A 72,089-nucleotide genomic window follows, 5' to 3' on the forward strand; every position below is an offset into this window, starting at 1 on the left:
ATTCCAAAAAATGCAATAGATTCGGGGTTTCATTTTTGACTTGTTTGCAAAATTTGAGTTCATTTGGACGTGGTTTAGCGGGTTTGGCATCATTTGCGAAATTCAGAAATTTAGAAGTTCTGAGGCTTGAATCCGAGTACAATTTGGTGTTTTGATGTTGTTTTGAGCGATTCAAAGGTTCGACTAAGTTTGTATGAGGTTATGGGATGTGTTCGTATGTTTGGTTGAGGTCCCGAGGGCCTCGAGTGAGTTTCGTGTGGTTAACAAATCATTTTTGGCCTTAGATGTTAGTTGATCTGTTTGTATTTTGTTGTTGCTGGTTTCCTCTTACGCGTTTGTGAGGCAGGTCTCGCATTTGTGAAGAGAATTTGGATATTGAGGGAAAATTTTTCTTTGCGTTTGCGAAGGAAGGGACGCATTCGCAAAGGTTCAGGAGTAGATTGCATTGCGAATGCGAGAGGAGTATCGCGTTCGCGAAGAAGAGAAGAGGCAGCTGGGAATCCCATCTATTTGGTCTATGCGTTCGCGGGGGGTGGTCGCGTTCGCGATTGTTTGAGCTGGTAAAGCTTTACGTTCGCGAAGAGTAAATTGAAGAGGCAGTCTAAGTGGTCTACGCGAATGCGAGAGCGTTGTCGCGTTCGCGAAGAAGAAAATCTGGCAAGACAGTTTTTGAAGGAATTTTCAAGGGGTTGATTGGGGTAAGTGTTCCTCACTTAATTTTGGTTAAATTCCATGATTGTATCTTGATTTTTATCATCTAAATTGGGAATTGGGGTGAAAATTTTGGGGGAAAATAGAAGAGTTCTTGAGATGAAATTTTGGGGTTTTGAAGGGGATTTTTATTGTCTGATTTGAATAAATTTGGTATGGTTAGACTCGTGAGTGAATGGGTTTTCGTGTTTTGTAACTTTTGTCGGATTTTGAGACGTGGGCCCGAGGGCCGGGTTTGAGCCAATTTCGGGTTTCAAGTCTAATTTAGTAGTTTTACTTGTGGAATTGATTCCTTTAGCATATATTAAAGGTATTGCTTGTGGCTAGATTTCGGGTATTCGGAGGCCGATCGAGGGGCAAGGGCATTGCGGAGTAGAGATTTGCTCAAATTGAGGTAAGTAACATTTGTAAATCTGGTCCTGAGGGTATGAAACCTTGGACATTGTGTCTTGTGACTATTTTAGAGGTGACGCACATGATAGGTGATAGGCGTAGGGGCATGCACCTAAGGGATTGTGACTTGGTCAGTCCGGTGGAAACTGTAAAGTTGAACAACTTGATGTTAGCTATATGCTCTCTATATGTTATAGAAATTGACTGTAAATCATGTTAGAAACAATGTTTAGGCTATATGTTGGCACTATTTGATCCCGTAGGGGCCGCGTTACATGTTGAATTGCCTGTTAAATGTTATTTGTACTCAGTCACAGTTTTTACACACATATCATATTTTAGCCTTTGTTATTCTGTTCGATGCATCATGTTATTGTTGTTTGGGCTAATTTTTCTGATATCTGAGAGCCCGAGAGACTAGAGAGATTGATGACTGAGTGAGGCCGAGGGCCTGATTATGAGGATATTTATGGGATCGGACTGCACGTCGCAGTATGTTTTACTTATTTATGCCATGATTAGCTTGTTATAGTGCTTGGGCTGAAGGAGCCCCTCCGGAGTCTACACACTCCTAGTGAGCACAAGTACCTACTGAGTGCGAGTGCCGAGGGCCAAGTGTCGAATGCTAAGTGATTGTGAGGAATGAATGACTGGGAGGAATGAGTGATTGTGATGCTGGAGTGATTGGGAGGACTAAGAGATGATTGCCTAAGAGGCAGTATATGATTACATTATTAATGTACACAACTTCCTTATATCCATGTTTTAAAAACTGTTGAAAGATATTCTTATCTGGTTTTACTTGAACTTGACTAAAATAAACTGATTTGACTTGAATTACCATAACTTGGGAAGCATGACTATTTTCCTTTCTAAAGTTTTTGAAAATGAACTAAAACTGTGTAGCTCGTCACTATCTTCAGTTCCTTATTTATTATTGTTACTTACTAAGTTAGTATACTCATGTTACTCCTTGTGCCTCGTGTGCAGCTCCGGGAGTTGTTGGACACGGAGGTTGTTGATAGTACTCGTAGCTGGTCATTGGAGATCGCGAGGTAGCTGTCGGCGTTCGCATCCCTGATTTCTTCTTCCCTATCTTTCCTTATTTTTTGTATTTTGGATTCCAGACTATGTTGGTCTTGTTACTTACGGATCGGTTATGTTAGATGCTCATGACAAATAACACCACGATGTTGGACTTTATTTTTGCACTTATGTTTTGGGGTTCACCATGTTTTAGGGCAAAGATTCAGTTAATTTAATAGTCTCCATTTATTTCTGGTTATTGTTGAAAACATTTTGGTAATGTCGGCTGGCCTAGTATCATCGGTAGGTGCCATCACGACGAGTCATGTTTTGGGCGTGACAAGTTGGTATCAAAGTCTAGGTTACATAGGTCTCACGAGTCATGAGTAGGTTTAGTAGAGTCTTGCAGATCAGTACGGAGACGTTTGTACTTATCTTCGAGAGGCTGCAGAACCATTAGAAAACTTCACATTCTTGAATTCTTGTCGTGCGAATCTGTTGATTTTGGTAACTAAACTTCTGTTATTCTATTCTCTCACAAATGGTGAGGACATGTGCTACCGGTCAAGATGGACAGCCACCAGTTGGGGCCGCGAGAGGCCGAGGTTGCGGTAGAGGCTGTGGTAGGGACATGGATGCAGCCGCACAGCAGGTAGGGTGGCACATGTAGATCCACCAAATGCCCCAGTCCAAGATCATGTTCCAGTTGTAGATGCACCCTTGGGACTACCCCAAGCACCAGTTGTGCCTATTGTTATCCTAGGACTTCAGGAGGCCTTAGCTAAGATTTTGACAGTGTGCACCAATCTTGCTCAGGCAGTCTCTGTTCCGACCGCAGCAGCCACTTCTCAGGCCGGGGGAGGTGCTCAAACTCCTGCCGCCCGCATACTCGAGCAGGTGGTACAGGGACATCAGACACTGGGGGCACCACCAGCCCAGCTGGTTGCACCTGCTCAGGACTATGTTATGTGGTTCCTATCATGCCTGATGATGAGCAGCGTAGATTGGATAGGATTTGTAGACTTTAGCCTCCGATTTTCAGCGGTGTAGAGGGCGAGGATACTGAGTGTTTCTTGGATAAGTGTCAGAGGATTGTCCATACATCGGGTATTCTAGAGACCAGCAGGGTCTCGTTCAATACCTTTTAGTTCTCTGGGGCTGCCTTCACTTGGTGGGAGGCTTATAAGAGGCATAAGCCTGTTGGTGCAGCGCCCCTTACATGACAGCAGTTCTCTGTTCTCTTCTTGGAGAAGTATGTGCCCCAGTCACATTGAGAGGAGATGTGCAGGCAGTTTGAGTAGTTACGTCAGGATGATATGACTATGACGCAGTACGATATAAGATTATCTGAGTTGGCTCATCATGTTAATTGGTTGGTTCCCATAGACAGGGAGAGGATCAGGAGGTTCGTTGATGGCCTCACATATCAACTACGGATTCTTATGACTAGGGAGAGGGTGTCTGGTGCTTCTTTTGAGGAGGTTGTTGACATTGCTCGGGATATAGAGTCAATTCACTACTAGGAGCGAGTAGAGCAGTAGGCCAAGAGGCCTCATGGATCCAGTAGTTTTGGTGATGTTCCTTCTGGAGGTCAGTTTCACCACGACAGAGGTCGTCCTTTCAGGCATGCTCATACGACCCGCCCAGCCAATCGTGGTGCATTATTTGGCCATGATTTTAACAATTCTCAGTAGGGTCCCTCATCTCTTAGTGCCCTTCCAACTCAGAGTTTATCTCGTGCTCCATCGGTTAAGGGCTTGTTTATGGCAGGTTCTTCTACCAGTTATCCCGGTGCTCGGGGCTCCCTTCAGTCCCCATCACCAACACTAGGGAGTTGTTTTGAGTGTGGGGAGTTTGGGCATATATGGAGGTAGTGTCCTCGCCGTCAGGGAGGTCTAGTCTAGCAGAGGGGTCAGGCTGCATCTTCAGCACCAATTATATCCCCACCCGTCTAGTCAACTCGGGGTAGAGCTCAGTTAGCTAGGGGTCGCCCAAGAGGGAGAGGCCCATCAGGTGGAGGTCAGGCCTGTTTCTATGCTCTTTCTACCAGACCGGATGCCATTGCTTTAGACACAGTGATCACATGTATTGTCTTAGTATGTCACCGAGATGCCTCTGTATTATTTGACCCTGGTTCCACCTATTCATATGTATCCCCGTATTTTGCTCATTAGATATGCCCCGTGAGTCTTTAGCTTCATTTGTTCATGTATCTACTCTGGTGGGTGATACTATTATGGTAGACCGTGTGTATAGGTCGTATGTGGTGACCATTGGGGGATTGAGGACTAGAGTGGATCTTCTACTGCTTAGTATGGTTGATTTGATGTGATATTGGGTATGGATTGGTTGTCTCCCTATCATGCTATTTTAGACTGCCACGCTAAGACTATAACGTTGGCAATGCCGGGGTTGCCTCGGATTGAGTGGCGAGAATCTTTAGATTATGTCCCCAGTAGAGTGATTTCATACTTGAAGGCCCAGCAGATGGTTGGGAAAGGTTGTTTATCAATTTGGCCTTTGGGAGAAATGTTAGTGTAGAGACCCCTACTATTGATTCTATTCAGATGGTGCGCGATTTTTTAGATGTGTTTCCCGCAAACCTGTTGAGCATGTCGTTGGACAGGGATATTGACTTCAGTATTGATTTGGTGCCGTGAACTCAATCTATTTTTATTCCACTGTACCGTATGTCACCAGCTGAGTTGAAGAAGTTGAAGGAGCAGCTTTAGGAGTTCATTGAGAATGGGTTAACTAAGCCTAGTATGTCACCTTGGGGTGCACCTATTCTATTTGTGAAAAAGAAGGATGGCACTATGAGAACGTGTATTGATTATAGGCAGTTGAACAAAGTCACAATCAAGAACAAGTATCCTTTGACGCACATTGGTGATCTATTCGACCAGCTTTAGGGAGCGAGGGTGTTCTCCCAGATTGATCTCAGGTCAGGGTATCGCCATTTCAAGATTAGGGACTCGGACATTCTTAAGACAGCCTTCAGGACACGATATGGTCATTATGAGTTCCTTGTGATGTCCTTTGGGCTGACCAATGCCCCAGCAGCGTTCATATATTTGATGAATAGTGTGTTCCAGCCTTATCTCGACTCGTTTGTTATCATATTTGTTGATGATATACTGGTGTACTCTCGTAGCCAAGAAGAGCATGTCCAACATTTACGGATTGTGGCGCAGCGGTTGAGGGAGGAGAAGCTTTATGCTAAGTTCTCCAAGTGTGAGTTTTGGCTTAGTTTAGTGGCGTTCTTGGGGTACGTGGTGTGTAATGAGGGTATTCAGGTTGATCCGAAGAAGATAGAGGCGGTCCAGAGTTGGCCAAACCATCCTTAGCCATAGTGATTCGTTGCTTTCTTGGTTTGGCGGGTTATTACCGTCAGTTCGTGTATGGTTTCTCTTCTATTGCATCGCCCTTGACCAAATTCACCCAAAAGGGTGCTCCTTTCAGGTGGTCGGATGAGTATGAGGCAAGCTTTTTGAAGCTCAAAACTGCCTTGACCACAACTTCAATGCTAGTTCTGCCATCAGCTTTTGGTTCATATTCAGTATATTGTGATGCTTTTTAGATCGGTATTGGATGTGTTTTGATATAGGAGGGTAGAGTGATTGCTTATTCTTCTCGTCAGTTGAAGCCCCATGAGAAGAACTACCCTGTTCATGATTTGGAGTTGGCTGCCATTGTTCACGCATTGAAGATTTGGAGGCATTATCTCTATGGTGTGTCTTGTGAGGTGTATACTGATCATCGTAGCTTTCAGCACTTGTTCAAACAGAAAGATCTCAATTTGAGGTAGCGGAGATGGTTGGAGTTGCTAAAGGACTATGATATTACCATTTTGTATCATCCGTGAAAGGCCAATGTGGTGGCCAATGCCTTGAGTAGGAAAGCGGTAAGTATGGGAAGTCTTGCATTTATTCCTGTTGGGAGAGACCTCTTGCGGTTGATATTTAGGCTTTGGCCAACCAGATCGTGAGATTGGATATTTTGAGCCTAGTCGGATTCTAGCTTGTGTGGTTTCTTGATCTTCCTTGTATGATCACATCAGAGAACGTCAGTATGATGATCCTCATTTGCTTGTCCTCAAGGACAAGGTACAACATGATGATGCTAGGGATGTGACTATCGGAGATGATGGGGTATTGAGGATGTAGGGCCGGATATGTGTGCCCAATGTAGATGGGCTTCGAGAGTTGATTCTAGAGGATGCCCATAGTTCACGGTATTCCATCCATCTGGGTGCCGCGAAGATGTACCAGGATTTGAGATAGCACTACTGGTGGAGGAGAATGAAGAAAGATATAGTTGGATTTGTATCTCAGTATCTCAACTGTCAACAAGTGAAATATGAGCATTAGAGACCGGGTGTCTTGCTTTAGCAGATAGAGATTCTAGAGTGGAAGTGGGAGCGAATCACCCTGGATTTCGTAGTTGGGCTCCCACGGACTTCGAGAAAGTTCGATGCTATTTGGGTTATTGTAGATCGGCTGACCAAGTTCGCGCACTTCATTCTTGTGAGTACTACCTATTCTTCAAATCGATTGGCGGGGATTTATATTAGAGAGATTGATCGCCTTCACGGTGTGCCAGCTTCCATTATTTCAGACAGAGGCACATAGTTTACATTGCAGTTTATATCAACGAGAGTTGGGCACTCAGGTTGAGTTGAGCACAACATTTCACCCTCAGACGGACGGACAGTCCGAGTGCACTATTCAGATATTAGAGGACATTTTACGTGTGTGTGTCATTGATTTTGGTAGTTCATGGGACCAGTTTCTACCACTCCGAAGTTTGCCTACAACAACAGTTATCAGTCGGGCATTCAGATAGCTCCGTATTAGGCTTTATATGGGAGGCGATGAAAATCCCCAGGGGGGTTGGTTTGAGTCGGGTAAGGCTAGGCTTCTGGGTATCGACTTGGTTCATGATGCTTTGGACAAGGTGAAAGTGATTCAGGATCGGCTTCGCACAGCACAGTCAAAGCAAAAGTGTTATGCTGACAGGAAGGTCTGCGATGCATCTTATATGGTTGGGGAGAAGGTTCTACTGAAGGTTTCACCCATGAAGGGTGTTATGAGGTTTGGGATAAAGGTCAAGTTGAGCCTTCGGTTCATAGGGTCGTTTGAGGTGTTTCGGAGGATTGGGAGGTGGCCTACGAGCTTGCTTTGCCACCCATCTTATCAAGTGTCCATCTAGTATTTCATGTTTCTATGCTTCAGAAGTATATTAGCGATCCGTCTCATGTTTTGGATTTCATCACGGTTTAGTTGGATGGTGATTTGACTTATGATGTGGAGCCGGTGGCTATTTAGGAGTGTCAGGTTTGAAAGTTGAGGTCAAAGGACATATCATTAGTGAAAGTGTAGTGGAGAGGTTAGCCCATGGAGGAGGCTACTCGGGAGACCGAGTGGGAGATGCGGAGCAGATATTCACACCTATTTGAGGCTCCAGATATGTTTCTAGACCCGTTCAAGGACAAACGTTTGTTTAGAAGGGGAGGATGTAACAACCCAACCGGTTGTTTCGAGAGTTACAGCCATGTTCCCCAATTTTTCTGCTTCATTTGAGTTTTTCAGCTATATTATGTCTTATCGGGTCAGTTGGTTTGGTTCCGTAGTGGTTTGGAGTAAATTGAGACACTTAGTCTCTTAGGAGAAAGTTTAAGTTGAAAAAGTTGACTGGATGTTGACTTATGTATAAATTATCTTGGATTTGAATTTTGATGGTTCTGTTAGCTCCGTTGGGTGATTTTAGAATTGGGAGCACATTCAAAATGTGATTCGGAGGCCCGTGGCAGAATTAGGCTTGAATTGGCAAAAGTTAAAATTTTGGCCATTTTGGTCGGTAGTGGAAATATTGATATCGGGGTCGGAATGGAATTCCGAAAGTTGGAATAGGTTTGTAGTGTTATTTTGACTTGTGTGCAAAATTTGAGGTCATTCGGACGTGGTTTAGCGAGTTTTGGCATGTTTGTGGAATTCGAAAGTTTAGAAGTTCTTAGGCTTGAATCCGAGTGTAATTTGGTGTTTTGATATTGTTCTGAGTGATTTAAAGATTCGAATAAGTTTGTATGAGGTTATGGGATGTGTTGGTATGTTTGGATGAGGTCCCGAGGGCCTGGGGTGAGTTTCGGGTGGTTAACAGATCATTTTATGCCTTAGGATGTTAGCTGATCTGCTAGTATTTTGTTGGTGGTGGTTTCCACTTACGCATTCGTGAGGCAGGTCTCGCGTTCGCGAAGAGAATCTAGAGATCGAAGGAGAAATGTTCTCCATGTTCGCGAAGGAAGGAATGCATTCGCAAAGGTTTAGGAATAGAGTGCATCGCGAACGCGAGAGGAGTATCACGTTCGCGAAGAAGAGAAGAGGTAGCTGGGAATTCCATCTATTTGGTCTACGCATTCACGAGAGGTGGTCGTGTTCGCGATTGTTTGAGCTAGTAAAGCTTCACGTTCGTGAAGACTAAATTGAAGAGGCAGTCCAAGTGGTCTACGCGAATGCGAGAGTGCTGTCGCATTCACGAAGAAGAAAATATGGGCAGACAATGTTATATTCAAAATTGAGGGTTTGAGCCCATTTTTCATATTTTGAGCTATAGACCACGGATTTGGGCAATTTTTGAAGGCATTTTTAGGGGGTTGATTAGGGTAAGTGTTCCTCACTTAATTTTAGTTAAATTCCATGATTTTATCTTGATTTTATCATCTAAATTGGGAATTGGGATGAAAAATTGGGGGGGGGGGGGAATGGAAGAGTTCTTAAGATGAAATTTTGGGGTTTTGAAGGGGATTTTGTTGTCGGATTTGAGTAAATTTGATATGGTTAGACTCGTGAGTGATTGAGCTTTCGGGTTTTGTGACTTTTGTCAGATTCCGAAACGTGGACCCAGGCGCCGGGTTTGAGCCAATTTCGGGTTTTGAGTCTAATTTAGTAGTTTTTCTTGTGGAATTAATTCCTTTAGCATATATTAATGGTATTGTACTACTTGTGGGTAGATTTGGAACATTCGGAGGCTGATTCGCGAGGCGAGGGCATTGCGGAGTAGAGATTTGCTCGGATTGAGGTAAGTAACAGTTGTAAATCTAGTCCTAAGGGTATGAAACCCCGGATATTGTGTCTTGTGACTATTTTAGAGGTGATGCACATGCAAGGTGACCGACGTGTGGGTGTGCACCGAGTCCGTCTTGTAGAACTGTAAAGTGGAACAACATGTTGTTAGCTATATGCTCTCTATGTGTTATGAACGATTGACTGTAAATCATGTTAGAAACCATAATTAGGCTATATGTTGGCACTGTTGGGTACATGTCGAATTTCCTGTTAAATGCTAATTGTACTCAGTCACAGTTTTAACTCGCATATCATATCACACTCTCTGTTATTCCGTTCGATGCATCTTGTTATTACTATTTGGGATGATTTTCCTGGTATCTGAGAGCCTGAGAGACTGGAGAGATTGGTGACTGAATGAGGTCGAGTGCCTGACTGTGAGGATACTTATGGGATCGGACAACACGCCGCATCATGTTTTATTAATTATGCTATGATTGGCTTGTTATAGTGCTTGGGCTAAAAGAGCCCCTCCGGTGTAATGACCCGACCGGTCGTTTTGATCTTTAGCGCGTTCTTCGGCGATTTGAGGCTATAAGCAGCTTCACTTCAGGCATTATGACTTGTACGCATGGTCGAAATTGAATTTCGGGAAGTTCAAAGTTGATTTGGAAAGAAAATTCTCAATTCGAAAACTTTAAGGTGGAAGAATGGAGTAAGATTGGATTTTTGAGTAAACGGCCTTGGAACCGGGATTCAAAGGTTCAAACAGGCTCGTATGATAATTTCGGACTTGGGCGTATGTCCGGATAGTGTTTTGGAAGACCTGGGAACGTTCCGGCACCTATTGTGGAAGTTGGTATTTTTGAAAGAATTTCATAAGTTTGGCTTGAAGTGCATTTCAGTGTTATCGATGTCTGTTTTGGATTCCGAGTCTGGGAATAGCTCCGTATGGTGATTTTGATATTGGGAGCACGATCGGAAGTGAATTCAAAGGTTCGTGGTCATTTGGCTAAAGATAGAAATTTGAAGGTTTTGAGGAGTTTGACCGGAAGTGGACTTTTGATATCGGGGTCGGATTCTAATTCCGAAAGTTGGAGTAGGTCCGTAATGTCAAATATGACTTGTGTGCAAAATTTGAGGTCAATCGGACGTGATTTGATAGGTTTTGACATCGAATATAGAAGTTTGAAATTCTAAAGTTTATTAAGCTTGGATTGGAGGTCGATTCATGATTTTAGCGATGTTTGATGTGATTTGAAACCTTGAGCAAGGCCGTAAAGTGTTATGGGACTGGTTGGTATGATTGGAAGGGGTCCCGGGGTCCTCGGGTGGATTCCAGATGGTTAACGGATCGAATTAGAATTTGGAAGAATAGCTGAAGTAGCTGATATCTGGTATAACCGCACCTGCGAAAATTTGGCGTAGATGCGGAGCCGCAGAAGCGGCCAAAGGGACGCAGATGCGGTGGTGAAGGGTGAAGTCTGGGACCGCAGAAGCGGTCAAGTCACCGCAGAAGCGGGACCGCACCTGCGGAAGAAGGAGCGCAGAAGTGGAAATGGGCTAGGAGCCTCGGATCGTAGAAGCGGCAATTGGTCCGCACCTGCGGGACCGCAGAAGTTGTCAAGAGACTGCAGGTGCGAAAAGACTGGGGGCAGTAAGCTCTCTTTAAAAATCGAGTTTTGGTTCATTTCCACCCATTTTCACTTTGGGATGGACGATTTTGGAGCTTTTGGAAGAGAAATTTTCTTCATCTATGTCAAGGTAAGTTGTTCCCACTCATTAGACGTTAAATACATGGTTTTGTTTCGTATTTGAGCATGAAAATTGATAGAAACTTGGGGGGTAGGGTAAAACCTAGAAAATGGATATTTTGGATATTGACCACGATTTTGGGTATGAAATTGAGAGTAAAGCATATATTTGAGTTCGTGAGTTCATGGGTAAACTTTATCTTCGGGAAATTTCGGAATCCGGGCACGTGAGCTCGAGGGTTATTTTGCCAACTTTTCGATCGGGGTTAGGAATTATTATAAATTGGATTATAATGAGTAATTGAATATATATTAATGGATTTGCATAATTATTGGCTAGTTTTGGAGCATTGTGCATCGATTCGAGTCTTCGGAAGAGCGTGGAATGCCGGTTATGGATCTTCGGAGCGAGGTGAGTCTCCTTTTACCCTTGTAAGAGGGAATTGTCCCCATAGGTGAGTTAATTGGTTATGTGCTCCTATTTGTGGGGGCTACGTACGCACGCAGTGACGAGGGTCCGTGCGTAGCTACTATTATGCTATTGTCCGGGTAGTCTAGGACCCAAAAGCATGCTGCACTTGGAAATATTTGTGATCCTATTGACAGTTTGCTTAAATTTTATCGAATTGGTAAATGAATTTCTAAAAGGATTAAACTTCATTTTTTTCTTAAATCAGTAAAAAGGGAGAATTTGGATTTTCCTTGGATAGTTGTTCACTAATGAAGTTTTTATTAACTGTTTAAATATGTGATTCTATGTGTACATGCGTCGCATGTATGATTCGCGAGTAGGGTGTTTGTTTATTTTATGTTGACCACGTCGCATGGATGATTCGCGAGCAGGGTAATATATGCATCTATGGTTCGCGTCGTTCGACCCTCGGCAGTGCACATTTTACATTTCTGTTGGATCAGGCCGTACAACCTCAACAAGGTTTGCGCATGCTGGTATTTCTTGCCTTGAAGTTTATTGATATTGATATTTGCCCTCCTAGCCTTGAGATAATTGAAAATTAATAGATTATGAATCCAGAAACTTTTAATATAAAAAGGAACTTTTACCTGTTCGGGACTTATTTGAAATTTCTGTCGTTCTTAATAATGCCATGATTATTCGCATTAATAATATATTACCATTGGACCACTAGTAAATGTCGAAGTCGACCTCTCGTCTCTACTTCTTCGAGATTAGATGGGATTCTCATTGAGTACACGTTGTTTTCGTACTCATACTACACTTGTTGTGCATTTTTGTTGCACAGGATTATATGTGGCTAGTGGCATAGCGGCATGGTTGATACGGAGACTCAGGTGAGTTGCATTTATCGAGACGACCGTAGCCAGCAGAGTCTCCTTCGGAGTATTGTACTGTATTTTTATTTCTGTCCACTTGTATTCCGGATAGTTACTGTATTTTATTTCATTCCTAGTAAATGCTCATACACTTGTGACACCAGGTTCTGGGATGATTATGGGGTATTTTGTATTAACTTCTTAACATTTATATTTGATTTGAAACGATTATCTTTTACTGGTAAAATTGAAGGAAAATCATAGTTTCCAAATTATTAAAACGAGAATTTAATTAAATATCTTGGTTGGCTTGCTTGACAGCTGTGTCCGGCGCCATCACGACCCTTAGTGGATTTTGGGCCGTGACAACATGGTATCTGGGTACTAGGTTCCCTTAGGTCTCAGAGTCATGAGCACGTCTAGTAGAGTCTCGCGAATCGATACAAAGACGTCTGTACTTATCTTCGGGAGGCTACAGGGCTGTTAGGAGCACTTCCCTTCTTGATTCCTTGGGGCTTATTCCCTTGTTTCCTTCTTACTCAACCTTACGCGATGCGAATCACTTTTTATAAATCGAGAATTGAGGAATTGTAATGGTACTACGGACATGGTGCGGGATGTTTCTCCTGGTATAGTTGATTGGGTTATTGTCGTCGCCTTGCGGAAGGATTTTTTTATCGTTTCGGCACGGTAGTTGTGCTTCTAAGAGCTTAGAGGCTATGCACAGGTTGTTTTGATGCTCACGATTGGTTATCGCATAGTAATGACTTGATAACAGGATACTTGCCTATATGTTGGGGCGGTGAATGATTTGAAAGGAAGCCTACTTAGTGCATGATTCAAAGATCTGATATTTCATTTCCGGCAGAGGAAAAGCAATTTGCCTAGGGACGTCCAGATTTGGAGCAATGGAGTAACAAGACTTGGTGATTCAAGCGTGATGGGATTCTCATCTACGATGTGGTATCGTCGTCCGCGATTAAATGTGTTAAGTTCTCCGTGCTATGGTCTTCTGCAATTCGCCTTTGGGTAAGATATTGTGAAATAATATTGGAGAAACGACTGTTAGATATCGCAGGATGCGGTGGTTCTAGATTGAATCGGTGTTTCTAATGCTGACGGCTCGAGAAAAAAATGATCTTCGGAGAGGTTTAAAGTTAGTAGCGATTTGTGGGTACAAAAAGGCCTTTGGCGACAATTATTTAGCGGCAATAAGGTTATTGTCGCTAATGGATTCTTTACGCTAAAATATTTGCGGCATATGATCATTGGCTAGTAAAAGATATTTTTTAGTGACACTAAAATAAATTGCCACTAAAAATCATTTACTAATAGTACCAATTTTTGTTATTTTATCTTTCCCTCCGTGCAAAGTAAATTAAAATCTTCCCTCTAATATTTTGGACAAGAATTATGTATTCCCTCCAATTAGAAAAAAGAAACCTATTCCCTTTTGCCAATACAAATTTTTCCCAAAAAGAAAAAAAAAGATGACAAAACCTATTCCATTTCAACAGTCTCCGGCCTGCGAAATTCTCCAGTTAACAATGGTTAACAAAATCGCCGCGGCCTGCGACAATCTTCGCCGTGCCACAGTTCCGACGATCTTCTTCCCAATTCACAGGTAACTTTCTCTTCTTCCCCAGGTAAATTTTGCAAAATCTGTTGTCAATATTCTCCCTCTCATCTGTCTTCCCCAAATCTGCAATTTTTTGCAAAATCTTCCCCAAATTAGCCAAGAATGTGAGCTCTGATTTACGGAGCATGAATATATCGGAGTTTAAGGTAAGAAGAATTCTGCCATGACTTCTCATAAATCAATATCACTACATAAATTACATACGTCAATGGGTTGCAACTGGAAGACGATATTTACAGTCTACTCTTTGGACTTTAGGGGCATATGATGATTAATGCCGAGTTGAATTAGTCATGCTTTGACTTTCTTGTCTTGTTGTGATGCCATATTGATTCACTAATTCCAGTATTATGGCAAATATGTTTGATATAGTTTGAACTTTCTCCTAAAATCCGTTCCCTTCATGGAAAATGGATTCAAGTTATATGTTATTTTTCTTGTTATAAATGCAAAGAAGAATGCATTACAACAATATAAACTTGGACAACTTAAAGAAGAATAGAGAATACCCTTAACTTAATTTGGATGTTTGCATGTTTTCTTCAATATATATCCAAGTATCACCAATTAGATCCTGGTCTGTCAAAATACGCAATGTTGATTGCATTTATCTCGAGGATTGTAGTCCCGACTGTCTGTATGTGGAGTATGCATAGGTGTTCTTCTCCTTGCACCATAAGATCACCCCCAGATTGAGCATGAGAGCATGCTAATACCACTGGGAGGCAGTCTAACAGTGTTTAGATAATCTGCCTTAGACATGCATCGGAATTTCATTTCGAAGCCCTCTGAAAATCAGTAACGTACTTGGGACATTTGCATTTCTGCACTCATTGTTTGGTTGTATGTGAACTATTCCAACTCTTGCTACTATATGATTCTCCTTATACCATAAGACCACCCCCAGATTAAGCATGATATCATGCTAATACCACTGGGAAGCAGCTTATAAGTGTTCAGAAAATCAGCCACAGTAGCCTTACACTCTCTATAGTCAGTGGCATTTAGCTTTTTTCTGTTACGTTTGCTAACAATGAAGTATAAGCTCCAGTTATTGACTGGTCCAGCATGAATAGAGATACCAATAGCTGGCCAAATCATTTGCATTAATGTAGCTATTTTTCCTTTGTATCGACTAGCAGTACCAGTACTACAACCGTGAGATTACTGTACAGTAATTCCATGTTTGCGATAGCATTGAAACATTTGGAATTGTCTGAATCAAGTACCTGCAAAATTTAATAAACAGATTAGTGGTAAAAGATTTCTGGTTTCAATGGTATCATGTGTGGCCTGATTCCGATTCTGTTATGGCTTTTAGGGTAGTCTATTTCCAGTTTCATGTTTGCACTATAACATAGTACCCTGATGGATTGAATTACAGAAACCCATTTGAAGCTACCTCGGCCATGACTTTGTGATATCTTCTTGGAACCAATTGTTGTTTGCATAACTCGATACAGACAAGTATCTTTTAGAACTTATGCAGGCCTTTGTTGCGTTAGCTATGGTCTTCTCCATTCAGTACAACACCAGTTACTTGTAACCAAGATGGAAGAATGTGCATTGTTTCCTCTGTTTAAAATAGCATTGAACTCTTGTGTTTGGTTATCCATTGATCATCAGAAAATTTCTATTTTGTGCACTGGTATGTATTCTGCCATCTGGTAAAATCAATGTCACCAGCCTCCCAGTGTTGTAACAGCAACATTTGCACGTCAATATGGGAAGTTTCTTTTCGCAATCTTAACCCTTAGATTTGGTATTTGTGACTTGTCCATGTTTATTAATCTCCTCCCTGCTGTAGGAAGTTTTGTGAAAGAGTGAAAATGAGTTGTCCCTGCAAATGAAAAGGCAATGTTAGCTATATAATCTGCTAAAGTGTTTCCTTCTCTGTAAATATGTTGAAAGATCACATTGAAATGATACCTCAACGCCTGAATCTTCTACACTTCTGCCCTTATAGTGGGTCCCATTCCCTTTTGATAATCTTCTTCAACAACAAGCAATCTGTCTATATCAATGTTGCATACAAGAAAATCTTATTTCCTCACTTCTGGTGGTAAATTGCATATCCGTTATCACTGTTGTCAGAGTATCTAAACTTCTATTAAGCCTGTAGTTTCAAATGCCTTTATCCCGTAGGTTTTTGTACAACAATGTATAGTTGCAAATCTGATCCATATGCAGTAGGTAATAATATAGTTCCTGAGTTACTAGTTGCAGCTTTTCTCATTGCTAAATAAACTAGTAGTAGTAATCTAATGACAATGATGAGATATCTTAAGTTTGCCGTTATTTGTTACTTTCAGTGTAAACAGGATCTTGCGTGTAAAGAAACAATCTAGATAGCTTAAAGGTTTTCCATGTTGTTATCAATTTAATACGCTGCAAAATACAATTAGTTGAAGTGAGCTATACGATTTTCTCTGCATTCAGTATATTCTGTTCAAGTTAGAGATCATCAAATTGAAACTATCTTCAGTAGGAAAGAAGTTCTTAACGTGTAAAGGTTGTAAAAATAAAGTTAGCTGCAGCTTTTAGTTTCCTTTAACTTAGCATCACACAGATCCAAGTTGAGTAATAGCTGGATGTTACACTTGTAGCATATGTTTGGTTACTTGATTTTAGTTTTGATTTTTGTACTTGTAGCTTGCGGTGTTATAAAGTTAGCAAAAATTACATGATGTAAGGTCATTCCCATAGTGATCACCAAATAAAAAAGTTGATCCTAGTGTTGGATTGACTAGGTATAAACAGTTAAGCTTCCAAAAAATGAGGGAGCACAACTCCCTTTTTCTTTGTCCCTTGACCTGTTAATCCTCCACGAATTGTCTGGTTTTAGCAAGTAGGAAAACTTCTAAACACTGTAAAGCATTTTCTATAAATACTTGTTTATTTGTTGGTTTCAATTGATTTTGTGATGTATTTAAGTGAGCCGTCAATACTATTGATAAACTTGATAAGTGCGCATATTTATGTTTAACACTGTTGTCAGTATGTGCAAAATTGGCATAGCAAATCCACAAAACATCTCAATTCCCATTTTTGAAAAGAGAGCTTGTGGGTAGCCTTTCATAGTTGAAATTTATTTAGTGAGAGAAATTCTTCTCTAGTGTCTTGTAAACCGTAAGCTTAATTTGGGTAGCCTCTCCTGATATTTTATATGACCAAAAGGAATTATATAGTGCAGGACTATCTGTAGAGATTTAATAAGCCTAGCTTGTTAGTGCAGATCTTAGGATGTTTGCAAACATGGTCTGCCATAAAGTGAATTTCTAGAGGAAAAGCTATTTCATATTAATATTGACTCACCTCTGGTTTCTCAAATATCGATTCACCATGGGAAAAAGAAACCATGTAGGATGGCAGATCACATCGTAATATTGCCTGCATAATTGATAGAATTAATCAGCAGGATGAATGATGAGTCACAGGTACATATCATAGGAAAAAAGTTGCATACTAGATCCTTGCTTAGTCTAGCCAGCTCCCATTGGATAGCAATACCTGAACCAATTTCTCTGGCAACCAACATGGTCTTAGCCTATACCTTGTGTTACGATATTGGACAACAAGAAGAAAATTGACACCTAAGGCTTGGAGTAGAGGAGGAGAGAGGACAAGGGGAGTTCAATAATTCTCTATTACATAAGCACACAAGATGTAGGAAATTTTATTCATATTTGACAATTTCAAATATTATACACGGGGAATGAAAAGATGGACTATCCCATATTTAGTGGATTTGGTTATTTTGGCATAGATACATTCACTAAAACAAATCAAAAAAGCCTTTGAAAGATGTTTCATTTAGTAAATGGTGTAAAGGAATGCTGTAAAATTGCATGATTTCTATTATGAAGTAGGTTTTGGAATAAGTAATTGTCCGTGTTCTCTGAGTATACTCTAGTCTTAGATGTTTCATTGTTTCATCTTCTTACTGTTTTTACTGTGCATAAACTGAGGTTTTATCATGATATTGTTAACAAATGAGACAATTCTTACGCAAATATGCTCCTAATGTATCTATGACTCAAAGTAGCAATGGCACCTCATGTGAACAGGTAACTCCATTACATAAGCTTTAGGCATTTTTAATGAAATTCCGATTAAAAAAAGTATTGTTATCTAACATGTTAATATTTATTAGATCTCTGACGCCAATAGTGGACATGAACGAGTACCACAAACATCAAGGATACCTAGTGTTGCTGAAAATGCTCAACCTTCTCACGGTACTACTCATCTTTGAGTTTTCCTCCTTCGATTTTATTAATTTGTTGTTGTATTTGGGCTTACTTGAATGCTTCTTGCTTTTATATATTTTCTCTTCTCACTGTTGGTTTTCGTCTCAACAATATATATCTTTTACAATTAGAAATAGTCTTCTATGTCTTCTTTAGACTATTACAATTAAAAATAGTCTTCTGTGGCTTCTCAACAATATTTCTATTAATTTCTTACTTTTAGCTAAACAATATATATCTTTTACAATTAGAAATATTCTTCTGTGTCTTCTTTAGCCTCTTCTTTACATATTGTGCTTTCCATTACCTAACAAGCCTCTTACAGTTTGTGGCCTTGTCTAAGATACCCAAAATAAATTTAAGAATAAACTCCAGATCTTCCATGTTTGATGGCTATGCAAGCACAAATGGTCTACTAACTCTGGGGACCTACAGAAAAAGAATCTGCTACAGTAGTTGAAGCCTCTTCTCTGGGCCTATCATGAGTTAAACAACATTGTGAGCACACTGGCTCGTGGAGATGTATTGCTACATAAAATGAAGGGATTAATTGGTTAGGAAACTTATAAGACGCATTAGGATTTAGAGGGGGATTTTCAAAAAGTGGTGTAGGGAATTCATGAAAATATAGGTTTTTAGCTGTGAGAGGGTCAAAACCATGAACACGAAACTTAGCCTGGCGAATATGAGTGGTTGCTCCAACATAGTGTACCGGGATATTATACGAGAAGATAAGCCTATGAAGGTGGAGAAGCTGGTTGAGATAACTTTGTGCCGAAAGTGGCACAATTAGGTCAGCCACTTGTGCATCTTGAACACCATTTTGGTCATGGCTTTTTGTGTGGTAGTTCTCAGCCATTGGGAAGGTATAGAATTTTTGCAGTTTTATGAGTGTCTGAAGCTTCCAAAGTGTCCTGAATAATATGCAGGTGAAAACGTAGATGCTCTTATAAGGATTATGCCTAACGCATGAATCCAATGACTAGTACTTGATGGCGGGCTGCAAAAATTATATCTACATAATTTCACCTCTCTTATTTTACAAGTTGATGCAAAGTATACTACCTAATTAATGCAGTCACAATCAGTTTCCTTTATTTATTTCCCTATATAAAACCACCAATGAATGGCTATAGAAAAAAGTATAACCTCAATTCTCTATGCTATGAATTTGTGTAGAAAAAAAGTGTTATATGCCCACAATTCAAATGTGTCATAGTATATATTTATATCCAGCTTCTTAATTTCATGTTTGAGAACTCTTGTGCCAAAGGAGACTGAAGAGTCGAGATTGATTTGATTACATACCTTTTGCACATGTTGCCGGGCAGGCTCTTCACAACAGCTATCATTAAAAACACAAATATGTTATTTACAACTACTCCTATGTTACGTTCTGAGTCAAATCTTTCCTCCGAATCATTGTAAAAAATAAATATATCTTTTACAAGCCTGGGCACTACAGCAGTATCATTATTATTTTGTGGTCCTTAGTAACAATATCCTAAGAATCTGCTATCATAGGATAAATTAATATTTCATTATTTATGGGAGCAAAATCTAGTCAAGGAGCAGACATAACAAACTGCATTTTCATAGTTTTATGCATTTTGAATAGTTGCAGTAGCTTGCTCCACTATTTGGTAAGATACCCGTCCTTGTATTTATGTTCTCGCCAATTATTTGCTTTTATTAAAAAAAAGAAAAATTGAGACACCAACTTGGTAATATAAAATCATCTCAAGTTAACATGTTAGGTGGTGCTTTAGTCTTCTAAATTATCTTCTGTGATTCACCGGAATTTTCTACAGCATTTTGTAACAAGAGCTGATAGGAAATTACGTCATTTTTATACTTCTACACTGTAGAATCTTCCATAGATCCATATATCTATAACATAAGATATTTAAGTTAATTTAAGAAAATGATTAACAATCATGTTGAGAGAATTAATTTGTTGTTTCACCATGTTCATTTGGAATTTAAATTGACGGCTTAATAATTTAAGGTTCACAAAATTCAGAATTATCTGATAAGTGATGATCATATGCGTTGAAGAGTCTTACCCAGGGAACTCTGCAGCATATGAGTGAGCTTTGAATTTCTGTTGTACACAGGGGGCCAATGTTATCTAAAGGAAAGATAGTAGTAAGTGGTTATCACATGCACAAATGAAAGGAGAAATACTTGTATAATGTATGTTGTCTTAGAGGATAGTGCAGAAATGACAATCCCAAGTGCAGACAGTGACTTTTTTATGAATTGTGATAGTGATGTAATCTTCAAGATGTTTTTTCACATTGTATTTTATTTTCTGACACAATTATTTTAATAATTTCAGGTCATACAGGTTGATATTTGATAATTTAGCAAGTGGAAGATTTCAAAATGACCGAAAAGTTGCGGAAATCATTTGAATACCATCATTTGCCTGGATTAGTTATATAATGACATTAATTAACAATATAAGTTTAGTTACTATGACATCAATATTTTTGATACTTCCTTTTTTTTTTGTTAAGATATAATGAGATATATTTTGTTTTTTTTAATTAAATATAATATATTTTCTTATTTGTCATATTCTGGATGAATGTAGTAACTATTATTAATGGTGGCTACATTATTACTATTATCACTTGTGACTTTTAGCGCTAATTTAGTTGGATATACCAGCTATATAAATGGATGATAAAGGGACAAACTAAGATGCTTTCACAGGGAATATTGCAGCTGCTATAATTGCTGTAAAATAATTGCCATTAAAGATATTGACTTTTAGCGGCAATTTAGTTAAACATATTAGCCATTAAAATGGACACGAAAACTACAATCTAAGATGTTTTCAGAGGGGATACTATGACCATTTTAATTGCCACGAAATAATTGCCGTTAAAGATGCGAACTTTTAGCGGCAGTTATTTTGAATTTAGTGGCTATAAAAAGGATTACTAAAGGAGTATAATTAACCGTTATAGATTGAATTTAGTCGCCATTATAACTACCGCAAACAATTGCCGTTAAAGATGCAAACTTTTAGCGGCAATTATTTCGAATTTAGCGGCTATAAAAAAGGATGCTAAATGAGTATAATTAGCCGTTATGGATTGGGTTTAGTAGCCATTATAATTGCAGCAAACAATTGCCATTAAAGATAATAATCTTTAGCGGCAATAAACCATACTTTTTACCAGCTTTTGTGACAATAGCCGCTAAAGGCTTTGCCGACCCCAGCTTCAACGGCAAAACACTAATGGCCGGTACAAGATATAGCGGCTATTGTTATTGCCACTAAAGTCGTTTTGTATTGCCGCTAAAGCCCATTTTTGTTGTAGTGGAGTTCAAGTGTTACGTAGATAGATTTTTATTTAAGGCAACAACTGAGCGGCAAAGGGTGAGGAAGGACATGTGGGGAGTGTCAGGCGGTGGTTAAAATTTCTAGAAGGCCAAGTATAAGAAGCAAAGGTGGAGTAGTCGATTAAAGGGATGAGTTCCGCCAAAGTGGGAGAGTGACGGAGTTGCATATGGGCTTGGTGGTAGGATGACCACACACTTTGAGGAGAGTTTGGAATGATTTGGGAATTTTAGAGATTGGTGATTGGGGCCTATGGATTTAATTTGGAGCATGGGCTATTATGCGGCAGGGGATTTGATATAACGGAAAGGAGCTGCTTGAAATGAAGAAGGATACAACATAACTTTGAATTGGAAGGATGTTGCCGCACATCTAATTGATGTCCACGAGGGGTGAATGGACTTGTGCAGCTAGAGAGTGAGCTCAGACTCAGGATGGGTTATTGATGTCGTAGTGATTGTACCCCGTGTAGCAGCATTGGAAAATGTCGGAAAGTGATCTCCACAGGTGGGTTATTCCCTGTGAGCAGGTTAGAGGTCACGTGGTTGGCGAGGCTTCTATGAAGAATTCTATTGGTTGTACAACAAAGAGATCGGTCGTGCGAATGTGGTTGATGATTCAGAGTAAAAAAGGGGTTTTACAAGAAGATTCAGAGAATTTTGGCGGTTGATTGCGCAAGGTTATGTCAATAAGAGATAAAGAATCCTAGTGAATTCCAAGGTTGTGTAATGGTGGCTTCAAGCTAAGTGGGAGCGTCCCACCGCCTATGATTGGGTTGCATGATTAACTACTTGCGAGGTTGGTTATTTCAGCCACGGGAAAAGAACATAAGTGGTAATTTGAGCAAAAGAATTGTTAAAGGTGTGTTGTGATTGGCCTTATTGGCTTACATTCAGAGTTGGGGAAGGATTCAGGATTTATGCCTTGTATAGGTGCGGGTTTCAAGGGAAGTGATTCTGCCGTGTGCTTCGTTGAGAGGGTATTCATGTGCTAGAAGATTCATAGAGTTGATTATATTCGGGGCCAAGTCAGAGCGGGTGGCTCTCAACAACGGTCCTAGTGGATTCAAAGGGGTAAAGTGTGGTTCCTAATAATTTCGATCCTATAGTTTTGGTTAAGAATCAAGCTTTGTAGCAGCTTATGAGAAGAAGCCCCGAATGTTCTATGATGTTTTGACTTGCAGTGTAGCATTTGGGAGGTATGAAATGGTTTGTGGGATTTGAGACATCATGGTCTCGTGATTCAAGGTCACTCGAGATGAGTGCGGATGGAGTGTGTATGTGTTGAATAGAGTTATTATCATTTCTAAGGTAATCAAGGATAAATTGGAAAGAAGATAGGTTGGTTAGCCATAGTTGAATTGGCATATTACTGGTAGTGATCAGTTCCTTCAACGTGATCAAGTTATGCAAGTAATTTGTGACAGTGCGTGTGAGGCTTGTCGGCCGCCGTAATTGATATTATTCAGAAATATTCTTCTGTTATGGCCTGTCATATGTAGGCGGATCCCGAAAGGGCTATGGTGGCTTAGACCACTACTTAGAGGTTTGTATATTCTACGGTTATGAGAATTCACCTGTGTGTTGCTATGGTTCTCCTGAAGAGAGTTAAGTGAAATGTTTTTATATGATGAAGTGTTAATCTATTAGTGGTTCCGGAGTTATGACGAAAATTTCTATCGTATATTGGCATGTTGGGTGCAGTGAGTGGTATGGAATTTGAAGTGAGGATCAAGGTTGCAGTTCGGTGTTGACAAGGATGTCACGAGCTCAGATGAGCAGGAAATGAGTTTGGATGTTTAAAGTAAGTTGTTATTGTCTTCAACGTCACCTGAGATCGGTGCTTTGTGAAAAAAAAAGGCTTTGCATCCTGGTTAAGGATTCTTGATCGTTCAGTGTTAGTGCAGCCGGTGGTTTGGATGTACAGACCTATTATCTATTACGGAAGGTTGTGGGAGCGTGCCCCACGGGAAAGTTGTATAAGTGTGGTAGGTAGCTACTTTATTGATTGAAGAGTTAAACCAAGTATGAAGACTGAAGTGATGTCATTAAATTGAGAATTGATGCTTGGAGGGCACTCGGTTTATTAGGTTGTGGACCGTGGAGGATTACTCCAGTTATGATGGTTGTTCCTATGTATTATGAGGAAAAGGGGAGTTATTATGGATCTTTGAAAGGTTATTAGCCTGGTTCAGTGCGGTCGGAATCAGCTTGAGGTCTATGGATGGATTTAATGTGAATATGGGCTCTATATCAGGCCAGATGTGTTCATTTCAACAATGCGCTCCTTATGGAAGGATAGTTGGGGTGTTACTTTGTCATCAACTATTTCACGTAATGATATATTGCGCCATGTGAGTTGTGAGATGGCTTGGTAAATTTCTTATGTGTTGAGGTTCCGCGTAAAGATGATGTTATATGAGCAGAATGGCTCTTGAGTTTCAGATCGTATATCGCACCTCAGTTGTGCTTGAGTTTTGTAGCTTATGGCGCTATATGTCTCCCCCGGGATGGTATTATGCACTTAGCATGCTTGTGACCGACATTCGGTATTTTGTTGTAATGAGCAATCTGGCTCAGTGTGTATCTCCTTATGTGAATTTTATGTGTGGATCGGGTGGCATGCCGCCATGGGTATGTTGTTTGGATCGGGTTGCGCGCCGCAACAGTGTGATGTTGAGTACAATTCCCCGTACCTATTTGTATGTGTTTGTTTCCTATTTTTCTGAGGAAAGCTCATATTAGTTGCATGCCTGCGTCACATGTATGATTCGCGAGCGGTGTGTCTGTTTAGTTATGTTGACCGCGTCGCATGTATGCTTTGCGAGCGGGGTAATTGGATTTCCTTTTCAAAGTTCATTTTTCTTTTGTATCGCGTTCGAATTGGTAACCTATTGGCACATTGTGGCGTCATATGAGACTTTTGATCATGTCTAGGGTAGCTTATTGCCTGAACAATTCGTACTAGGTGAGACGAGATCATTGGATTTAGGATCAGTACAATCTGATTATATGAAGTACATCAAGGAGCTAAGGCCATTATTTGGTTCAGAATGAGGTGATGGTTCTTGTCAGGAGTATAGACCCAATGATTTGTTGGTTCGGTAGTTGGTTATGAATTTCTACACAGCTCTTCCATCGTGGCCGTATTGTAAGAGTTAGAGCAAGACCTATCTATGTCATGAGGTGCAATGGGAGCATCAGATTCGTGGAATTTCGACTAATTTGATCAGAGAATGTTATTGCGGTATTGTGGGTAAAGTGGTGCAAGGTGTGAATTCAGCTAAGGTATGCAGTCATGTTTTGGTGCTGCGTGTAGCTATTGATACGGCGAGCATATCTTGGAACAGACCTGATAGAGAATTCCGGATATTAGAATTGGGTTCTAAGGCTTATTTGCCTAAATGAAAGAGAATATCTTCAGATTTGATGGAGCTAATGTGCTCAACTGAGTTGTGGCAGCATGGGTAGCTGCATGAGGTGTTAAACAGTGATTTCGGACAACTCCTGCGCAATTCTTAGCACGTTTGAGGACGAACGTATGTTTAAGTGGGAGAGAATATAACAACCCGACTGGTCGTTTTGAGCTTTAGCGCATTCTTCGGCGGTTTGAGGCTATGAGCAGCTTCACTTCAGGCACTATGACTTGTACGCATGGTCGGAATTGAATTTCGGAAAGTTCGGAGTTGATTTGGAAAGAAAATTCTCAATTCAGAAACATTAAGGTGGAAGAATGGACTAAGATTGGATTTTTGAGTAAACGACCTCAGAATCAGGATTCGAAGGTTCCAACAAGTTTGTGTGATGATTTCAGACTTGGGAGTATGTTCAGATGGGGTTTTGGAAGACCCGGGAACGTTCCGACACCTATTATGGAAGTTGGCATTTTTGAAAGAATTTCATAAGTTTGGGTTGAAGTGCATTTCAGTGTTATCGATGTCCATTAGGGATTCCGAGTCTGGGAATAGCTCCGTCTGGTGATTTATATATTGGGAGCGCGATCGGAAGTGAATTCAGAGGTTCGTGGTCATTTGGCTAAAGATAGAAATTTGAAGGTTTTGAGGAGTTTGACCGGAAGTGGACTTTTGATATCGGGGTCGGATTCCAATTCCGGAAGTCGGAGTAGGTCCGTAATGTCGAATATGACTTGTGTGCAAAATTTGAGGTCAATCGGACGTGATTTGATAGGTTTCGACATCGAATATAGAAGTTTGAAATTCTAAAGTTCATTAAGCCTGGATTGGAGGTCGATTCATGATTTTAGCGATGTTTGATGTGATTTAAGACCTCGAGCAAGTCCGTAATGTTTTATGGGACTAGTTGGTATGATTGGACGGGGTCCCGGGGGCCTCGGGTGGATTCCGGATGGTTAACGGATTGAATTAGAATTTGGAAGAATAGCTGAAGCAGCTGATATCTGGTATAATCGCACCTGCGAAGATTTGGCCGCAGGTGTGGAGCCGCAGAAGCGGCCAAAGGGACGCAGATGCGGTGGTGAAGGGTGAAGGCTGGGACCGCAGATGCAGTCAAGTCACCGCAGAAGTGGGACCGCACCTGCGGAAGAAGGAGCGTAGAAGCAGAAATGGGCTGGGAGCCCCGAATCGCAGAAACGACAATTGGTCCGCACCTGCAGGACCGCAGAAGCGGTCAAGAGACTGCAGGTGCAAAAGGACTAGAATGCACTGAGCTCTCTTTAAAAATCGAGTTTTGGTTCATTTCCACTCATTTTCACTTCGGGATGGAGAATTTTGGAGCTTTAGGAAGAGAGATTTTCTTCATCTATGTCAAGGTAAGTTGTTCCCACTCATTAGACATTAAATACATGGTTTTGTTTCGGATTTGAGCATGAAAATTGATAGAAACTTGGGGATTAGGGGAAAACCTAGAAAATGGATATTTTGGATTTTGACCACAATTTTGGGTATGAAATTGAGAGTAAAGAATATATTTGAGTTCGTGAGTTCATGGGTAAACTTTATCTTCGGAAAATTTTGGAATTCGGGCACGTGGGCCAGAGGGCGATTTTGTCAACTTTTTGATCAGGGTTAGGAATTGTTATAAATTGGATTGTAATGAGTAATTGAATATATATTAATGGATTTGCATAATTGTTGGCTAGTTTTGGAGCATTGTGCATCAATTCAAGTCTTCGGAAGAGCGTGGAATGTCGGTTATGGATCGTCGGAGGGAGGTGAGTCTCCTTTCTAACCTTGTAAGATGGAATTGTCCACATAGGTGAGTTAATTGGTTATGTGCTCCTATTTGTGGGGGCTACATTCGCACGAGGTGACGAGGGTCCGTGCATAGCTACTATTATGCTATTGTCCGGGTAGTCTAGGACCCAAAAGCATGTTGTACTTGGAAATAATTGTGATCCTATTGACAGTTTGAATTGCTTAAATTCTATCGAATTGGTAAATAAATTTCTAAAAGGATTAAACTTCATTTTTTTCTTAAATCGTTAAAAAAGGAGAATTTGGATTTTCCTTGGATAGTTGTTCACTAATGAAGTCTTGATTAACTGTTTAAATATGTGATTCTATGTGTACCTGCATCACATGTATGATTCACGAGCAGGGTGTTTGTTTATTTTATGTTAACCACGTCGCATGGATGATTCACGACGGGGTAATAGATGCATCTATGGTTAGCGTCGTTCGACCCTCGGCAATGCACATTTTACATTTCTGTTGGATCAGGCCGTACGACCTCGGTAAGGTTTGCGCATGCTGATATTGCTTACCTTGAAGTTTATTGATATTGATATTTGCCCTCCTAGCCTTGAGATAATTGAAAATTAATAGATTCTGAATTCGGAAACTTTTAATATTAAAAGGAACTTTACCTGTTCGGGACTTATTTGAAATTTTTGCCGTTCTTAATAAAGCTGTGATTATTCGCATTAATAATATATTACCATTGGACCACTAGTAAATGTCAAAGTCGACCTCTTGTCTCTACTTCTTCTACATTAGACGGGATACTCATTGGGTACACGTTATTTTCGTACTCATACTACACTTGCTGTGCATTTTTGTTGCACAGGTTTATGTGTGGCTAGTGGCATAGCGGAATGGTTGATACGGAGACTCAGGTGAGTTGCATTTATCGAGACGACCGTAGCCAGCAGAGTCTCCTTCGGAGTATTGTACTATATTTTCATTTCTGTCCACTTGTATTCCGGACAGTTACTGTATTTTATTTCATTCCTAGTAAATGCTCATGCACTTGTGACACCGGGTTCTGGGATGATTATGGGATATCTTGTATTAACTTCGTAACATTTATATTTGATTTAAAACGATTATCTTTTACTGGTAAAATTGAAGGAAAATCATAGTTTTCAAAATTATTAAAACGAGAATTTAATTAAGTATCTTGGTTGGCTTGTCTGACAGCGGTGTCCGGCGCCATCACGACCCTTAGTGGATTTTGGGTCATGACATTCGGAGTCTGTACACCCCCACTGAGCGCAGGTACCTACAGAGTGCGAGTGCCGAGTACCGAGTGCTTATTGATTTTGAGGAATGAGTGATTGGGAGGAATGAGTGATTGGGAGGTTGGAGTGATTGGGAGGACTGAGAGATGACTGCCTGAGAGGCAGTATATGATTACATTATTGATGCACATAGTTGCCTTATATCCATGTTTTGAAAACTGTTGAAAGATATTCTTATCTGGTTTTCCTTGAACTTGACTAAAATAAACTAATTTGACTTGAATTACCGGAACTTGGGAAGCATCACTATTTTCCTTTCCAATGTTTTTGAAAATGAACTAAAACTGTGTAACTCGTCACTATCTTCAGTTCCTTATTTATTATTGTTACTTACTGAGTTGGTGTACTCATGTTACTCCTTGCGCCTCGTGTGCAGTTCCGGGGGTTGTTGGACGTGGAGGTTGTTGAAAGTACTCGTAGTTGGTCATTCGAGATCGCGAAGTAGCTGCCGGCGTTTGCAGCCCTGCTTTCTACATCGGCGTTTCCTTATTTTCTGTATTTTGGATTCCAGACTATGTTGGTCTTGTTACTTTCGGATCGGTTATGTTAGATGCTCATGACAAGTGACACCCCCGATGTCGGGCTTTATTTTCGCTCTTATGTTTTGGGATTTACCCCGTTTTAGGGCAAAGATTTCAGTTATATCAACAGTCTTGATTTATTTCTGGGAAAGCATTTTGGTAATGTCGGTTGGCCTAGTATCATTGATAGGCACCATCACGACGGGTCGTATTTTGGGTCATGAAAAAATTAAAGACATAAGTAAAATACAGAAATTAAAGACATCCAGAATTTTTATACTGGATCGAATGCAATATAAATCCTACTTCAGTCCACTTGGGTTGCAAGGATGTTCTCTCTTCAAAGCTCCTTGAATTTTTGTATAATTGTGTTGATGTTATCTCCGAACACCAACTCACTTTTGCTTCTTAGTACACTCATATTAATTGTGATACTATGCCTCACCAAAGTTTTCTCTCTTTCTTCTCTCTATTCATTATACAACAAACTATACTTGGATTACAATGCTTGTTTAGAGTAGAACAAAGAGCATGAAATTGGTTTGATCAAAGTATATGATTCTTCCTTGATAATTTGCAATATATTCTAGAACTTTATTTTGACTGATTTTTGCAGATCATTGAGAGATTTGCGATCCCAAGGGAATTGATCCTTGGAGTTGAATCAGTTTTGATTCATTCCAAAAATAAGTGTGGAGCTTCCTTAGTTTGAATATTGATTGCCGATCTTTCCTTTTGAGAGTGAATCTCCTCGTGCGAATGTCCCTTAGATCGTTCCTTGATCTAAGGGATTGATAACTTTCTTTTGCAACACATATCTTCAGTAGTCTGAGCAGACGCAATTTCAGCAAACTAGATCTCCTCAAATCTTGGTGCTTCCTTCTTTTTTCTCCGATATCTAGTTGTCATATCTTTTACAAATCTCTTTAATCTTGGACCTTCCTTTCTTGTTCTTTGTTGACAGATCTTTGCATTATTCATTTCTTTGACCCCTTCCGTTCTTGTCTTCTTTCGTATATCATTGTCAGTCTTGCTCGCATCTTTCTTTGCTTCTAAATTGTTGATGCAAACAAAAATATATTATTTTTCATCATTGAAATCTAAATCTAACAATTTCATGGTCCACGACTAACAAAATGGTTCTTTAAAATTTTCCTAAGTTTTGGCTGTTGAAATATCATACTTATACTTTTAGAAGATAAGAGGAAGGGGAATGGATTTTTAAGCGGCCAACACACAAACAATCATCATATCATATTATATTTTAAGTATGAAGACTTTTAATGAAAGTTATTTTACTAAAATATCCTTCAAAAATTGAATGACCAAATTACCCTCTACCTAAAAGTATTATTACTTTCAGTTTTATTTGAAATAGTGCTATGTGAATTTGTGAATTGGAAAATAAAGTTGGTCATTAATTTGGGATCTTATTAAATGGTAAATTATAAATACAATTAACGTGTGAATTGAAAAGTGAAGTTGAAGACTAATTGGGATCCTTTTAAATGGTAAAACTACCGCTGCTATGTAAAATTGTGAATAGATAAACTGAAAAATGCAATTATCCATTTAATTTGATCCTATAAAATGGTAAGGTATAATCATTGAACATGTGAATTGAAAATCAGTTTTTAGCACAACCAAAGCACTTTCACATGTTGTGAATGGAATAAAAAAACTTGACATTTAATTGGAATCCTATCAGACGCTACCTTTCCTTAAAATATGACACTATGCTTTATTTTTCATTTGCAATTTGTTTCATTTTCAGAAATTCCCAAAAAATACTCCTACATTAACGTGGGAACAATCCCCAGTCCCAATTAATCCTAATAAAACTCACACCTTTTGTTCCAAAAATCGTGGGTTCCTTATTTATTCCCCAAATTTTCTTACTCGTCTTATGTTCTCTTTTTATTTCTTTTTCCCTTGTATGTTTCTATTGTAATAACTCCATCAAACTATAAATGATAAATAGGAATAATTATTTCGAAGCAGTTTTATATTTTTCATCTCCCACATTTCAATTTTTTTTCCTTTGATCTTCTAAGAGTCATTTTATATTCTTTATTTCATTCTATAAAAGTGCACATCAAATTATCCAAACACTATATCACTTGTAAAATGAGGGTATCACGCAGCTTCTTTTTTTTTTTTTTTTTTTTTTGAACAAGATACCAAAAAAGTATAGCAAGAGATTTTGGAAGAAGTAAGACCCTTACAGTATTTTGCTTTTGCTTTTCCTTTTCCTGCAGTCTTTTAATTTTGCTTGTTTCCCTTATATTGACTACTACAAATATTTCATATTAAAGAGGGTCTTTATTAGAATAATTAGGTTATGATTTACAGTAAATATTTTATATCATTAATATTCTTGCTCAAATCTTCAGCTGGGTGATTTATTTATTTTTGCACTCCTCTTTGTGTGAGGCTATTATATCTTTGAGGATGTTGAAGGGATATTTTATAACTTTCTCATTTTTGTGTGGTTCTTCTGCATCGCAAGGATGCATCTACAATCCTATATATTTTCACGTTATTCAAATTAGCAAACTTCATGTACTGTTTTGATAAATCTTTGATTCTATTAGTATTTCATGACTCTATTATTCTTTCTTTGGTTGGACTTGTATTTTTTATATTCCTCACCACACACGCATATTGTAATATTATTTATTCTCATCGCTGTGTTTGTCCAAGTTCTTTTTCAGCTATAAAAATTTAAATTTGAAAACTACAAAAATATTGTTTTTCTTATGTAATAGTGTTAAAATTATCATGAAGTACTAAAATATCGAACAGTCAATATTTTACACATGATCATGCTCCGTTTCATAATACTGCTATGTTTATACAATTCAATTAATATTTTTCTTTTGTCAATTTCATAGATGAAAGGACTCATAATTTTAAAACAGACAAAAGGTGCATGTATGTATAATTAGTCTTTATATACATCAATTAAATATTTTAGCAATTATTATTCTTATACAAAATAATAACTCTACTTTTATGTAAGTGTACAGGGGAGGATTTACCGTCGAATTATTTTGTTAATTACACATATAAATAATAGTATGAAACTTTAGTTATATAAAATAAAATGACAACATTGAATATATATTTTTAGTTACGTTTTACTTCATTGGTCGAGCCTTCTTCTCTCGAGCTCAGATCGTGAGTTCGAGTCTCAATTTTGACATGTAGTTTAATATATATATTTTTCGGACTTCCGTTGTTTAAAAGTAATGCTCGGAAGGATTGAACCCAACACCTATTTTAAAGCAAGTACGAACAAAACCACTGAAGTACTACTGCTTTTTGTGCCTTCCATCTACAAAAGTTACCCCAAATAGGCTATTATAAATATATTTTAAAAATGTAAATCCGTCGAGGCGAGTTGTCGTAATATATTTGCATTATATGTTTTAATAATATGTTCTGAATTATTTTTTAAAATACAATATTATTAAAATAATTTATTCATATATTTACTGTTTCAATATCGATACCGCTTACGAAAAATTCTGCGTACGCTCCTGTAGGTGTATATCATGATATCGATAATGATCTACTAGCCACATGCTTTGGTCGAATTTGTGTACAACTTCTACAAAATATTGTATTTTCATTCGATAAAAATTTCTTGATATGTATGCGACTATAAAAAGGAGGGGGATACAGTTTCTAAAAAAAAAAAGACAAAACTTTAAGTCGTGAAACATTTGTAGACACAATTGATGTTGCTCAAATTCACTTATAAATCATGTGTTGTTGACATATTAAAAAAGAATTACTGTCGATATACTCGATAAATTATAAGAATATCATAATTGGAGTCTAACATTTCTTTTCAAATTCATTTAAAAGCAATTTTCCAATATGATTGTGCTTTGCAATGACAATAAATGTCGGTCGAATAGGTTCACATTCATCAACTTGAGCTTGCATTTTTCCCTTCAACTTCTATCATACAAGTATTATAATACTTTTAAAATATTTGTCCCAATTAGTATGAGATACAGTGCAACGCACGTGTCAAGAAACTAGTAGTACTAATAACCTATTTGGCCAAGCTTCTAAAATCAGCTTATTTCGAATTATTTTGTTAATTACACATATAAATAATAGTATGAAACTTTAGTTATATAAAATAAAATGACAACATTGAATATATATTTTTAGTTACGTTTTACTTCATTGGTCGAGCCTTCTTCTCTCGAGCTCAGATCGTGAGTTCGAGTCTCAATTTTGACATGTAGTTTAATATATATATTTTTCGGACTTCCGTTGTTTAAAAGTAATGCTCGGAAGGATTGAACCCAACACCTATTTTAAAGCAAGTACGAACAAAACCACTGAAGTACTACTGCTTTTTGTGCCTTCCATCTACAAAAGTTACCCCAAATAGGCTATTATAAATATATTTTAAAAATGTAAATCCGTCGAGGCGAGTTGTCGTAATATATTTGCATTATATGTTTTAATAATATGTTCTGAATTATTTTTTAAAATACAATATTATTAAAATAATTTATTCATATATTTACTGTTTCAATATCGATACCGCTTACGAAAAATTCTGCGTACGCTCCTGTAGGTGTATATCATGATATCGATAATGATCTACTAGCCACATGCTTTGGTCGAATTTGTGTACAACTTCTACAAAATATTGTATTTTCATTCGATAAAAATTTCTTGATATGTATGCGACTGTAAAAAGGAGGGGGATACAGTTTCTAAAAAAAAAGACAAAACTTTAAGTCGTGAAACATTTGTAGACACAACTGATGTTGCTCAAATTCACTTATAAATCATGTGTTGTTGACATATTAAAAAAGAATTACTGTCGATATACTCGATAAATTATAAGAATATCATAATTGGAGTCTAACATTTCTTTTCAAATTCATTTAAAAGCAATTTTCCAATATGATTGTGCTTTGCAATGACAATAAATGTCGGTCGAATAGGTTCACATTCATCAACTTGAGCTTGCATTTTTCCCTTCAACTTCTATCATACAAGTATTATAATACTTTTAAAATATTTGTCCCAATTAGTATGAGATACAGTGCAACGCACGTGTCAAGAAACTAGTAGTACTAATAACCTATTTGGCCAAGCTTCTAAAATCAGCTTATTTCGAATTATTTTGTTAATTACACATATAAATAATAGTATGAAACTTTAGTTATATAAAATAAAATGACAACATTGAATATATATTTTTAGTTACGTTTTACTTCATTGGTCGAGCCTTCTTCTCTCGAGCTCAGATCGTGAGTTCGAGTCTCAATTTTGACATGTAGTTTAATATATATATTTTTCGGACTTCCGTTGTTTAAAAGTAATGCTCGGAAGGATTGAACCCAACACCTATTTTAAAGCAAGTACGAACAAAACCACTGAAGTACTACTGCTTTTTGTGCCTTCCATCTACAAAAGTTACCCCAAATAGGCTATTATAAATATATTTTAAAAATGTAAATCCGTCGAGGCGAGTTGTCGTAATATATTTGCATTATATGTTTTAATAATATGTTCTGAATTATTTTTTAAAATACAATATTATTAAAATAATTTATTTATATATTTACTGTTTCAATATCGATACCGCTTACGAAAAATTCTGCGTACGCTCCTGTAGGTGTATATCATGATATCGATAATGATCTACTAGCCACATGCTTTGGTCGAATTTGTGTACAACTTCTACAAAATATTGTATTTTCATTCGATAAAAATTTCTTGATATGTATGCGACTGTAAAAAGGAGGGGGATACAGTTTCTAAAAAAAAAGACAAAACTTTAAGTCGTGAAACATTTGTAGACACAACTGATGTTGCTCAAATTCACTTATAAATCATGTGTTGTTGACATATTAAAAAAGAATTACTGTCGATATACTCGATAAATTATAAGAATATCATAATTGGAGTCTAACATTTCTTTTCAAATTCATTTAAAAGCAATTTTCCAATATGATTGTGCTTTGCAATGACAATAAATGTCGGTCGAATAGGTTCACATTCATCAACTTGAGCTTGCATTTTTCCCTTCAACTTCTATCATACAAGTATTATAATACTTTTAAAATATTTGTCCCAATTAGTATGAGATACAGTGCAACGCACGTGTCAAGAAACTAGTAGTACTAATAACCTGTTTGGCCAAGCTTCTAAAATCAGCTTATTTTGAGAAGTGTTTTTTGTGTTTGACTAATTAATTTAAAAAGCACTTCTGAATAGCAATTAGTGTTTGGCCAAGCTTTTAAAAAGTGCTTTTAAGTGTATTTTTTCCAAAAGTGTTTCTGGGGAGAAGCTACATTTTTCTGCTTCTCCAAAATTGTTTCTGCTTCTACTCAAAAATACTTTTTTTCTTTTAAAAGTTTGGTCAAACACTTTAACTTTGAAGAAAAAAATATTTTTTTGACCCTGAAGAAGCTTAGCAAAACAGACTATAATTCTCATTGTTGTCACATATCTATGCTATTTTTTTTTGCTGAAATGGAGGATTGCATTAATAAGTTAAGTACGAGATTGTGAGGGGTGATTGAAATGTAAGTTGCTACTATCAGTTACATCAAAATCTAAATGCATGAAAGTAAAAACAAAAAGGGGGAGGGGAGGGGGTTCTTCAAAATACAGAATCCTGACAGTAGTGATGCCAATATCATCAAAATGGCTAAGTTGATGGATGTTGGGTTCTTGGATCATTGACATCGACAAAAGCATGTATCTCCTAGCTTGTGACTGTTACTGGATTGACAACCAAATCATGGGCTCGCCATAAAAGTACAATTCCTCCTGAATGACCTTGTGCTGCAACTTGGATTAAATCAGTGTAGTTGAATTCCATGAGGAGATCAGTGTGGTCTGCCATCTTTGTTTCTGTAAGGCATAGGATGGAAGGATTATTCCACGTAAGCAAGAATCTAAGGTTCCTGCGGAATTCTTGATTGTGAGCTCCCCGGCAATTCCAAATCATTATTTATTAAATCTTCATGATCCGGGGTGCTCCTTTCCAGGGCCAGAGAAAGTTCCAAATGCATTAGCAGGTGTGGAGGATTGTAAAGAGATGCTGGTAAAAGATTGTCTTGTAGGGTTGGAATCATAAGAATCACATATTTCTCTTCTAAGGATAAACGGTCTAGGCGTATGTTCAAGGAAGTTTTCTGGAGGTTTGGAGGGATGAAAATGAGGTATTTTTTTCTGTATTTTCTGACATGAAGATCGTCAAAAAGTCATTCAAAATCATTGATTCCATGAAGGTCTCCAACAGGTCGTTGCCTTATTCTGCTTATGTTGATTCTCATACTGTGGAGAAGCAGGTGGAGAGTTGGTAATATGGTTGTCGATCACCTGATGTTGCATCTGTGCTGACACTGGAGGCTGAACAGTTGCTACTGGTTGTTGAGGGAGTAACCATGAGGAGGAGTTGATCTGTGGGGATGTATTCCAGAAGGTGGAGTGATGAAGTGCTTGTGCTTGCCGTTGTTGATATTAATTGATGATTTCCTACATTTGTCAAAGGGTGATATCTTACTGATGGATCAGGTTCAAACTTGGTCTTGTTGTGCTTGGTTTGAAATTCCCTCTTGTACTAAGAAGGCCATCTCCTCTAATATTTTCAAAAGGAGTGTGACATGGTTTTGTAGTAGTTGTAGGTCTATCGGTGGAAGCTAGTGTAGTGGTGGTATTTGTTGAGGAATAGTTGGATGTTGGTGTATGAGTGGGAGTCTGGGGAGTAGTGATGACCTCTATTGTGCATGGTTGGGTTGGTGCTGGATGATTAAGTAAGGTGGGGGTGGAGGAGGAGGGAGGTGGAGGAGGTGGTAGTGATTGATCTGGATATTGTTGATGTACCTCCGATGTTTGTATTGTTGGTGACGGTTCCTGTGATTGTTTGAACGATACATGGTGGTTATTGATAGTGGAGTAGGTATTAGAAGTTGGTTCTTGAGTTGTGGTAATGGCTTGATTTATTAGGGGGGTATTTGAAGAATCCTTTGGGTTGAGATGGATGGATTTTTAGTGATTGGTTGTGAGTAAAGGCCATTGTTATTGGTTGAGGAATTTCGCAAGTTTGCATGCAATGGCTTACCGTTCAGTAATGGAGTTGAAGGTTAGGAGTACTGTTGGATGGGGTTTCTTTAGGCTGAAATGATGGTGAGGCAGAAGTGTGTGATAGTTCAGGTGATGATTGGGGTAAAGTTTATGTGATAAGGGGTTTAAGTGTTGTAGTAGGAGATATGATTGTTTGTAGTGATATAGTTGTATAAAGGGTTTATTTGGCCTTTTATGAGCAGTGTTCATACATGTTCATGTTTGAGTTTGGGAGTTGAGAGTAGGAGTCATGATAATTGGCTATTCTAGTCAGTTTTTTATTGGTATTGTGTTTTGGAAATGTAACGACCCGGCCAGTCGTTTCATGAGTTACCGCTCTGTTTCCCTCATTTCTGCTTCTTTATATCTTATACAACTGTATTATGTGGCACAGGGTTGGTTGGTTCGGGTTCAGAGTGGTTTTATAGAGGAATCAGACACTTAGTCTCTTTTAAGTAAGCTTAAGTTGAAAAAGTCAACCGAATGTTGACTTATAAGTAGAAGGTCTCGGATATGAATTCTGATGGTTCAGATCGCTTCGTTAAGTGATTTGGGACTTAAGAGCGTGATCGGAATGTATTTTGGAGGTCCATGGTAGATTTAGGCTTGAATAAGCGAAATTAGAAATTTAGCATTTTCCGGTCGGCAGTGAAAATTTTGATATCGGGGTCAGAATAGAATTCTGGAAATTGGAGTAGGTCCGTTATGTCATTTTTGACGTGTGTGCAAAATTTCAGGTCATTCGGATGAGGTTTGATAGGTTTTTTCATCATTTCCAGAATTCGGAGTTTTGAAATCCCTAGGCTTGAATCCGATGGTGATTTGATGGTTTGATGTTATTTTGAGTGTTTTGAAGGTTGGAAAATGTTTGAATGAAGTTATGGGATGTGTTGGCATGTTTGGTTGAGTTCCCGAGGGCCTCAGGTGAGTTTCGGGTGGTTAGCGGATCATTTTGTACTTTGGAAAGATAGCAGATTTTTTGGTATTTTTGTTGCTGAGATTTGTTCTTTGCGTTCGCGAGAAGCCTCTCGCGTTTGCGAAGAGATGTTGAGTGAGGCAGGTGAATTGATCTTCGTGTTCACGATGTTAGTCCCGCATTCATGGAGGTTGAGTTAGAGTGTGCATCGCGAACGCGTGGCAGAGTTCGCGTTCGCGTAGAAGGGTGAAGTAGGCTTGGGCATCAGGCTCTAAGGAATCGTGTTCGCGGCCAGAAGAACGCATTCGCGTAGGACAAGCTGGGCAAGGCATCGCGTTCGTGAGTTGGTGTTCACGTTCACGAAAGAGGAAAAGTTTGAGCTGTGATTGTTTTGCTTCACGAACGCGAGGCTTGACCGCGTTCGCGAAGAAGGGAGCACCTGGGCAGAATGTTTAAAAAGCCATCTTTGCGATTTTTATGCCATTTCTCACCATTTTTGAACGGCTTTGAATCTTTTTGAGAGGGATTGAAGAGGGATTCGAAGGGAAACACTTGGAAGTAAGGTTTTTGAACTCAATACTCGATTCTATGGTAATTTCTAACTAATTAGATATGACATTAGTGGGATTTAAAGGCTAAAATTGGGGAATTAGAGCTTGAAATTGAAGAGTTTGAATTGGAGATTTGAGGGGCCATTTGAGGTTCGATTTTGATGTTCTTGGTATGTATGGACTCGTGGGAGGATGAGGATTCTTATGATGTGATTTTTATCAAATTCCGAGATGTGGGCCCGGGGGTCGGGTTTGGCCAATTTCGGAATTTTTGAGTTAATTTGATAATTTTTGTATGGGTTTCATTCCTTTAGCATATATTGATGATAATATATTGATTTTGGTTAGATTCGGGGCATTTGGAGGCCGAATCGAGAGGCAAGGGCTTCGCGGGCTAGAGTTTGGCTTGGCTTAAGGTAAGTAACGCTTCCAAACTTGGTTTTGAGGGTTCAAAACCCCTAACTATGTATTCTATGATTACTATTGAGGTGACGCAAATGCTAAGTGACGGGCGTGCACCGTGAGAATCGTGGCTTAGATCATTCCATGGCACCGCTTAGTGACTCTTTCTTGCTGATATCTGTGTTGTGATTAAGTTAATAAGCTATAAATCATGCTAATTATCATGTTAACGCTTCACGCTAATACTATTAAGACTCGAGAGTTTGTTTCTTGCTGTCATGTCATTATCTTCATTGATATTCTGTACTCAGTCTCGTTCATGCATTTTATATCATGCCTCAGTCTCGATTATTGTTATTTGGCACATCATATCATTGTTTGGGCTAGTACCATGACATTGTGAGCCCATGTGTGTGAAACTAGAGAGTGATTACTAAGTGAGGCCGAGAGCCTGATTGTGAGTGACAATATATGGGATCAGGCTGCACGCCGCAATGGTTGATGATTATGATAATGCTTGGGCTATAAGAGCCCCTCCGGAGTCTGTAACACAGCCCAGTTAGCGCAATTGATGATATTGAGGGATGTATCTTTTCTGGACATGAATCTTGTCCGAAGTATTTATACCTGGAGATGGATCTTCTCCATAGGGCTGGAATAGCCTTCCTCAGTACAAGATGACTGCGGTCAGTGATATATATACTTCGGGATGGATCTTTCCTGGGTCAGATAGCCATATACAGTACCGAGTAGTTGGGCACTTGTGAGTGAAGGTACAAGGAACATTGATCATGCTATTTGTGCATTGGTACCTAGAGATTTCCTAAGCTTGTTACTCCGTACTGTTCAGACTACATTTATTTACTGTTGAGTTTTCACTAGAACTGCAAGCATGTCTATTTTTTTGTACAGTTTAATGACATTACCTGTTGAGGCTTGGTTCATCACTACCTGTCAGTCCATAGTTTGGACTTGTTACTTAATGAGTTGGTGTACTCACGTTACCGCCTGCACCCTATGTGCAGATCCAGGTATCTCGGGCCACAGTAGCGGTTGTTGATCATTTCAGTTGTAGACTTTCTTTGGAGATAGCGAGGTAGCTGCCTGGCGATCGCAGTCCCGCCTTCTCCTTCCTTATCTTTCTCTTAGTGTATTTCTTGGCTATTCTCAGACTATGTTAGTCTTGTGTTTTTCGAACAGTTGTAGTATTTTGCTCATGACTTAGTGACACATGAGTTCGGACTTACATTTTCCGCTTCGTTTTGATTTTTACTTTATATCTTTTATCGAATTTCTACCAAAAACATGGTTTTACTTAAGTTTTAAATGAAATATAGAGTATTTGGAAACCAGTTTGCTGGCTTAGTTTCACGATAGGCGCCATCACGACCGGATCGATTTTTGGGTCGTGACATGTTGGTATCAGAGCTTAGGTTACATAGGTCTCGCGAGTCATGAGCAGGTTTATTAGAGTCTCACGAATTGGTACAGAGACGTCTATACTTATCCTTGGGAGGCTACAGAACATTTAGGAAAAACTTCACATTCTTGAATTTTTGTCGTGCGAATCTGTTGATTCTGGTACTAAACTTCTGTTATTCTATTTTCTCACAGATGGTGAGGACATGTGCTACCGATCAGGACGAACGACCACAAGTACAACCAGTTGGGATCACTAGAGGCCGAGGACACGGTTGAGGCTGTGGTAGGGGCAGGGGTGTAGCCCGTACAACAGCTAGGACAGCACCTGCAAATCCACCAGCCACCCTAGTTGCTGATCAGGCTCCAGCAGGGGATGCTCCAGTAGTACCAGCTCAGGCACCGGCTATGCCTATTGTTATTTCGGTTCTCCAGGAGATCTTGGCTCAGATTCTGATCGTGTGCACTAGTCTTGCTCAGGCAGTTGCAGTTACTATTACAGAACCTACTTATCAGGCCAGGGAGGCACTCAGACTCCCGCCGCCCGTACACCCGAGCAGGTGGTTCAGGGACTGCAGATACTTGAGGCACCACCAGCCTAGCCGGTTGCACCTGCTCAGGACTCTGTAGTTCCAGTTATTCCTGATGACGAGCAACATCGATTAGAAAGGTTTGGTAGACTTGAGCTTCCGACTTTCAGTGGTGTAGAGGGCGAGGATGCCTAGGGTTTCTTGGACAAGTGTAAGAGGATGTTACGTACGGCGGGTATTCTAGAGACCAGTAGGGTCTCATTTACTACTTTTCAGTTTTCTGGGGCTACCTTCACTTGGTGGGAGGCTTATGAGAGGCGTAGGACTATTGGTGCAGCGCCCCTTACCTGACAGTAGTTCACTACTCTCTTATTAGAGAAGTATATGTCGCAGTCCCACAAAGAGAAGCTGCGCAGGCAGTTCGAGCAGTTGCGTCAGGATGATATGACTATGATGCAGTACGAGATAGGGTTCTCTGAGTTAGCCTGTCATGTTGTTTGGTTGGTTCTTACAGACAGGGAGAGGATCAAGAGATTCGTGGATGGCCTCGCTTATCAGTTACGAATTCTTATGACTAGAGAGAGAGGGGTGTCTTATGCTTCCTATGACGAGATGGTTGACACTGCTCGAGATATAGAGTCGGTTCACCACCATGAGCGAGTTGAGAGGGAGGCCAAAAGGCCTTGGGGATCTGGTAGTTTTGGTGGTATTCCTTCGGGAGGTCAGTTTCAGCACGACAAAGGCCGTTCATTTAGACATGCTCAGCCAGCCTGTTCAGGACACTGTGGTGGATCATCTGGCCACGGTTCTCACAGTTCACATCAAGGTCACTCATCTCTCAGTGGCCTTCCAACTTTGAGTTCAACTCAGGCACCATCAGTTCAAGGCTCATCTATGCCTGGTTCTTCAAGTGGGCATCCCGGTGCACGGGGCTCCCTTTAGTCCCCACCACCATTTGCCGGGAGAGGTTGCTTCGAGTGTGGAGATTTGGGTCATATTAAGAGGTTTTGTCCCCGTTTTATGGGAGGTTCATCTCAGCCTGTCAGCCTTCGACTTCAGCACCAGTTACTTCCCTACCCGCTCAGTAACCTCAGGGTGGAGGTTAGTCAGCTAGGGGTCACCCTAGAGGGGGAGGTCGATCAGGTGGTGGTCAGGACCGTTTCTATGCCCTCCCAGCCAGACCAGATGTTATTGCTTTAGATACTGTGATTACAAGTATTGTCTCAGTCTGCCACAGAGATGCCTCTGTATTATTTGATCCCGATTCCACTTTTTCATATGTGTCATCATATTTTGCTCATTACTTAGATATGCCTCGCGAGTCTCTTGTTTTATCTGTTCATGTATCTACTCCGGTGAGCGATATTATTGTTGTGGACCGTGTATATCGGTCGTGTGTGGTGACTATTGGGGGTTTGGATACCCGAGTGGATCTCTTGTTGCTTAGTATGGTTGATTTTCATGTGATATTGGGCATGGATTTGTTATCTCCGTGTCGTGCCATTTTAAATTGTCATGCTAACATAGTGACATTGGCTATGCCGGGGTTGCCATGGATTGAGTGGCGAGGTTCGACGGATTATTTTCCCAGTAGAGTGATTTCATTCTTGAAGGCCCAGCGGATGGTTGGGAAGGGTTGTCTTTCTTATCTGGCATTCGTGAGAGATGTTAGTGTAGAGACTCCTACCAATGATTCAGTTCTAGTAGTGAGGGACTTTATGGATGTGTTTCCTGCAGAACTGTCAGGCATGCCACCAGATAGGGATATCGATTTTGGTATTGATTTGGTATTGGGCACTCAGTCCATTTCTATTCCACCGTATTTTATGGCACCGGTGGAGTTGAAAGAGAGGTTTCATGACTCCTTGATAAGGGGTTTATTCATCCTAGTGTGTCATTGTGGGGTGCACCTGTTCTATTTGTGAAGAAGAAGGATGACACTATGAGGATGTGCAATGATTATAGGCCGTTGAACAGGGTTACAATTAAGAACAAGTATCCTTTGCCTCACATTGAAGATTTATTCGACCAGCTTCAAGGAGCGAGGGTGCTCCAAGATTGATCTCCGATCAGGGTATCACTAGTTGAAGATCAGGGACTCAAAGATTCTTAAAACAGCTTTTAGGACCTGATGTGGTTATTATGAGTTCCTTGTGATGTCTTTTGGGCTGACTAATGCCCCAGTAGCGTTCATGCATTTGATGAACAACGTGTTTTGGCCTTATCTCGACTCATTTATCATTGTATTCATGGATGATATTCTGGTGTAGTCGCATAGTCAGGACGAGCACGCGGAGTATTTGAGGGCGGTATTACAGCGGTTGAGGGAGAAGAAGCTCTATGCAAAGATCTCCAAGTGCGAGTTTTGGCTCAGTTCAGAAGCTTTCTTGGGGCACGTGGTGTCAAGTGAGGGTATTCAGGTTGATTTGAAGAAGATAGAAGCGGTTCAGAGTTGGCCCAAACTATCCTCAGCCACAGAGATTTGCAGCTTTCTTGGTTTGACGGGCTATTACTGTCGGTTCGTTCAGGGATTTTCATCTATAGCATCACCCTTGACCAAATTGACTCAAAAGGGTGCTCCTTTCATGTGGTCGGATGAGTGTGAGGCGAGCTTTCAGAAGCTCAAGACTGCCTTGACCACAACTACAGTATTAGTTTTGCCATCAGCTTTAGGTTAATATACAGTGTATTGTGATGCTTTAAGAGTTGGTATTGGGTGTGTGTTGATGTATGAGGGTAGAGTGATAGTTATGCTTCTCATTAGTTGAAACCCCATGAGAAGAACTACCCCGTTCATGATCTAGAGTTGGCTGACATTGTTCACGCGTTAAAGATTTGGAGGCATTATCTATATGTTTTGTCTTGTGAGGTGTTTACTGATAATCGTAGCTTCCATCACTTGCTTAAGCAGAAGGATCTCAATTTGAGGTAGCGGAGATGGTTGGAACTGCTAAACGATTATGATATTACTATCTTATACCATCCAGGGAAGGCCAATGTAGTGGTCGATGCCTTGAGTAGGAAGGCGGTGAGTATAGGTAGCTTGGCATATATTCTTGTTCGGGAGAGACCTCTCGCAGTTGATGTTCAGGCCTTGGCCAATCGGTTTGTGAGGTTGGATATTTTGGAGCCCTGTCGGGTCTTAGCTTGTGTGGTTTCTCGGTCTTCCTTGTTTGATCGCATCAGAGAGCGCTAGTATGATGATCCTCATTCGCTTGTCCTTAAGGACAGAGTTCAGCACGACGATGTCAGGGATGTGACTATTAGTGATAATGGAGTATTGAGGATGCAAGGTCAGATATGTGTGCCCAATGTAGATGGGCTTTGGGAGTTTATTCTAGAGGAGGCCCATAGCTCGCGATATTCCATCTATCTGGGTGCTGCGAAGAAGTATCAGGATTTGAAACATCATTATTGGTGGAGAAGAATGAAGAAGGATATTGTAGGATTTGTAGCTCGGTGTCTCAATTGTCAGCAAGTGAAATATGAGCACCAGATACCGGGTGGCTTGCTTCAGCAGATAGATATTCCAGAGTGGAAGTGGGAGGGGATCACCATGGACTTTGTAGTTGGACTCCCATGGACTTTGAAGAAGTTCGATGCTATTTGGGTGATTGTGGATCGGCTGACCAAGTCTGTGCACTTCATTCTTGTGTGTACTACTTATTCTTCAAAGCGGTTAGCAAAGATTTATATCCGAGAGATTGTTCGCTTGCATGGTGTCCCAGTTTCTATCATATCAGATAGAGGCACTCAGTTTACTTTACAGTTTTGGAGAGCCGTGCAGCGAGAGTTGGGTACTCAGTTTAGCACAACTTTGCACCCTTAGAGAACGGGCAGTCCGAGTGCACTATTCAGATATTGGAGGACATGTTACGCGCTTGTGTCATTGATTTTAGAGGGTCATAGGACCAGTTTCTACCGCTCACAGGGTTTGCATATAACAATAGTTATCAGTCGAGTATTCAGATGGCTCCATAAGAGGCTTTATACGGGAGACGGTGTAGGTCTCCAGTTGGTTGGTTTGAGCCGAGTGAGGTTAAGATTTTGGGTACAGACTTGGTGCAGGATGCTTTGGACAAGGTGAAGGTGATTCAGTGGCGGCTTCGTACAGCGCAGTCGAGACAAAAGAGTTATGCTGACAGGAAGGTCTGTGATGTGTCTTACATGGTTGGGGAGAAGGTTCTACTGAAGGTTTCACCCATGAAGGGTGTTATGAGATTTGGGAAGAACGGTAAATTGAGTCCTCGATTCATTAGACCTTTTGAGGTGCTTTGGAGGATTGGAAAGGTGGCTTATGAGCTTGCTTTGCCACCCAGCTTGTTGAGTGTGCATCTGATATTTCATGTTTCTATGCTCCGGAAGTATATTGGTGATCCGTCTCATGTTTTGTATTTTAGCAAGGTTCAGTTGGATGGTGATTTGACTTATGATGTGGAGCCAGTGCTATTTTGGGGCGTCAGTTTCGAAAGTTGAGATCAAAGGTTATAGCTTCAGTGAAAGTGCAGAGGAGAGGCCGGCCCATGGAGGAGGCTACTTGGGAGACCGAGCGGGAGATGTAGAGCAGATATCCTCACCTATTTGAGGTTTCAGATATGTTTCTTGACCCGTTCGAGGACAAACATTTATTTAAGAGGGGGAGGATGTAACGACCTGGCCGGTCATTTCATAAGTTACCGCTCTGTTCCCCTATTTCTGCTTCTTTATGTCTTGTGCAGCTATATTATGTGATATTGGGTTGGTTGGTTCGAGTTCGGAGTGGTTTTGTAGGGGAATGAGACACTTAGTCTCTTTTGAGTAAGCTTAAGTTGGAAAAGGCAACCGGATGTTGACTTATGGGTAGAGGTCTCAGATGTGAATTCTGATGGTTCGAATAGATTCTTTAGGTGATTTGGGACTTAGGAGCATGATCGAAATGTATTTTGGAGGTTCGTGGTAGATTTAAGCTCGAATTGGCGAAATTGGAAATTTGGCATTTTTCGGTCGGCAATGGAAATTTTGATATCGGGGTTAGAATGGAATTATGGAAATTGGAGTAGGTCCGTTGTGTCATTTGTGACATGTGTGCAAAATTTCAGGTTATTCGGAGGAGGTTTGATAGGCTTTTGCATCATTTGTGGAATTCAGAAGTTTGGAAATCCTTAGGCTTGAATCCGATGGTGATTTGATGTTTTGATGTTGTTTTGAGTGTTTCGAAGGTTTGAATGATGTTATGGGATGTGTTGGCATGTTTGGTTGATGTCCTGAGGGCCTCGGGTGAGTTTCGGGTGGTTAACGGATCATTTTGGACTTTGGAAAGATAATAGATTTTCTGGTATTTTTGTTGCAGAGATTTGTTCTTCGCGTTCGCGAGAGGCCTCTCGTGTTCGCAAAGAGATGTTGAGTGCGGCAGGCAAATTGCTCTTCGTGTTCGCGAAGTTTGAGTTATAGTGTGCATCGTGAACGTGTGGCAGAGTTCGCGTTCGCGTAGAAGGGTGAAGCAGGCTTGGGCATCAGGCCCTAAGGCATCGCGTTGGTGGCCAAAAGAACGCGTTCATGTAGGCCAAGCTGGGCAAGGCATCGCCTTCGCGAGGTGTTGTTCGCGTTCGCGGAAGAGGAAAAGTTTGAGCTATGATTTTTGTGCTTCATGAACGCGAGGATTGACCGCGTTCACGAAGAAGAGAGCACCTAGGAAGAATGTTTAAAAAGCCATCTTCGCGATTTTAGGCCATTTCTCACAATTTTTGAACGGCTTTGAAGCTTTTTGAGAGGTATTGAAGAGGGATTCGAAGGGAAACACTTGGAGGTAAGGTTTTTGAACTCAATACTCGATTCTATGGTAATTTCTAACTAACTAGTCATGAAATTAGTGGGATTTAAAGGCTAAAATTGAGGAATTAGGGCTTGAAATTGGAGAGTTTAAATTGGGGATTTGAGAGGCCATTTGAGGTCCAATTTTGATGTTCTTTATATGTATGAACTCGTGGGTGGATGAGGATTCTTTTGATATGATTTTTATTGAATTCTTAGACATGGACCCGTGGGTCGAGTTTGGCTAATTTTGGGATTTTTGAGTTAATTTGATAATTTTCGTATGGGTTTCATTCTTTTAGCTTATATTGATGATAATATACTGATTTTGGTTACATTTGGGGCATTTGGACGCCGAATCGAGGGGCAAGGGCGTTGCGGGCTAGAGTTTGGCTTGGCTCGAGGTAAGTAACGCTTCCAAACTTGGTTCAGTGGGTTCGAAACCCCGAACTATGTGTTTTATGATTACTATTGAGGAGACGCAAATGCCAAGTGACGGGCGTGTGGGCGTGCACCGTGAGAATCGCGACCTGGAACATTCCATGTCACCGCTTAGTGACTCTTTCTTGTTGATATATGTGTTATGATTATATGATTAAGTTAATTAGCTGTAAATCATGCTAATTATCATGTTAAGGCTGCACGTCGATACTGTTGAGACTCGAGAGGTTGTTTCTTGCTATCATGTTATTATCTTCATTGATATTCTGTACTCAGTCCCCTTCATGCATTTAATATCATGCCTCAGTCTCGATCATTGTTATTTGGCACATCATATCATTGTTCGGGCTAGTATCATGACATTGTGAGCCCGTGTGTGTGAGACTGGAGAGTGATGACTAAGTGAGGCCGAGAGCCTGATTGTGAGTGACAATATATGGGATCAGGCTGCACGCCGCAATGGTTGATGATTATGATAATGCTTGGGCTATAAGAGCCCCTCCGGAGTCTGTAACACAGCCCAGTTAGCGCAATTGATGATATTGAGGGATGTATCTTTTCTGGACATGAATCTTGTCCGAAGTATTTATACCTGGAGATGGATCTTCTCCATAGGGCCGGAATGGCCTTCCTCGGTACTGGATGATTGCGGTCGGTGATATATATCCTTTGTTGATACCCAATTTCTTCCTATATATTTTTAACATGCATAAATACTTTCAAATAGCATATATATGCATATATAAGCATGCACAAGGTTTGTATAATTTTCCTATAATTTTAAAGATTTTAAATTGATTTATTTCCTTCCTTTTTACTCATAAAATTCCCAATAATTATCCCTCAAATTATTGTTGGGGTGATTTAGTCATTTAAATTATATATTTATGCCAAAATATTGTTAAAATATTTTTAGTGCATTTTTATAATTATATTTTATATTTTTAAAGCTAAATTGCATATAATTATAATATTAGCCTTATTAATGTATAATTATATTTATATGCATAAAATTGATCTTCTATATTTTTAAAATATTAAATATCTACTTTAAATCATTTTAGTATACAAAATTACTTTCCATAAATTATTTGTTATTTATTATAAATCATATAGGGATAAATTAGCTATTTAAAAGATAGCCAGATTGTATTTCAATCATAGCCTCAATTAAACCCAATACCCAGTCCAATTTCAGGCTAAAATACCCGACCAAACCCTAAACCCACTTACCCGACCCAGAACCCATTAAATCATGGCCGTTGATCTCTCATAAATGGCCTGTATTAACCCTTGCCTTTTTTTAACTCTAAACGACCCTAACCCTAATTCATTCTCCCAAACTCGCCGCCTCTGTATTCTCTCATCTCCTCTCCTCTCTCACCAACTCAATCAAACCCTAGCCCTTCAACCGCCAACCTTTCTTCTCCGGTCTTTTCCGGTGATCTCTCATCGACTCCTAAGCCTCCAATGGCTTCTCTCATGCCATGCTTGCCTTCTCTAAGGTCTTTGAGGGCCCAAGGCCACGTTGGCTTGCACCTAGGGTTCATCACTTTTTCGTTCTTGGATACTCCAATGTGATTTCGAGCAAAATCTCGTTGTACTTGTTATGATCCTTGGGATTCTAGACAGGTTCTTTCATCTCTATTTAGGTTTCTTTTAGAACCCTAATTTCTACCTGTATCTCCTAGATCTGTATAGATCTAGAACGATTTGAGTTTGTTTCCTTAATTTTACGCTGTCCTTGGAACTCTTTGCAAGAATCATATGATTTCAAGTTTTTCGTCTTCTTCTAAAAAATTAGGGTTTCAGAACTTCTTTTAAACATTTGTTTAAACTGATTTTCTATGTTTAAACTTCTATTTCTTGCATATTTCGACTGATTCTGTGATTTTACTACCTCTTCAAATCGCCTATGTTGAAAGCCCTAATGTTCTAGATTTTCTTCGTTTGGTTCTGTGTGTTAGCATGACTGATCGTTGCGTGTTTGAGTTTCTATGACTATCTTGCTTCGGATATGTTCCTACTGAGTTTTTAGCCTAACTTATGTCACCTCTATGTGCTTATGTTCATCTTGACTGTTCAGACTTGCCTCTTTCTATCAGTGATGTTTAGCCTGCATGTTTGCTATGTCTGGTTATTGTTATCTTACTCTATTTATATGCTGGATACTGAATCATGACTTCCTCTTTGATTGATTCTAGATTCCCTATTTCCTAGTTTGATTGGAAGACCTTCCTTTAAACCCTAATTTCTACCCTTTCTATTCAAATTAACTGATTCGCCTACCTTGTCTGTTGTGGTACTTTATTCTTACTGACTATTTCCTTAATTAGAGTTTTTTGAACTTAGCCCTAATTGTTTACCCTATACTTACTAAATTTGAAATCTTTCCTTATTAGTCATACACTGATTTCTTTCCTTATTTGTTACTTGTTCTTACCGTTTGAATTGATTCCCTTAACTTAAGGGAGTACTTGTCCTGATTTTGCTCTAATTGGTTCTGAGTTCCATAATTACTATACTATTGTGTTTCTTACCTTATTTTACCTAGTTTTGAACTACTATATATACATACTCTCTCATTAACACAAACACACGAACACATTGGTTCAAAACTCTCTCTCACACAAGAAACTCTCTTCTGCTCTCTTTTCTCTGGTTACTTGCTATTGTTCGAAGTCAGCCGGCTGCAAGCCAAGGCAGATTACTCTACTCTCTTGCTCCTCACTTTGTGTTTACTACCTTTTTACTGGTATGTTCTAATTTCAAGGTCCTTTCATTACTTCAATTTATCATGTTTCTAGTTTGCTTTTACTTATGGTTTCGCTGTGAAACCTGTAGTTAATATGTTTACATGATTAGCATGTTATGTACTCCCATTCTGTAGGATCAGTATGAGCATGTTACCCCTTCTATGTAGTTTGTCTCTATGAAATCTTGATGTATCTGGTTTCTGGTATGAATCTCCTTTAAAGTAGTCTGCACTCCTAAACTTGTTTGATTCTGGGATTGATTTTATATCATGTTTATCCTATACTGAACCCTTTAAGCATTGCTGATTCTGTGACTATGTCTAATAAGTGTTTCTGAGCATGTCTGTACCAATTCCAAAGACTTCTGCCTGCTTTGTGTTTACCATTATGTGCTTCACCTATTCCCAAATCGATTTACCCCTGTGTGAAGGCTTGTAGTGCTAAACCTGTCTTGGTTCTTTGTTCTGTGTGATACTGAACCTATTTTGGTCTTGGGGTTGGTCTGTTGTTTGTTGATTGCCCTACTCTTTTCAAAACTGTCTCATTGAATAACTCATTTGTTGTTTTACTAAACTATTTCAAGCAAATCTTTTTTAAACACTGTTTTTCCCACTAAAACCTTTCAAACTGTGTCAAGCACTCTCACTCTACTCCTAAGTCACTAGGTTCTGCCCCCTCAAGTGTGTGTACTGCCTTAGGATCCTCTTGAGAACCCTCTGAACTCTAGCACATTGAGGCTGGCCCTTCCACACTACACTTACTCAATTTGGTCACCAAGTCTAGGTGTGAGCACTGCCCGGGATCCTTGAGATCCTTAGGGAACTCTGACGCACCTAGACAATGACATTCTCTATGGAATTTGGACATTTGAGGCTATTGGAGGCTTTGGAAATCTGGGCCTATTTGTAGGCTCCCTATAGAATAACTTCTTATTTTTTCTTATCTACTTATGTAATTCATTCATATGGTCTCTAATAATTTGTAAATGAATATTGGGGTAACTAGTGAAAAAGGGTGGGTAATTACATATTTGTGGGGTAATACGTGTAGAAACCATGCCTATAGGACTTTATATTTTTGCTATGTTTGCCTTACCATGTTAAAAATCATGCATATAGGTCTCAAGTGGTTCCATAATAGAAATCATGTTATAGGTCTTAAAATCAACTTCACAAGTAGATACCATGCCTATAGAATATGATCCAGTCCAACTCCTGTTATAATGGATATTTATATGTGCTTTTATTTGTTATCACACCTACCAGTTTCTAAAATCAGTTTTAAACAACTAGATATCATGCCTATAGGGAACAACACCAGAAATTCTTCCTATAGATTTAAACCATTCTAGTTTGAATAAATCAACCCAGTCCACGATTAGTTCACTTCGAAACTAGTTTAATTAGTGGTTTATTTTTTCCCTGAAAGGAGTTCTTTCAAAAACTGCCTTAGCCTATCATTAGACAGCATGCCTATAGGGATTCAAGAGTCTGTTTTTTAAATCTGCCCTAAAATGTAATTATCGTTATTCCGTGTGTAGGCAAGCCTATAGGGCGTTTCCAAATCCTGTAACTCTAAAATTATTTTTGTGACTTAATGTCGTTCCGATTTTAACAGGCTTTAAAAATCAGTAGGCAACTGATAGGGTCATTACTTCTGAGTTTATAAAATAAATTGTCTATCTTCTGTGTCTTGATATTCACTTAGACATCATGCCTTAGGATACTGTTTAACAAAAAGTCCTTATTTGTGCTTGAGTCGTGCTGCTTATATGTATTGTTTGAGGAGGTAAACTTGAGCCTCTAATTGCTCTCTTTTATCTTATGTGCTAAGGTCCTAATTGATCTTGCCTGTCACCTTAGTATTTTCACCTTTAAAACCTTAGGGGTCTGTCTAGAACTACCTATAGGTAGAGGTCCTAAAATTCCCCCACGGCCATTAAGAAGGGACGGGTAATAGCACGCAATAGAGATCATTGACCAACACTCGCTTTAATGACCATTAAGGGGGTGGGAAGGGTAGATATGTGATATGATGACTATACGTTAATGTCACATGTAGCTCCTCATTGAGGAGTGTCTACCGGATATTGTGTGGGATGATCCTATAGGCTAACCAACCTAGGACCCCTCCTTTCCCAAATTCCTTGTGTTTTTAACTTTCCTTTATGTATACAACTTGTTCAAAATCTTTATCTTATTATTTGAAGTTATACAACATCCAACGTGCTTTACTTGTAAATTATTTGATTCAACTATTTGTTAATGGACTAATTTGAAAATATAAGTTCATGCGGGACCTACAGTTGTGGACCAAGAGGGGTGCCTAACACCTTCCCCTCGAGGTCATTTCGAGCCCTTACCCTAATCTCTAGTAATGCAAAATCCAAGAGTTAATCACTCTAGGTTCCCTAACGCACCATAACCTGTTAGGTGGAGACTCTTCAAATACCCAATTCTCAAAAGGAAATGAGTTATTACCCCCCATGAATGTCGAAACCCGGACCTCTTTCCATGGAGGGAAAAAAGGGGGTGTGATAGCATGTCGACTCTGCTGGGGACACCTTTAGGCTCTTACCATAATGAACTTATCTTTTTACAAATTAGTCCAAGCATGCTTTATACCGTACCCTTATCTCTTTGTTTTCTTTTTCCTGCAACTGTCTTTCAATTATTTAAATGTTGTATTTATTTTTCCTACGTGAAAATACTTGACTACATGTATTAATTGATGCATAAATCATGCTCCGCATCATATACCTCTCGTGCATATCAAGTCCTATAACAACGCTTTAATGAGTGGTTGCGCTCTTCCTATTTACTATCCTTAAATTCAAAAAGGCCTATTTACGGTAAAACCACTCGATCAGCGGTGCAGTCGACGGTTTCGTGCCTTCCCCCTCGAGTTGTCCACTTGAGGATACCAGTCTAAAACCCCATAGAAACCTTGCTCTGATTAAAATTGGGCATGCATCATGGTCAAATCTAGTCGGATCAGTTATGTTGTCCACATAATGATCCTTTAAGATAAGCCTTATCCAAAGTCCATCGGGTTTTCCATAATCCCAATGGACACAACCACGTTTTATGCATTAATTTGGAGAACTAAATACCGATATGTTAATCATAAATGTATAAGTAGTCGAGTCCGGTGGGGGTAAGGTCTAACCCTTTTGTTTTGTAGAAAATGAGGCACGAGGTCCCCAGATTTGGTATGCTTAGCAACATCCCACCATTGCTGCTAGATTGGTGGGAGGACCTTTCCTCAAGTGAAAAGAAACATGTGAGAAAGTACCTGGGTAACCTGCCTTTCTTGCTAGATATTGAGCCAAACAACAAGTTGATCGAAGCTGCCACTTTATTCTGGAATAGTGAAAGGGATATGTTTCGTTTCGGCGACATAGAAATGACACCGCTTCTAGAGGAAATTGAAGGGCTTGCAAGATTGACTTGGGTCCCGGGCTATTGGTACCAAAAAACCGTATGGGCAGGGGATTTTTGAAGATCAGCTTGAAGAAAAATGTCAACCTAGAGTTCTTAAAACAATCTTACATACCTTTCGAATACTTGTACGAGAGGTATGGCCATAGCAAGTCTTTTCGTACTTACCATGATGAGATCTCTCTCACTTCTCTGGGTCACATCCACTGCAGAGTGTTTGTATTCATTGTGTACTTCCTAGGCCTGATAGTGTTCCTAATGAAAAAGGGAAGAATCCACACTAGGTTGGTCATGGTCGCCAAGACTCTGATGGAAGGGATTAATGGACAGACATATACCATAGTCCCCATGATCATAGCCGACATCTACAGGGCTCTGGAGCGCCGTCAAAGAGGGGTCAAGCATTTTGAAGGTTGTAATTTGTTGCTGCAGTTATGGTTGTTGGAGAATTTCCAAAAGGGTCGCTACCACCAAAAATTTTCGCGAAGGTCTTGGAGTGACCATATTGCCTTCCATCACCCCAAGCAGATGACTTACATTCCAGACAGATTTGCTTAGCTGGAAAGTGCCAAAGAATGGGTATAGTTCTTCGACAATCTGACCGAGGAAAAGGTGCAGTGGATGTTTGAATGGTTCTCGATAGACGAATTTATTATCAGGTCTAGGGATGCTCCGCACTTGGTGTTGATCGGATTGAGAGGGATATACCTATATGTCCATATGCGAGTTATGAGGCTAGCAGGAAGGAAACAGGTTGTACCAAGGGTTGTCAAGATGAGTCATTTCAGGGCAAACTTTCAAGATGACGACGTCCCTTACAAGTGCCAAGCTCAGCACATGTGGCACTACAAAATCATTGTGGAGAAGAACACTGTTGATCCAGATAGGTATCATGCAGGATGCGAGCCTCTCTACTCGGCGTGGTTGGAGGACAATCTGAAAGGAATGGTGACACCGGGGTCCGGTCGAGGGAACATAATCATAGATGAGGAAGCTAAAGCTAAAGTCAAATACAACAGGCTGTGCAAAAATGTCCACGACTCTGAGAATGAGCACTAGGAAATACATGAGAGGACGAGGTTGATCGAGGAATGGAAAGAAATGACAATCACTTCCAATAGGAAACTGGAATATCTGGAGCGAGGAATAGTGGAGCTGGAAGGTAAAGTCATAAAGAGGATTGAAAATTGACAGAACGCTGAAGGAACTGAAGGAGGACATCTGGCTGGAGCCTACTTACTGCTGGGGCTGCGCGAGCTGGGGGGTCTATATGAGGGAGTCCAGAAGATCAAATATGGGGAAGGTCCTTCTGGGACAAAATAGGCTAGATTTACTTGCTTTTCCTAAAAATATAATAAGGTCAAGTGCCAATAGTGACTTATTTTATTATCTTAGTGTCATTTTGGGATTCATCTATTTTTATATTATGAAATGAAGCATTTATTGGCATTTAAAGTTCTCCAAATCTATTTTTCGCTAGGCCTACCTCGGGCACAACGAGGTTCTCTAAATTAAGACATGAATTTACATTGCCACAATATGTGTTTAAATACTGCATGTATTTTAGAATTCTCACTGACTTGTTACCTTTTTTTGTTTTTGTTTATTTCTTATTGTTATTCCCATCCCCTTAGGTTGGTTCACTTATACTGGCCTCGTCAACATACCACACTAGATCTAGAGGCCCTCCACCTCCTCCTCCTCCAAGCAACACAAAAGGCATAGGAAAAGAAAATATGGATGACTTAAGTGGAATCCGAAAGGAAAATGTTGAGAACGTAGAGACTTCAGATGGCCGTAGTACTCCGGCCCCAAATTATCTAGTCTTGAGACTAGAGCAAAAGATACTGGAATTGCAAGGAGAACTTGAGCAGGTTCGCAACTTGGCAAACTTGTCACTCACCCTCAATGTCCCCGATATCCACCAACAAAACACAAAGAACCCGACACCTCCTCAAAATACACAAAACCAACAACCACAAAACTCTACCGCACCAAATCAATACATGACTCTACCCCAAAATATCAATCCATTGATAGTACCAACTCCACCACAACATCATCATCAGCCAATTCCTTACCCTCCAACCACCACTTACCACACTCCCCAAAACACACCACGGCTCATTCCCGATCCCCCAAACTCCATCAATGACCATCACTACACCCATGTTCCTGGCACCCATCAAAGCAGCCCTATATATGTGGAAACTATACCTCATTCTACCCAATCAATCTCCTATACACCGGAATTCTCCGAGAAGGATGTGCTCATTAAAAATATGGCTGAAGATCTGCTATGCCTGAATCTGCACATAGGGGTGCAGGAAGTAAAGAGAGTAATCCAACTCAGTGAGTAACAAATATAAATAATGGCTAAAAGCAAGAAAACACGTGAAAACACAAAGCAATCTATATCGAAGCAGTAAAATCACTTAAAACAGTAAATTAGTGAAATATCAAGTAAACTTCCTTTTTCAACCAGTAAAAACAAGTAATTTCGCAGGTAATTAACAAATAGAAATCCGCCCCTCAGGCACATTATCAATCACTTAGAACAGTATCAGCCCCTCGGGCTCACTCTCAGTACAATATCAGCCCCTCGGGCTCATTCTCAGTACAATATCAGCCCCTCGGGCTCACTCTTAGTACAATATCAGCCCCTCAGGCTCACTCTCAGATCATGATGGGTACCCGCGCTCACTGTGGGTGTGCAGACTCCGAAGGGGCCCCTTACGGCCCAAGCGCTATATCAAGCCACCTCGTGGCATCATCTCTCGGCACTCGGCCTCACATCACTCAAGTCACCTCGTGGCATATAAAGTATTTCAGGCCCTCGGACTCATATCACTCAGTGTATCCTCACATCTGGCCCTCGGCTGCACTTAGTCAGAAAATCATCACAAGCCCTATGGGCATTAGTAAAACAGTAGTTCTCAGCTCAAAACATCATTTAGAAATATCATTTAAGTTTTCAAATCTGAATAAAAGTGGTTGAGTTTGTAAACAGTAGATATCAACAAGACTGAGTTCAAATAATAAGTCAAAACAACCAGGAAATAATGATAAAAATCACCGAATGGTTCAAATAGTTGGCACGAAGCCCAAATATGGAAATCGGCCCAAACCATGATGATAACAAACAAGTTTCAGTCAAATACGCGGTAAAATCATCAATCGAGATGGACCAAGTCACAATCCCCAATAGTAAACGACCCCGCGCTCATCATCAAGCACGTGTCTCACCTCAATATAGCACTACGATATGCAATCCGGGGTTTTAACATCTCAGAGTATCATTTACAATCATTACTCACCTCAAACCGGCTAATTCTCTAGCTCGCGACACCTTTGCCCCTCGAATTGGCCTCCACGCGCGTCAAATCTATCCAAATTCAGAACGAATACGTCATAATATGCTAAGGGAACAAAGCTCAAGCGAAAACAATCGAATTACCACAAAATTCCAGAAATTGGTCAAACCCGACCCCCGATCCCACATCTCGAAATTTGACAAAATTCACAAAACTAGAATCCTTATACTCTCAGGAGTCTATCCATACAAACATTATCCAATTCTGATACCATTTGGTCCTTCAAATCATCATTTTACATTTTTTGAAAGATTTCACAATTTTTTTCCCAAATTCCATCCCAAATCACGAATTAAATGATGAATTCAATGATAGATTCATGTACTCTAGCCAAATCTGAGTTAGAATCACTTACCCCGATGAATTTCTTGAAAAACCTTCGAAAAATCGCCAAATTCCGAGCTCTTTAGGTTAAAATATCAAATAAAACCCAAAACTTTGTATTTATAGAGTACCCCACAGATTTCACCTCCGCGGGCTGCACAAAATTGACCGCGGTCCGCACAAAAATGACTGCGGCCGCACAGGCTTCCTCTGCAGTGACATGCTTTAGTATTATGGCTATAACTTACGCTACATATGTCCAAATTCCGATATCTTTACCTTTCTAGAAACTAGACACGAAGGGCTACAACCTTAATTTTTGAATTATCTTAAAATCCCTTGTAGATCAAAAGATATGAGCTTCCGAAGTAGGACCAGTGGAATGTTCTTCACCGCGGCCGCACACCATTTTGTGCGGTCTGCACAGCACATACCGCGGCCGCACTTCTTTTTGTGCGGACCGCGCGGGTGAGTTCCGCGGCCTGCAACCCTTCTGGACCTGCTACAACTATGATTTTAGGCCTAAAACATCCCGGAACTTACCTGAAACTCCCGGAACTTCAAACCAATTGTACCAACACATCCCATGACATCGTTCAAACTTGTTAAAAACTTCCAAATGCTCACAACAACATCGATCACCAATTTAACATAGTATTCAAGCCTAAGAACTCCAAGAACTCTTAAATTATGCTTTCGATCAAAAAGTCTATCAAATCTTGTCCGAATGACCTGAAATTTTGCACACATCCCAAATGACACAACGAAGCTACTGCAACTCTTGGGATTTCATTCCGACCTCTATATCAAAATCTCACCTATCAATTGGAAAATGCCGAAATCTCAATTTCGCCAATTCAAGCCTAAACCTTCCAAATTCATTTTGATTAACCTGAACCCATCACCAACGATTTATATAAGTCATAATACACCACACGGGGCAAATCATGCCCAAGAACTGGCGAGCGAAGTGCAAAAGCTCAAAATGACCGATCGGGTCATTACATCCTCCCCCACTTAAACATATGTTCGTCCTTGAACGTGCCCAAAGTTATTCCAAAAACCAACCAATTGCTGAATAACCTCACCATGCATATACCCGGGGGTGATCCCATGTCACCCTATCTCATATAGGTTCGATAACACAATATAACTGAAATTTCACAATCCATCCTAGTCTATAAACCATAGAACCACATTTCCTCTTCTAAAATCATTAACACGATCAGAATCTCACATTTATACTGTGAATAAGTCCGAACAAGCTGTAACAAACCATATATGCTATCTCCGGTGCAATCACATGATATACCACATAACTCAACACTTGTAGTGATAACTTCTAACCACAGCAGTTGCACACAACATCTGCATACCAATAGAAAACTCTTATCAACTATCGAAAATCACAAATTCTCTTATAGCACCAAACTCGGAGAAGGAATCAAAGAAGGAATCAAGAGCGGGATGGTAACAAACTTCGAGGCCTTGCAAGCCACAAATTAGGCACTACAATCAAGTGGCATTTCGAAGAAGAGAGATGTTAGGGCAGTAATGGTGGCCTAGGGCCCAAAGCCTCCACCCACATATCAAACACCTCCACCACATATCAAACACCTCCACCCATAACAAGCATCACCGCCTACATATCAACCTTGATCTCCCAGATATTCTCAACCGGCCTTTGTCCATCACACCTACAACTCCCAACCATCTCACTTCCAATCACCACCAGCTCGCCAAAATTACCCAAGACCAAGACTCAATTTCGACTGCAAGCTACCCAGACAGTACACCGCCATTGCTGAGCCCATCGACCAACTGTATGAAAGATTGAAAGACGCAGGTTACATCACTTTTGTTCCCGCTGTGGCATTAGAAAATCCATCCCAATGGGTCAATCCGAACAAAACTTGTGTGTACCATTCCGGTATGAAAGGGCACACCACTGTTGAGTGCAGAATATTGAAGAATAAGATCCATACACTAATTGACAATAAAGTCATACAAACAAAGGAAGTCGCACCTAATGTCCGCAACAATCCCCTCCTTGACCACAGAGGTGATGGTGTACATGTGATAGAGTCAAATGAAGAATGGTACCTCGAGGGGTCGATCGGGCTTATTAAGGAAGGTGATGACTTTAAGGTTGCAGACACACTTACTCCTATTGTGGTTCAAACTTAGGCACCAATTGAGGTTGAGGTAACTGCATCAGTTCCATTCGAGGTGAAAGTGGCTCTGTCCTCAGCCACCCCCGCTCCGTTTGAAGTAGAAGTGGTCACACCTCACTGTGACAGTATCAACCACACCCCCATTTAGCTCAAATGTAATACCAGTATGTTGTTGAGGCTCGACGAAAAGGAAAGGCCAAGGTAGAGGAATCTGACGCTGCACAAGGAATAACTAGAACTGGAAGAGTCTATACACCAGAACATTTGGGAGGTTCAAGCAGGGATACCTATAAAAGGTATCCTATCATTGAAACTAGGCCAGATGACCTGTGGAGGAAAGTACAAGCAAAGGAGTACTCTGTTATTGACCATCTGAACAAAGTCCCTGCTAAGATATCTATCCTGTCACTATTGTAGAATTCAGAGGCACCCAAGAGCGCTTTGATGAAAGTACTGAGCGAGGCTTATGTACCCAATAACATCACTGGTAGAGAAATGGCCAACATGGTTGGGCAAGTACTGGAGAGCCATAAGATTATCTTCCACGAAGATGAGTATCACCTGAGGGCTTGAATCATAATCGAGCACTGCATATCAAGGTACAATTTGAAGATAAGTTCATTGCTAGGGTCTTGGTTAATGGAGGTTCGAGCCTAAATATTTGTCCATTGGACACTCTGAAAAGGTTGGACAAAGGTTTCCATGTGTTACGGGTAGGAAGCATGAATGTGAAGGCTTTTGATGGGTCCCAGAGGGCCACGATCGGGGAAATCAACCTTTTCTTGCAGATGGGGCCAACTTGGTTCGATGTTGAATTCTAAGTGCTTGACATACCAGCCTCATATAATTTTCTGTTAAGCTAGCCATGGATCCATGCCGCTGGAGCCGTGCCTTCCACACTACATCAAGCCATGAAGTTCGAATAGAACCATCAGGAGGTGATCATCTACGGAGATGGGAGTAATCCCATTTATACTAGTCAAACCATCCCGACCATTGGACATAGAAAAAGTCTAGGAGGGGAAACCTATCATCACATCGAACGGGTCAATGCCGTCGAGAAGAATAAGTGGTGGAGTAACCAAATAGAAAGCATACTAGCATGGTCTAGATATGAACCCGACAAAGGGTTGGGAAGGAACTCCAAGGTATCACCAAACCAATACAGCTGAAAAATCATGGTACCACCTTTGGGCTCGGATACCAGTATACATGGCAAGTGTACAATGATTGGTCACCTCCATGGCGTGGACCGTATTACCCTCTTGAGCAGCCAGTGCCACGTTTAGAACAAGCTTTCCACCAAGTTGACACAATATGGGGGACTGCAAAAGAAGAAGCACTAGCTGGGTTGAGGAATTTGTTCTTGGAAGATGAGGACATGGACTGTGGTGCCATAATTGAGGAGGAGGAGGATGAGGAAGAAGGCATCACTATTCAGATTATGGAGAAGGGAGCTGTTCTCAGGAACTGGACTGCCACACCATCCCGAGCCCGCCGAGTCCCTGGGTAGCTTGGTAGAATTTACTTCTATAAGCCATTCTAGGCATTTAAGATTTCCGTAATTTTGTTTTACGTTTTACTTTTTTCAAAATGAATGCTCGATTCATCGAACCAACTTTGTCTGAACAATTTTCTCAGTTTTAATTAAATGCATTTGTTCTTTATCATTATTCATTACTATTTCTACACTTTTTTCCTTCTACAGTGTTATTATTACTTTTCCTGATGAACCAGCGACTGTGACATGTAATGAGGCAATGCAACATGAGAATAGTGATTTAGAGAAAGAAGATGAGATACCTGAGGAAATTGTTAGGAAAATTGAGAATTTTGTGAACAAGCTTAAGTCCAACTTGGACAAGACCGAAGGAGTAAATTTGGGAGACACCGAGACCGTCAAGGAAACTCGCATCAGCATTTACTTGTCACTGGCAGAGAAGGAAGATGATAGCATCCTAGGAAGCTCAAATCTGTTCAAGGACAAGGATGAAGCTTTGGAATCTCAAAGAGGGCCTTTAACAAGATCTCAAGCTAAAAAGCTGCAAAATAAGGTCATTGGACTTCAGGAGCAATCAAAGAAGTTGTTAGTTAAGAGGAAGAGCTTAAGGATAAAGTATATGAGTTATGTAGGTGTTATAATTATTTTATGGCCCAAGTTCATGTCGAAGAAGTGGTGGATTACATCCCAAGAAACATTCTCTGAAAAAAGTCCAAATTAGGCCACTGTTGGACAATTTTAACATCTAAAATGTGTCCAAACTTGTAGCCCATGAAGTCCTACATAAAGCCACATTTTTATAGCATAAAAAGGACTTACTTGATGTCCAATAATGGTACAATAGTCGTGCTAGATGTTGAGTGCAAGTTGGTGCCAAGTTGCTTGCAAATTTCCTTCAAGATTTCCAAGATTCTATCCTAGATTGGTTTGAGACATATTCCCATATATTTTAGGACTATATTTATTGCTTTCCTATTTAGTTAAGGTTATGTTTCCCTTTCCTAAGACTTTTAGAATTACTTTCCAAGAATGACTTGGTTTTTGCTTCCTATTATTTTTCTTTTCATAAGGTGTTGGACTTGTTTTCCAAAGTAGTTTAGGAGTTTATTTTCTTGTTTTTTTAGCCTTAATTTCGTGACCCCCTCCTACCAATATGAGGGGTATCTTCTATATTTTTAGACTCAGATTATTTAGATTATTATCAATAAAAATTGTGAGATTTTTCTTGCACTCTTGTGTGTGGCTACTCTTGGATTTATTCTTCAACCTTTAAGACTCAACTTAAAGTGATAAGATTAAACTATTTCGAAATCTTAGATCACTTCTAGGTATTCAAGAAAGGTGATAAGTTTAGGCTTATTGTTGTTCTTGTTATTCTAAAGGGTCGGGTTTCACAATCTATCTCTTGTTTTTTAATTCTCTACCAAAGGCGATTAGTTCTTTGTTAGCTAATTGTTGTTGTTAGGATTCAATTTCAAGAATAGACTTCTTGAATTCAAGAAACCATTTCTTGAATTCAATCTATCTTTAATTTTCCTTCTTTTTTCATTTCTTTATTTTCTTTTAGCTTCCACATGTTTCTTTATTTTCTTGTTTTTTCTTTAGTAATACTTGAATCCCCTATCGTGTTGTTATCAAGTGGTATCAGAGAATAGACTAATCAAGATTTCAATCGTGATAATCTTAGGAGTTCTTGAGCAACAAAAAAACCCAAAAAAAAAAACAAAAATTAGCCCAGAAAAGGTGTTATAGCTCATTATTATTTTTAGAATTCAGGTATTATTTTGTTTCTAAGTCAAGAAAGGAAACAAGAAGAGGGGATCCTTGTTCTTGAAGATTAAGAAAACTTCTTTCCTTATTTTTGTGGGTTTTGGGTTTCCTAAAATTCTTTTTTTTTTCTACTAACCAATTCATATTCTTCCTAGGTTTAGTCATTCACTTTTCTTTCTTTTTCTAACTCCATATTATTATCACTAAGAGTTGTGACTAGGTAGCTTTATTAATAAATCTAAAGATTAACGATCAAGAGTTGCATTGGGTGGAAAAAGGCAAGAGAGGTGAGAATATTAGAAGGAAAAAACAATATTTGAGAGAGACATAATTCTTCTAATCTTTGTTCAAGATGTTTCAAACTGGTAGTTATTGTGAAAGGAGGCGAGCTATGACTCAACAACTTGAATAGTCAAACTTACAGTATACCGAATGGAAGGAAGACAATGGTAAAGTTATTTTTCAAATAAGAGCTAAAGTGATATTTGCAATTTGTGCCCTTAGAATTGACAAAGAGTTTGGCTATAACTCAATTAGCACTTATATGGTTGAGAAATTGAACTTGCCAATGTTGAGAATATTGAACCCTACATGTTTGGAGGAGTAAAGGTAGATAAAAGAGTGTTATTACTATTCTCTATTGGAAGGTATGGGGATGCAATCTAGTGTGATGTGATTCCCATGAATAATTATCATATCTTGTTAGGAAAGCCATGGTATATTTACAGAAGAGCTTCATATAACATGGGAAAAAATAGATACTCTTTTGAGATTAACGGGAAGAAACTCATTCTTGGACCTTTGACTCCCTCACAAATTTGTGAAAATGAAAAGACAGTTAAAGAGAATATGGAAAAATATAAGAGAGAAAAGAATGAGAGGAGTAAGGGAGTGCATGTCGACATCCCAAGAGAGGAAAAAGGAGAGGTTGTGTTGAGTGAAAAGAATGGGATGTCAAGTGAGAAAAAGAGTGAGCTTGAGGGAAAATAAAAGAGGAAAGGCAATGAGATAACAAAAGTATGTGAGGTAGAGAGAGAAAAAGATGAGGGTTTGAGTGAAGAAAAAGAAGAAAACTTTAGTGAGAGAAAAGAGGCTAAGGGTAAGGAAAAAGTTAGTCTTGAGATAAAAGCCAAAGAAAGTGTAAGTAAAAAGATATGTTCTTTACTTCCTAACACTTCCTAACCCATTAACTCTTTCTTGTTTTAGTTCTTGTGTTTTTGTGCAGCCACATTTTGAAAGACCTTCTAAAAGGATAGGTGAGGCGCAAGAGATAGTGGTAAAGGATCCCACTGGATTCCAACATGAATTAGGTGAAATTAATTCTTGTTGGATGGTGGAAGATAAAAGCTTGATTAATTTATTTGTTGTTGAACTTTTTGACTATTTTGATCCTTATTTACAGGTTTATGACATGGAGTTGCCTAAATGCATTGCTAAGTTGGAGCCATTGCATAAAAGAATACAAGGTGAAGATGTTCTATTGGTAAATAAGTCCAAGTATGGTATGTATAATTGGTTTATTCGAATTCTTGGCCTTTCTAGGACACCTAAGGTATTTTTGGAGATAATGAAATATACTCTAATTTCTTATGTTAGTATCTTTATAATTTTTGTGGGTGATGATATTTTGATGCATATCAAGTCATTAACTGTAATATCTAAGTTCAAGTGCAAAAGTAATTTGCTTCCTTTTGAAACTTAGTATGACATAGATGATTATGCATTCCAACTTGGTGGAAAGAGTCATGAAATTTATGAGAAGAGACTTGCTAATGAGTTAAATATTCTTTATTCTCTTATTCAAGTGCCTAATGAGTTTTCATGTGATAAATTGCTAGAATGTAAGTTTTGTTATTTGATGGGAAATCATTCCTCTACTCATGTTGATTGTGAGCCTGTAAAAGTGCTTGCTTCTAGTAAAGAGGATATGCATGATTATTGTGACATTAGTCATCAAATACTCTTTCATGAACCTATTTATGACTCTTTCTGTGACGGTTTGAGCAATTATGTAGAATCCATTGATATTGCGAATATTAGTGGGGAAAGTTATAATCATGAGCTTGAGTATATTGAAATTTTTATTTTGGAATTTATGGGTTCTTCTAACCTTCTTATGAATTTATGTGCTTTTTTGAATAGCTTATATGTAGAAGAATCCAAGAAATTTGTAATTGATACTTGGCTATATCATAAAAGTGTCTTATTTAATACATGTGGTAGAGATACTTGTTTTGGACTACCTTATTGACAAGATCGCATTGCAAATTTCATTACATAGTGCATCTAAGAGAGGTTTTTATTGGACAACTCTAAGTAGGCATAAATTTTATTGGGATGATGATGTCTATATGCTTTATAAAGGAGTATTTACACCTATTAGGCTTAATTGGGTTAAGTGGACACATGGTCCCTATCTTGTTTTATTTTAACAATTTTTTCAGATTAGTGGATGCTATTTACTAGTGTCTGTCTTCGTTTTCTTGTAAGGTCAAAATTCATTCTTCAAGAAGAGGGGAATTATAGCATCCTAGGAAGCTCAAATCTATTCAAGGACAATGATGAAGCTTTGGAATCTCAAAGAGGGCCTTTAACAAGATCTCAAGCTAAAAAACTGCAAAACAAGGTCATTGGACTTCAAGAGGTTCAACGAAGTTGTTAGTTGAGAGTAAGAGCTTAAGGATAAAGTATATGAGTTATCTAGGTGTTATGATTATTTTATGGCCCAAGTTCATGTCCAAGAAGAGGTGGATTAAATCCCAAGAAACATTCTCTGAAAAAAGTCCAAATCAGGCCACTGTTGGACAATTTTGACATCTAAAATGTGTCCAAACTTGCAGTCCATGAAGTCCTACATAAAGCCACGTTTTATAGAATAAAAAGGATTTACTTTATGTCCAAGAATGATACAATAATCATGCTAGATGTTGAGTGCAAGTTGGTGCCAAGTTGCTTGCAAATTTCCTTCAAGATTTCCAAGATTCTATCCAAGATTGGTTTGAGACGTATTCCCATATATTTTAGGAATATATTTATTGCTTTCCTATTTAGTTAAGGTTATGTTTCCCTTTCCTAAGACTTTTTGAATTACTTTCCAAGAATGACTTGGTTTTTGCTTCCTAGTATTTTTCTTTTCCTAAGGTAGTTGGACTTGTTGTCCAAAATAGTTTAGGACTTTATTTTCTTGTATTTTTAGCCTTAATTTCGTGAACCCCTCCCACCTATATAAGGGGTATCTTCTTTATTTTTAGACTGAGATTATTCAGATTATTATCAATAAAAATTGTGAGATTTTTCTTGCACTCTTGTGTGTGACTACTCTTGAATTTATTCTTCAACCTTCAAGACTCAACTTAAGGCGCTAAGATTAAACTCTTTTGAAATCTTAGATCACTTGTAGGTATTCAAGAAAGGTGATAAGTTTAGGTTTATTGTTGTTCTTGTTATTCTAAAGGGTCGGGTTTCACAATCTATCTCTTGTTTTTTAATTCTCTACCAAAGGCGATTAGTTCTTTGTTAGCTAATTGTTGTTGTTCGGATTCAATTTCAAGAATAGACTTCTTGAATTCAAGAAACCATTTCTTGAATTCAATCTATCTTTAATTTTTCATCTTTTTTCTTTTCTTTATTTTCTTTTAGCTTCCGCACGTTTCTTGATTTTCTTGTTTTTTCTTTAGTAATTCTTGAATCCCCTATCTTGTTATTATCAGAAGAGTACATTGAGTTCCTAAGAGAGTATGAGGATATTTTTGCATGGTCATATGACGATATGACCGGTTTGAGCACATCTATAGTATCTGAAAAGTTGCCTACTAATCCCATGTGTCCGCCAGTAAAATAGAAACTCAGAAAGTTCAAACTAGACATGAGCCTGAAAATCAAGGAGGAAATTACTAAGCAGATCAAAGCCAAAGTTCTCAGGCTGGTTGAATATCCCACCTGGTTAGCTAACATTGTGCAAGTTCTGAAGAAGGATGGGAAGGTCAAAGTATGTATTGACTATCAGGATTTAAACAGAGCAAGTCCCAATGACCACTTCCCACTGCCAAATATACACATCCTAATCGATAATTGCGCCAAGCATGAACTCCAATCCTTTGTTGATTGCTTCGTGAGTTATCACCAGATTTAGATAGATGAAGAAGATGTAGAGAAGACAACTTTTATTTCACCATGGGGGTATACTGTTACAAGATGATGCCATCCTATCTGAAGAATGTTGGGGCCACTTACATGAGAGCCATGACAACTATCTTCCATGATATGATACAGAAAGAAATAGAGGTGTATGTGGATGATGTTATTATCAAATCCAAGAAGGCCGCAGATCACATAGCAGACTTGAGGAAGTTTTTTGACAGGCTAAGGAGGTACAATTTGAAGTTGAACCCCGCAAAGTCTGCATTCGGGGTTCCCGCAGGAAGTTACTGGGATTCATCGACAGTCGTTGAGGGATCGAACTGGATCCGTCTAAAGTCAAAGCTATTCAAGAGTTACCACCATCAAAGAGAAAAAAGGACGTAATGAGCTTCCTAGGACGGCTCAACTACATCAGACGATTCATAGCACAGTCCACAGTCATATGTGAACCCATCTTCAAGATGCTGAGGAAAGACACTGAAACAAGTTGGACAGAGGATTGTCAGAAAGCTTTTGATAAGATCAAGGAGTACTTGTCCACACCACCAGTTCTGGTCCCGCCAGAACTGGAATGACCTTTGCTACTCTATCAATCTGTATTGGATGGAGCCTTCGGATGTGTTCTAGGACAACATGACGAGACATGAAGAAAGGAGCAGGCCATATACTACTTGAGCAAGAAGTTCACACCTTATGAAGCACGGTATTCTCTGCTTGAACGCACTTGTTGTGATTTGAACTAGACAGCCCAGAAATTAAGGCATTACTTCTGTGCCTACACTACATATCTCATATCTAGGATGGACCCTCTGAAGTATATATTCCAGAAACCTATGCTGACTGGAAAGTTGGCTAAGTGGGACATACTACTAAATGAGTTCGATATCATCTATGTAACTCAAAAGGCATTCAAGGGACAAACATTGGCAGATCACCTTGCTGAAAACCCGGTGGGAGGAGAATACAAACCCTTGAAAATGTATTTTCCTAATAAAGAAGTATCATTTGTAGGAGAAGACGTTACCGAAGCATATGACGGTTGGAGGATGTTCTTTGACTGAGCCGCAAATTTCAAAGGAGTGGGCATTGGAGTAGTTTTGGTATCAGAAATGGGTCAGAATTATCCGGTATCTGCTAGATTCAGATTTCCCTGCACCAACAACATGGCAGAATATGAAGCTTGCATACTACGGCTCAACATGGCAGTCGACATGAACGTTCAGGAGTTGCTGGTGATCGGTGATTCGAATTTGCTTGTGCACCAGGTACAAGGAGAGTAGGCCACCAAGAATTCCAAGATATTTCCATATCTGCACCATGTGCAGGAATTGAGAAAGAGGTTTACAAATATAGAATTCCGATATGTTCCCAGAATTCAGAATGAGTTTGCCGATGCATTGGCCACTTTGTCATCCATGATACAACATCCAGATAAGAACTACATTGATCCCATTCCAGTGAGGATCCATAATCAGCCAGCATATTGTGCTCATGTCAAGGAAGAAGCAGATGGAAAGCCCTGGTTCCATGACATCAAAGAATACTTATCAAAAGGAGAATACCTGGAGCATGCAAATCACACTCAGAAACGTACGCTCCAGAGATTGTCAAATCACTTCTTCCACAACAGAGGGAACTTGTACAGAAGAACTCCTGATTTGGGTTTACTAAGATGTGTTGAAGCAAGGGAAGCTTCTAAGCTACTTGAGGGTATGCATGCTGGGACCTGTGGTCCACATATGAATGATTTCGTCTTGGGTAAGAAGATACTCAGGGCAGGTTATTTTTGGATGACCATGGAGACAGATTGCATCCAGTATGTCCGCAAATGCTTTCAATGTCAAGTGCATGCCTATATAATAAAAGTGCCGCCAAACGAGCTCAATGTAACAAGCTTACCTTGGCCATTCTCCGCCTGGGGAATGGATGTCATTGGTCCGATCGAGCCCACGGGTTCAAACGGACAGAGGTTTATTCTGGTAGCCATTGATTAATTCACAAAATGGGTAGAAACTGCATCTTACAAAAGTGTGACCAAGAAAGTCATCACAGACTTTGTCAAGGATCGAATTGTTTGCCGATTCGGTGTTCCCGAATCCATTATCACTAATAATGCCGCCAATCTCAATAGTGATCTGATGAAAGCTATATGTGAAGCTTTCAAAATCAAGCACAAGAATTCCACAGACTACATACCTCAGATGAATGGAGCCGTAGAAGCCGTCAAAAAAACATCAAGAAGATACTAAGAAAGATAGTAGAGAACCACAAACAGTGGCATGAGAAGTTACCATTTGCTCTGTTAGGGTACCGCACCATGGTTCGCACATCAACCGAGGTAATGCCCTACATGCTGGTTTATGGTACCGAGGTTGTCATCCCAACCAAAATAGAGATTCCTTCTTTAAGAATCATACAGGAAGCTGAACTCAGCGATGTAGAGTGGATAAGGAGCCGATATGAGAATTTGGCCCTTATCGATGGAAAGAGGATGAACGCAGTATTTCATGGCCAACTTTATTAGAACAGAATGTCCAAAGCTTTCAATAAAAGGGTCAAACCAAGACAGTTTGCACCAGGGCAGCTTGTATTGAAGAAAATCTTCCCGCATCAGGATGAACCCAAAGGGATATTCTCTCCCAACTGGCAAGGCCCGTACATGATTCACAGGGTACTAACAAGAAGAGCACTCATACTTGCAGAAATGGATGGAGAAATCTGGCCAAAACCAATCAATTCAGACGCAGTCAAGAGATACTATGCCTAGATTATTTCACATTTCTTTCTAATGTAATTGAACTACGCTTGACCTGATTCCCGTTTAAGAGGGGATATGTAGGCAGCCTTATGAGTTCAGTCATATCATAATAAAATTTTCATTTCCACCAAGAGCAGAAACTGGGGCAGAATTTTGAGATGGATTCTCAAAATTCCGGAGAAGGTTCGGCAAGATTCATTATCCGCAAATGGTTAAAGATCATCCACCAAATTGGGGCAGAAATTTGAGGAGGACCCTTAAAATTCCAATATGAGAGAGCTGCAATGCCTTCGAGATGTGTTACAGTCACTAGTTCATCAAAAATTACTTGATATATCAATACATTTCCAAAACAACTCTATTTTTATCAATAATTGCATATTTTTGAAAATTCTATTTCCATAACAGTCAGGTGTCACCCAGGGGAACTCGAAAGGCTTTTAGAATGGAGCAAAGCAAAACCGGCCGACAGGAGCATGAACCAATATCCCCCCCACAACACTTACAATTTTTCTTTGAATGCAGGCACATTTGACGTAACGATAGCATTCGCAAAACATGTATACACAAAGATAATTCACTATCAATCAGGCCATCAGACACCGAATATATCTCCAGCTAAGACATATACTACTCTTATTTGCTACTTTCTCTCTGTATGAGGCTAATCCCTGTCTGCCTATTTGCATGAGTCTAATCCTTGACTCCATGAGGCTAATCCCTGCCTTCCCATTTGCATGAGTCTAATCCTTGACTCCACAAGGCTAATCTCTGCCTCTACATTTGCATGAGGCTAATCCTTGCCTACCTATCTTCATGAGTCTAATCCTTGACTCCATGCGGCTAATACCTGCCTCTACATTTGCATGAGGCTAATCCTTGCCTCCCTATCTTCATGAGTCTAATCTCTAACTCCACATTTGCATGAGGATAATCCTTGTCTCTCCATTTGCATGAGTCTAATCCTTGACTCCATGAGGCTAATCCCTGCCTCCACATTTGCATGAGGTTAATCCTTGCCTCCCTATCTGCATGAGTCTAGTCCCTGACTCCACATTTGCATGAGGCTAATCCTTGCCTCCCCATTTGCATGAGTCTAATCCTTGACTCCATGAGGCTAATCCCTGCCTCCACATTTGCATGAGGCTAATCCTTTCATCCCTATCTGCATGAGTCTAATCCTTGACTCCATGAGGCTAATCCCTGCCTCCCCATACTTGCATGAGGCTAATCCTTGCATCCATATCTACATGAGGCTAATCCCTGCCTCCATATCTGCATGAGGCTAATCCCTACCTCCATATCTGCATGAGGCTAATCCCTGATTCCATACTTGCATGAGGCTAATCCCTACCTCCCTATTTGCATAAGTCTAATCCTTGACTCCATACTTGCATGAGGCTAATCCCTGTCTCCCTACTTGCACGAGTCTAATCCTTGATTCCCTACTTGCATGAGTCTAATCATTGACTCTATACTTGCATAAGGCTAATCCTTGCCTCCATACCTTCATTAGGCTAATCCTTGCCTCCACATTTGCATGGGACTAAGCACTATCCCTTTTTGCACAGATATTGCTCTATTTTACTATCTATTTGTTTTCCAATCGGGCTAAGCTGTGCCCTCCATTTCACAAAACTAATCATTGTCTTGATAACATCATGACTATTGCATATCATGGGCTGAAATATCGCCAATCTATCCGAAGGTGTCATAGTCTAAAGGCAACATCCTCATGGTTGGAAGACAACATGCCATGGCCTGAGGATTTGTCAAATTTGCATATCATTATTCAAAGGCGTCAGGGTTCGGAGGCACTATCTTCATGGCTCGAGAACATCATTTCATGGCCTGTGAATCCCTCACTAAACAATTCATGGCCCAGGACGTCATGGTCTAAGGACATCATCTTTAACCATCCGAAGACAACCTTCATGGTCCAAAGGGAATTTGTACCATGTTTAATTTTTTGCAAATACATGTTTGTAGCACCTTTTTTATATGCAGGTAACCAGTAAGCAACCGCTATCCTAGTAGGAGCGATCTCGCTCCTGTTCCCTCCAACTGTCCTATGCTTTAATTACTCACCGTCATCGCTTCCGTATTGCGTGTCCGTTCTTGCAGTAATTTCATCGGCATATTCCGTAGATGAATACAGAACTACACATGGTATGATTCCTGTAAAACTAGGGATATGTAGGTAGCTCGAAGATCGGAGTCTGCCCTCTATCTTTCAAAACATCCCATCTGGTCAAAATAACCCATCATTTCTTTACACGGAAACTCTTTCGTCCTTCCTAGGTAAAGAGTGGCAGCTGTTGATACCCAATTTTTCCCTATATATTTTTTTTAAAATGCAAAAATACTTTCAAAATAACATATATATGCATATATAAGCATGCACAATGTTTGTATAATTTTCCTATAATTTTAAAAAATTTAAATTGATTTATTTCCTTCCCTTTTACTCATAAAATCCCCAATAATTATCCCTCAAATTATTGTTGGGGTGATTTAGTAATTTAAATTCTATATTTATACCAAAATATTGTTAAAATATTTTTAGTATATTTTTATAATTGCATTTTGTATTTTTTAATCTAAATTGTATATAATTTCAATATTAGCCTTATTAATGTATAATTACATTTATATGCATAAAATTGATCTTCTATATTTTTAAAATATTAAATGATATTTTAAATTATTTTAGTATACAAAATTACTTTCCAAAAATTATCTATTATTTATTATAAATCATATAGGGATAAATTGGCTATTTAAAATATAGCCAGATTGTATTTCAATCATAGACTCAATTAAACCCAATACCCAGCCCAATTTCAGGCTAAATACCCGACCCAGAACCCATTAAATCATGGTCGTTGATCTGAGAAATCAACGGCCAGTATTAACCCTTGCCTTTTTTAACTCTAAACGACCCCTAACCCTAATTCATTCTCCCAAACCCGCCACCTCTTTATTCACTCATCTCCTCTCCTCTCTTAGCAACTCAATCAAACCCTATCCCTTCAACCGCCGACCTCTCTTCTCCGGTCTTCTCCGGTGATCTCTCATCGACTCCTAAGCCTCCAATGGCTTCTCTCATGTCATACTTGCCTTCTCTAAGGTCTTCAAGGGCCCAGGGCCATGCCGGCTTGTACCTAGGGTTCGTCACTTGTCC

The 72,089-nt window shown here is 39.5% G+C and overlaps 1 long non-coding RNA gene across 2 annotated transcripts; it reads left to right on the forward strand.

Moving 5' to 3' along the window:
• The first annotated feature begins 13,607 nt into the window (after nucleotides 1–13,607).
• Nucleotides 13,608–20,711, forward strand: LOC142179482 (uncharacterized). 2 transcript variants are annotated; one of them, XR_012707725.1, is made up of 3 exons: nucleotides 13,650–13,865; nucleotides 13,977–18,118; nucleotides 20,472–20,711. It is a non-coding gene; the product is annotated as an uncharacterized LOC142179482 (long non-coding RNA). The 2 variants fall into 2 exon arrangements; XR_012707724.1 differs by having other exon boundaries at nucleotides 13,608–18,118.
• Nucleotides 20,712–72,089: the final 51,378 nt, after the last annotated feature.

Source organism: Nicotiana tabacum, chromosome 3, assembly GCF_000715075.1.
Source record: "Nicotiana tabacum cultivar K326 chromosome 3, ASM71507v2, whole genome shotgun sequence".
In the NCBI taxonomy this organism is placed as follows: Eukaryota; Viridiplantae; Streptophyta; class Magnoliopsida; order Solanales; family Solanaceae; genus Nicotiana; species Nicotiana tabacum.